This window comes from Bubalus bubalis, chromosome 5 (genome assembly GCF_019923935.1).
Source record: "Bubalus bubalis isolate 160015118507 breed Murrah chromosome 5, NDDB_SH_1, whole genome shotgun sequence".
Taxonomy (NCBI): Eukaryota; Metazoa; Chordata; class Mammalia; order Artiodactyla; family Bovidae; genus Bubalus; species Bubalus bubalis.
Genome location: NC_059161.1, coordinates 118,105,902 through 118,176,256, shown reverse-complemented (window position 1 = coordinate 118,176,256; position 70,355 = coordinate 118,105,902). Strand labels below are relative to the sequence as shown.

The 70,355-nt window shown below is 48.2% G+C and overlaps 2 protein-coding genes across 4 annotated transcripts; one reads left to right on the top strand and one right to left on the bottom strand.

Annotated features, from left to right (window-relative positions):
- Positions 1 to 1,537: 1,537 nt before the first annotated feature.
- On the bottom strand, positions 1,538 to 10,899 carry LOC102412388 (pregnancy-associated glycoprotein 2-like). Of its 2 annotated transcripts, XM_006061718.4 has the most exons (9): positions 10,583 to 10,898; positions 9,344 to 9,494; positions 8,393 to 8,510; positions 8,176 to 8,294; positions 6,382 to 6,581; positions 5,487 to 5,603; positions 3,831 to 3,975; positions 3,648 to 3,746; positions 1,538 to 2,199 (listed from the first exon to the last, which is right to left on the bottom strand). In XM_006061718.4, the coding sequence occupies exons 1-9, from the start codon at positions 10,681 to 10,683 to the stop codon at positions 2,047 to 2,049; spliced, it is 1,203 nt and encodes a 400-aa protein (XP_006061780.4). In that variant the 5' UTR covers positions 10,684 to 10,898; the 3' UTR covers positions 1,538 to 2,046. The 2 variants fall into 2 exon arrangements, with proteins under 2 accessions (XP_006061780.4, XP_025142231.3); XM_025286446.3 differs by lacking the exon at positions 5,487 to 5,603 and having other exon boundaries at positions 10,583 to 10,899.
- A 22,694-nt stretch (positions 10,900 to 33,593) lies between these two features.
- Positions 33,594 to 64,026, top strand: VPS37C (VPS37C subunit of ESCRT-I). Of its 2 annotated transcripts, none has more exons than XM_006061716.4 (5): positions 33,594 to 33,729; positions 56,312 to 56,409; positions 59,787 to 59,958; positions 60,658 to 60,740; positions 61,702 to 64,026. In XM_006061716.4, exons 2-5 carry the CDS (start codon positions 56,317 to 56,319, stop codon positions 62,404 to 62,406), a joined length of 1,053 nt encoding a protein of 350 aa, XP_006061778.2. In that variant the 5' UTR covers positions 33,594 to 33,729; positions 56,312 to 56,316; the 3' UTR covers positions 62,407 to 64,026. The 2 variants fall into 2 exon arrangements, with proteins under 2 accessions (XP_006061778.2, XP_006061779.2); XM_006061717.4 differs by lacking the exon at positions 33,594 to 33,729 and adding an exon at positions 33,756 to 33,935.
- The last annotated feature ends 6,329 nt before the right edge of the window (positions 64,027 to 70,355 follow it).

Here is a 70,355-nt window from a genome sequence, read left to right as displayed (position 1 = left end):
CGCCAATCCCAAAAAAAGGCAATGCCAAAGAATGTTCAGACTACCACACAATCACACTCATCTCACACGCTAGCAAAGTAATGTTCAAAATTCTCCAAGCTAGGCTTCAATAGTACATGAAACAAGAACTTCCAGATATTCAAGTTGGATTTAGAAAAGGCAGAGGAACCAAAGATCAAACTGCCAACATCCACTAGATCATTGAAAAAGCAACAGAATTCCAGAAAATCTTATGCTTCATTAACTACACTAAAGCCTTTGACTATGTGGACCACAACAATCTGGGAAATTCTTAAAGAGATAGGAATACCAGACCACCTTACCTGCCTCCTAAAAAAACCTGTATGCAGGTCCAGAAGCAAGAGTTAGAACTGAACATGGAATAATGGACTGGTTCAATATTGAGAAAGGAGTACATCAAGGCTGTATATTGTCACCCTGCTTATTTAACTTATATGCAGAGTACATCACGAGAAACACTGGGCTGGAAGAAGCACAAGCTGAAATTAAGATTACTGGAAGAAATATGAATAACCTCAGATATGCAGATGACACCACCTTATGACAGAAAGTGAAGAGGAGCAAAAGAGCCTCTTAATGAAAATGAAAGAGGAAAGTGAAAAATCTGGCTTAAAATTCAACATTCAGAAAGCAAAGATCATGGCATCTGGTCCCATCACTTCATGGCAAATAGATGGGGAAACAATGCAGGCAGTGACAGACTTTATTTTCTTGGGCTCCAAAATCACTGCAGATGGTGACTGCAGCCATGAAATTAAAAGACACTTGCTCTTAGGAAGCTATGACAAACCTAGACAGTGTATTAAAAAGCAGAGACATCACTTTACTGAGAAAGGTCTGTATAGTCAAAGGTATGGTTTTTCCAGTAGTCATGTATGCATGTGAGAGCTGGCCCATAAAGAAGGCTGAGTGCCTAACAACTAACACTTTTAAACTGTGGTGTTGGAGAAGACTCTTGAGAGTCCCTTGGACTGTAAGGAGTTCCAACCAGTCCATTCTAAGGGAAATCAGTCCTGAATATTCATTGCAAGGACTGATGCTGAAGCTGAAGCTCCAATACTTTGACCACCTGATGTGCAGAGCTAACTCAATAGAAAAGACCCTGATGCTGGGAAAGACTAAAGGCAGGAGGAGAAAGGGATGACAGAAAATGAGATGGTTGGATGGCATCACTGACTTGATGGACATAAGTTTGAGCAAACTCCGGGAGTAGGTGGTGGACAGGGAAGCCTGGCGTGCTGCAGTTCATAGGATCACACAGAGTGAGACATGACTTCGTGACTGAACAACAGTAGTCACAGATCTTTGGATCTGCTCTGGTTCCTGCATCCTGGATCCCCAGTGTCCTTCCAATAAATCTCCCCTTTCTTGAAGTCCAGCTGGAGTCAGGCTGCCCTCACTTGTGGTTCAGACTTGATTTTAGGCCCTGTCTGGGTATGATGCACTGCCACCCCCTAATCCAAAGAGAGGCCCCCATTCATATCAGCACCATTGAGATGAAATCTTTATTCTTTCTTTTTTTTAATAATTTTCTTTATTTACTTAGTTTATTTTTGACTGTGCTGGGTACTTGCTGTTCAGGCTTCTGTTTTCTCTAATTGTGGCTAGAAAGAGCTACCCTCTAGCTGCAGTGTGTGGACTTCTCACTGTGGTGGCTTCTCTTGTTGCAGGGCAGGCATTAGAGCAACTTCGGACCTCAGTAGCTGTGGCGTGTGGGTGCAGTGATTGTGGCTCCCAGACTCAGGCTCCCAGAACAGACTCCATGGTTGTGGCACAGGGGCGTAGTTGCTCCACAGCATGTGGGAAATTCTCACATCAGGGATTGAACCCCTGTCTTCCACATTGGCAAGTGGATTCCTTACCACTGAGTCATCAAGGAAATCCCAAACTCCTTCATTCTTTCCTGAGACGAGGGCTTTGCAGAGCACCAAGCACAATTCACCAGCATCCCTGGGCCAGAGTGCCCTACGTGTGAGTGAGTGTGTGTTTGGTGTGAGCCTGACTGATTCCTGTAGCAGCCTGGATTTACACTGCAGGAGCCAGGCCAATCCTGTACTTTTCCAGATCATAAACTGAGAAGTACAGCCTCAGGAAGACGTTACCCAGGACCCAGGTCTCTGCCTCATTCTTATGCTGTTTGCCATTCTGAAAGGTGCTGTAGCAGAGGCCCTGAGAACTCTGGGGGAGAGGGAAATACACACCAGTCAGTCTGAGCCCCTACCTGCCTCCCCCAGTCAAGATCGAGAGCTGGAAGCTTCTCGGATTCGTATCCCTCCTTTGATAAGAATCAAGTGGGTTTCTTAGCAGCTGCAGGAGTCGGGGTTCACCCAAGAACAAGAAAGGCCAAGACCTATGGGGTGAGGGAGGGGAGAATTGGGCATCTTGGATTATCAAATGCAAACTAATATAGGGAGGGTGGATAATCGGGTCCTGCTGTATAGCACAGGGAACTATATTCAATATCCCATGATAAACTATAATGGAAAAAATATGAAAAATACATATATGTATATGTGTAACCGCCACTTTGCTGTACAGCAGAATTTAACACATTGTAAATGAACAATACTTCAATGAATTTTTAAAAAAGAACAATAATGGCCCAAAGTTCCCTCACATTCTGCTGTTCCTTTCCTTCTGACCTCTGCTCACTCTTTTCTCTGCAGAGAATGCCTTTTCTTCTCCCTGATCCTCCCAACCCTTGTCTTTAAGACTTCACTCAGGCCCTCTAAGAAGTCTTCTTGGACACACCCTCACCCTCCCTGGCCACTCCAGGCTGGGTTGGGTGACTTACCATGATGCTCCCCGAGTCTGTAGCCCTCATCACCCCTAATCTGTCCCCGGTGCCCCTTTGCACAGGCCCCAGGGGTGCCATTTGCATGGAATCCGGTATAGATTTGCCTTAACCCAAGCAGGCTTCCTCGTTCCTCCATGAGGCTGAGGGAGTTCCTCCATGAGCTTCTAAAGAAGCTTTCTTCCTCAAAGCCTTCTTTGAGCCCATCAGCCTGCTCTGAACTCCCACAGGGAGATGACATGAAGCCTCCACTCTGTGCTGGGGCTGAGCAGTCACTATGTAGCCTTTACTCACCTTAATAATCCACCTCCCCACAGAGGGGTCAGTACCCCAACTCACCAAGGGGGTGCTGGGGCTTAGCAAGGGGAAGTTGCACCTGAGGACTAGGATTACCATGTAATATGTCATCCCAACCTGGACACTTTCAAGATGGGAAGGGAACTCTTAACCCCTATGGTGGCACAGCACACTGGGACTGTCCCCAGCCATCCTTCTTGTCACTTGGTATATTTTAGGGATTGCTAGAGCTGACTCTCCATGTTCATGCATCTGAGGTCTCTGGTTGAACTGAACCTGAGGACCTTAGTGTTTCCTTCTCCTTATGACTCCCACCAGGCCAGCACGGAGTGGTGTCTCCACATTTATTTCAGGAGGATGGATGTCCCAGACTGCCCTTCACTCTCAAGTGGTTGGTTTCGTGGGAGGCACAGGGGCACAGCAGCATCTGCAAAGGTTTGACTTGGCCTGCAGAGGGCATCCTCTTCCCACCAGCAGCCCAAGGGTTCCTGCAAGTCCCAAATTTGAGAACTAGCCCTCAGGATTGGCCCCTCACCTTATGAATGTAGGCTTGAGCGGGCACTGGGTAGTCGATGCCCTTGATGGTGAAGATGAGAGGAGGCAGGGTGCTGGTGATGTTACATGGAACTGTGTACTGTTAGAGAAAGAGGGAGAGAGGTCAGCTCAGCTGATCCTTGTTTGGGGAGCCTGGGAGCGACCCTGTGGCATGACCCTTCACCTGCAGACTTCCAAAGGGCCTGTTGCGGATAAGCCTCCGGATTTCGGCGATGTGTCTACTTGGGCCAAGCAGGAATGTAGTCCCAGTATCCATAATAGCCTGGCAGCCACGTTTACAAGCAATTACCTTCCCGTTCATGGAGATGCTGAAAGAAAGTGGGACAAAGCGGACACCATGGTCACTCTGAAGTCTCCCCCACAACTGCCCCTCCCTGACCATCTCCTGAACAGCCCTTCAGCTCTTGCCCTTCACTGTTTTCCTTTGCTCTGGTCATGTCCCCTACTTTGACTTCCTTTCAGTTCTTGAATGCACCAGTCTCTTTCAGGCCTCAGGGCCTTGGCACCTGTTGGTTGCCCTTCCTAGAAGACTCTCAACTCTTTTGTCTAGCTAATTTCTCTGCATCTTCCAGGTTCCTGATTAATTGTCACTTTGTCAGGAAAGTCTTCACCCTAGACTAGATCAGGCTCCTGTCTTGCTCAGTCTCTGTAGACTCTTCCTCGTGTCTATCATGTACCAAAGTGGTAATTCAATATGTGTGTGACTCATTTCATGTGCATCTGCCTCATAGATGTGAGGGCAAGTTGTATCCTCAGTGCCTCCCCCAAGTGCCCAGCACACAAGGGATGCAAGTGTACATTTGTTGAGTGAATGAATGAAGAACACTCAGAGACTTATGTCTGGTGTCTGACCAGTCAACAATGGGTCAAGCCACACGGTGAAGATGGGGGTTCCCTGGGGCCCCAGATTCTTAGAGTGGTGGTGGGGGAGACACAAGCTGCTTTGGGAGAGGTTGTCTCCCAGCACCAGCCCCTCATCCAGCTCAGACACTGAGGGTCCCAGCCAGGGGATGCTCAAGCTAACCCAGAGGGCTCCAAAGGACAGGAAAGCTTTTGTCTGAGGGTATCACACAGAATTCCACCAATTACTGCCCCTTGTTCTCAGGCCACTCCTGGATCCCAGCTCCCTGATTCTCTCTGAAACAAGCCCTGCCCCACTGTGTGCCCCAGAAAGTAGGTAGGTAGCTACAGATAGAGGGAGTGTCTCTTTGTAAGAGATGCTCTTAGGTCTCAAGACTGCAGCCAACCTCTCTCCACTGCTAGGTAGCTTCTCTCTATGGAGACGAGTTTTCCTTGTTTGTCCAGGACTTTCCCTATTTTTAAACTAGCAGTTCTGTGCTCTAAGAACCTTCTCAATCCCGGGCAGCCCCGGACAGTTGGTCATCTGAACACAACCCTGTTCAGGCTGGTGAAATTCTCCCTGATCCTATTTTCACCACACAGTCAGGTCCTCTAGCCATGCTGCCCGCCTCACAGCGCGGTGGGTACAGCCTTTCCCAAGCTGCACAGGCCTCTCTGGACCCTTTCAGAACCCTGGCCAGAGGGCCAGTCAGGAGGCCTAGGGTGATTATGGTCCCTTGGGTGGTGTAAGTCTTTTTGTGTGTGTGCCTGTGTGTCTCTGTGCTTGTGTCTGGCCACGTGTGTGTATATCTGCGTGCCTGTGCATGTTTATATGTGTGCCTGTGAGGGTGTTTCTATGTGTGTCTTTGTGGGTGGACATGTCTGTGTGTGAGACTGTGTTAAATCTGTGTGTGTCTACACATGTCAGTGCACACGTGTGGGAGCACTGCTGGACTGGCCCTCGGAGGGTGAGGCTTACCGGCCCATGGTTATCTGCCAGTAGTGGGTTCGGGACACTGGTACCCAGTTGAGCTTTCCTGTATGGTAGGAGTGGTCCACCCCACCAAACATCAGCACACTGCCATTCTCCCTCCGGCTGTTGAGATAAGTGAGAGAGGGGCTCTTTGGAGGAGAGTAACGCCAGCACTGTCTGAGGGCTGTGCTTCTCCACCATCAGAGACACTACCGTGGTCCCCATTTTACAGATGTGGAGATTGAGGAATGGAGGGGTTGAGTACCTGACCCAGGTCTGTCACCATCTAATCAGTGCCACAGAAGTTTGAAGCCTGGCCTGGCTTTGACCACCCAACCTTCTGAAGAGGGCCTGGTCCCCTCCCACAACCTGAATGCTCAGAGATCCCCTCAGAGGACTCCATGCTAGAGGAGTCTGGCATCCCCCTTGCCTTGCCTTTCATTTTTCAAAACTTCCAGGCCCAAAGGCACTAAGGGCATGGGTTCAGGGTCACCCAGGGTTGGCATCACTGGCCTATGACCTGCTCCGACCATGAGGCCCCACACTCAGCAAGCCCCAAGCTCTATTACCCTCTCTTGAAATTCCTAACACTTGTTGAACAAGGGGTCATGTATTTCCATTTTCAATTGGCTCCAGCAAACTGTGTAGCTGGTCCCGGGCTCCTGGTGCAATGTTAGTGAGAAAGGAAATATTCCCACCATTCCTCTCCTTCTTTCCATATCAAATCCACAGCAAATCCATATGTCCGTCCTCCAACCTGTACCCTGACACCTTCCATTGCTCTCCCCCTTCCCCCTACCCCCTAAACCAAGCCACTGCCCTCAAGTGGTCTATAATTTTTCATGCAAGTAAAAGCATGTTTCAGCTGATTTGGAGAGGGTGTTTGTCATCTCAGACTTACCTGCTCAAGTAGAAGGCAAAGAGAGGGTAAGGAATAAGTCCAAGGTTCTTCAGGTTGTCAAAGAGTGGGGTGGTTCCTTGGATGGCGAGGCTGGGGAAGCCCAGGCCCAGGATGCCATCAAAAGGTGCATTTTGAAAAAAATTTTTGGATAGCTTCTGGCTCATGGCAAAGGTCTGGTTGAAGTGGAGAAGGTTCCCAATCTGTGGGAGCAGAGAGTAACTTTGATGCTTAGTCGTGTCTGACTCTTTGTGACCCTAAAGACTATATGGTCCATGGAATTCTCCAGGCCAGAATCCTGGAGTGGGTAGCCTTTCCCTTCTCTAGGGGATCTCCCAACCCAGGGATCAAACCCAGGTCTCCCACATTGTAGGCAGATTCTTTACCAGCTGAGTCACAAGGGAAGCCCGGGAGAGGAGAGTGTTCCACATAAAGGACCTGAGGCCTGGCTGTGCCCTGCATTGGCCTCAAACAGTTAGACCAAGCTGGGAGAGGGATTCGGGTTCCATTTGTGTGGGCTGTGGATTTTAACAACACCTGCTTCTCCCACAAACACCATCTGAGCGAATCAGATTGGCCTTATGCATTCTGTACAGGTGGGGCAACCGAGACTCAGGCCAGGACTGAATGGTTCCCCCTTGTGGACAAAATGAGTAGAAAGCAGGGTAGTCTTTTCTTCAATATTACTATGATCTGAGGACAGAAACAGACTGAATTCATTGCAGTGCATTGTGGATTCTGCATCTGCCCAGAAGACAGAAGTCCATTATACAATGTCACTGGCAGGGTTCTTCTGAAAATTCTGCCTGGAAAACTAACTTTTGGGGATATACATGCACACGTGTGTGGCGGGATCAGGGAGTGTGGAATACTCAGACATTTTGGGGAAGGCACACCATAGTTTTTATTAGACTCTCAAAGACCCTCGAGAGTGAGAACCCATTTATCAGGCCCCTCCCACATCTGTGACCTCCTGCTTTCTCTGTCTGGATACCTGAAGCCCTGGGCTGCCCCCAGGGTCCCAAGCAGTTTTATCCTCTCCCCAAATACCCCACACCTGCCTGAGTTCTGACTAGCCAGCCCAGCTCACCTGCTTAGCACATGTGTGACCTTGGCAAGGCCTTTGTTCTCTGCACCTGAGTTCCTTCATCTATATCATGAGTTAATCATAGTACCTGCTGTGTAGGGTTGTTTTAGGATTAAACAAGTTTCTTATTGTTCAGTGGCTAAGTCGTGTCTGACTCTTTGTGACCCCAGGAACCACAGGACACAAGGCTTCCATGTCCTTCACTACTGCCCAGAGTTTGCTCAAACTCATGTCCATTGACTCAAAGATGCCATCCAACCTTTTATTCTCTGTCACCCCCTTCTCTTGCCCTCAATCTTTCCCAGCATCAGGGTCTTTTCCAATAAGTTGGCTCTTTGCAGCAGGTGACCAGAGTATGGGACCTTCATTAACACTTTCACTTTAAACAAGTTATTACCATGAAAATGCCTAGCACAGTCTGAGAATATAAAAGTGGGTGTTTTTCCCCCATCTCTCAGCGCACACCATAATGAACCTTCGGCTCTTCACAGGCAAAGAAGCTGCAAATCCACACCCCAAGGCCCTCTCTGCGTTAGCCACAAAGAGTCTGTGTGTCAGCAGGGGCGTTGTCTCCCCAAGGACAGAGTCCTTCCAGGCAGATCTACAGCCATTAGGGGACTTTCGGAAGGATAGAACCTCCAGCTTGTCCTGCATCTGTTTTGTAAGCAGCAGTTGTTCCCAGGTCGAGCAGCTTCTGGTTTCCACATTACCTGAATGATGTCTTGGCCAAGGACTCCTTTTATCCTCCCAGAGGCATAGATGATGTCAACGGACTTGTCCAGGAGCCTGAAGGTGGTGGACTTGTGAGGGTTGAAGAGATTGTGTGTCACTGCAGACACAAGAGATGATTGTGCTTCAGGTGCCAAAGACAGAGACCAGGGTGGGAGGGCAAGCACAGGATGTGGGGGATGGGGAAGGGGTACTCACAGCAGCTCGGACTGTGGCAGTGGATGGAGGGCACCCACAGGTCAGAGGAGCCGGTGTCAAATATGACCCTGAACTCCTGAGGGGGCGTTCCAATGGCGATGGTGCCAATGTAGACTAACTACAGGGGCCGGGAAGGGATGGTTAGTGCTGACCTGGATGCCTGTCCACGCCCTTCCCACCCCTAATTCCTCAAGTACTGCCTCCTGCTAGATTTCCCAGGTCTCCTGAAATCACTTTCCAAGCACCCAGCCTCACAGCCTCTACTCGGACTGGTATCTTCATTTGAGAAGCTCTCCAGTCTCCCCTCTATGTCCAGCGTGAGCCCCTCCTTCTCCTAGGCACCCCAGTCCACTGACTCTAATCTCAGACCATGTCTGATCAACAGCACTCAGGTGGCCCTTTATTTAGACATGTATTTACCCTCTCTCCATCTCTCAGGATGGCCTGTGCATTCTTGAAGAAGAGACTAGACCTTTGGCAATAACCACACTATTAGATTTGGGGGAGGGGTGGCCTCACATGCCATAGGGACTCAGTAACTTTTTACCAGTATCACTCTTGGATCTGCTGAGACTGAACTTGCTCTGCCTAGGGATTCATACTTGATTTCGAGCTGTCTTTATCTTTTGATTGCCATGGTTCACCCTTCATCTGTAACTGAGTGGCTCACTTAGTTCAGGAAGAACAATCTCCCTCAATCTAATGATACAGCTTTGGCACAGAAATGAATGTTTATCTGCCCTCTGGTCATTGCTGAGCCCAGTCACCACAGACCAAGAGTCTGTGGATGAGACTACCTTCTCCTCTGGGAATGTGTCCTTGTCCCCCTGTGTTTCTGCCTCCTGCAGGAGCCCCAGCCCCAACAACCCTACTGACATCTCCACATGAACCCCAGTGCAAAGCCAGAGCACCAGGGGGCGCTGTGGAGCACCATCCTCCCAACACACTCACATCCTTGTAGTTCCTCAGGGGATGATAAATTATGTTTTGGTCATTAGTGGCATTCTGGGACAGGCTGTAAGGGTGTTCCTCAGAGAAATTTGTCAGCAAATTTCTTTCCCTTAGCGTTTCTCGTATGGCTTTCATTTGCGTAACAGGGATTCTTTCACCGGCCATGAGGAAAAGAAAACAAAGAAGGGGGCAGCAATCAGCTGTCTGTGTTATAAAGACTGTCATACCTGACATTGGAACGGCACAGTGTATCTTCCAAGCATTTTTATGAGTGTCACCTTATTATCAGGATGCCATGCAATGACCATGGCAAAGACCTAGGTCTGAACATAGGTTCTTTGTGTAATCTTGGGTAAGGCATATGACCACTGAAGTCTCAATTTCCCCGTTGGTAAAAAGGTGGAAGAAAAAAAATCCCCACCAACACCATCCCCTACATAGAATGGCTTGGATATTAAGAGAGATGATGGATATAATGCACCTGATATACAGGAAGCCTCAGAAATGGCAGCCATTATCATTGCTGTGGTCATCCCACTGTATCCTTCTCAAGGAAGCTCAGGGAGGGAGGTGGAAGGGATTCATCATCCTCTTTAAACAGGGGAGGAATTTGAAATGCAGGGAGTTGGAGACTTGGCTGAGGTCACACTGCTTGTTAGAGCTAAAAGAGCACAGAAATAGTACTACTGATCTTTCTTCTGGGCTCAAGCAGAAGAGAGGAGGCCAGGAGATGGGGAATAAATTAAGGAGGTTAAGAGAAGCCAAGAAGAATGTTTTTAAAAAGGAAAAAACCTAAGAGAGTTCTGTATGCACAGAGACATCCAAAGAGACAGATAAAATAGAGAGATACAGAGCTGAAGACACAGACACATTCACACAGAAATGAAGAGAGACCGGAGAGGAGACTAGAACCACATACAGGAGAAACGTTGTTTCTGCAGACCACACCTACCGTTGCACAGGTTGTGCACTGAACAACTTCAAGGAATGCAATTTTACATAGGACATGATGTGGCTGCACCCCAGGAGTTGTGTGATCCTACAGGTTTGCCTGGAGAGTCTAGGGCCTCACAGAGTCTGTGGCAAAGTACTTATCAACAAGTGAGAGTTGACTTTAGACTGTCAGGGAGTGATTACATTCCCTTCTAACCATGACAGGTGGAAGAATAAGAGGACGAGAATAAAAAAAAAAAAAAAAAAAAAAAAAGGGACGATGTCACTTATAGTCCCCTCACTTACATGACCATGCACTCTGAGAGAGCTACCAGCCCGAGGAGTCCAAGCCACTTCATACTTCTGTCCTCGATTGAAGTGCTCAGGACAGATTGAGTTCTGAGCATGCGCTGGCGGTGAAGATTACCTAGCTATATATGCTCTAACCTGCTCTAATGTTCTCCTTTAAGCCACCATGAGTCTGATGAGAAATATGAACCTCTAGATAAAATCTTTGCCTCCATTGGTGACTGTGAGGAGTGGACTTGGAAAACTCTCATAATACAGAAAATTCCACTGTAATCTCTTCCTTCGTTCTTGGGTGAAAAACCAAACTGAACTGCACAATCTAAGAGTGGGGAGACTCGTCCCAACTTGCAGGTAAAACACTGCTAATAAAGTGATAAAGGTAAACGTTAAGGGCCATGTTAGACATTTGTGATCTCGTGGGGTCTCCTAGCCACCTCATGAGATGTGCATTGCTGTCCTCAGTTGGAGAGGAGACTGCTCGGAGGAAAAGAGGTCAAATGGCAGAGTCGGACACAACTGAAACGACTTGCACAACACCACCCAGTGCAGTGACATATGAGTGGCTTTAGGTAGTGGGACAGATGGCACAGACCAGAGACACCATTGACACCAAACTGCATCGAAGTTCTAGGCAGTTTCAATATTGGAAGAAATGTGATGCTCTTTGAGTCTGACTCTTTGCGATCCCATGGACTGTAGCCTGCCAGACTCCTCCATCCATGGGATTCTCCAGGCAAGAACACTGGAGTGGGTTGCCATTATCTACTCCAGAGGACCTTCCCAACCCAGGGATCAAACCCGTGGCTCCTGCATTGGCAGGAGTTCTTTACCACTAGCGCCACTTGGGAAGCTGTGATGCTGTTAGGGAAATGAAAATTGAGACAGTCTTCTTCAGGCTTCAGAAGTAGGAGAGTGGGCCTCTGATCAAGTCCTGACTTTTCCTGGACTCGGCCTGGACTACATGCCTGCTGCAAGCACACCAACTGTTATCAGTGATGTCAACTAGCACCTTAGATAAGAAGAGGGAGTGAGTCTTGGAATTTCCTGAGCCCCTTGAGGCCTGGCTAGCCCCCAGGGTCTGGAAAATCTTGTAATTCACAAGGTGAAAGAAAAAGCACTGTAAAAATTAAAGCCAAACTAGAGCTGCACTTTTACAGGGAAATTGATGGTGATATCAGTTTGCAGCCTGCGATTATAAGCAGAGGGCCCCAAAACTGCAACCTGTAGTCCCACCCATGATGTCCAAGGACACCTAGGACCCTTTCCCAATTGAGATTCCAGATTGCCTTCTTCTGGAACTTTCCAGGGCTCTTCAATTCTGGACAGGTTGTCAGCCCAAGTTGGTGATGTACAAGCTGTTCCTTCTCTCTGTTGTTTCTATTTCTTTTCTTTAAGGACTGTTTATTGAAATTAAGTCAAATAATTATTTTTAGAAATTGAAATTCTTTGTAAGGAGTTGTTTATTGTGTTATCAGATTCTTTGAACCTAAAATGAAATAAAACTTTCAGCAAAACATCATTTGCCCCTGTGAGCCAATCCATGAAAAATGCCACTCTTTAATCAACCTTTTATTTCTGAATGGGAAGATTTGCCTTACTTCTTATTAGCTACTGAATGGGACATATCCACTGGATTGTATGAGAATTGGGACTCTAAATTAAAGCTGGCCAAAACTTTAGAAGTTACTGAGCTTTTGTAGGTCATTCCAATTGAGAAAGGACGAGAATAAGCAGTGCTGATCCCATAAGGTTCATGAAGCCAAATTAAGATTCATTGAAGAGAAATCAAAACTGGAGAAAGAATTAAGCAATTTGCAAGAACTGTTGTCTGTGTTACAATGTCAAAATTATATTTTAGCTGGCCAAGTCTCCACTTTTGAATTTGTAGCTGAAATAGCTACAAATCTGCATCTGTTTTGTAAGCAGCAGTTGCTCCCAGGGCCAGCAGCTTCTGGTTTCCACATTACCTGAATGAGGTCTTGGCCAAGGACTCCTTTTATCCTCCTGGAGGCATAGATGAAGTCAACGGGCTTGTCCAGGAGCCTGAAGGTGGTGGACTTGTGAGGGTTGAAGAGATTGTGTGTCACTGCAGACACAAGAGATGATTGTGCTTCAGGTGCCAAAGACAGAGACCAGGGTGGGAGGGCAAGCACAGGATGTGGGGGATGGGGAAGGGGTACTCACAGCAGCTCGGACTGTGGCAGTGGATGGAGGGCACCCACAGGTCAGAGGAGCCAGTGTCGAATATGACCCTGAACTCCTGAGGGGGCGTTCCAATGGCGATGATGCCGATGTAAATGAACTACAGGGGCCGGGAAGAGATGCTTAGGGCAGACCTGGATGCCTGTCCACCCCCTTTCCACCCCTAATTCCTCGAGTACTGCCTCCTGCTGGATTTCCCAGGTCTCCTGAAATCACTTTCCAAGCACCCAGCCTCACAGCCTCTACTCGGACTGGTGTCTTCATTTGAGAAGCTCTCCAGTCTCCCCTCTATGTCCAGCATGAGCCCCTCCTTCTCCTAGGCACCCCAGGCCACTGACTGTAATCTCAGACTATGTATGATCAACAGCACTCAGGTGGCCCTTTATTTAGACATGTATTTACCCTCTCTCCATCTCTCAGGATGGCCTGTGCATTCTTGAAGAAGAGACTAGACCTTTGGCAATAACCACACTATTAGATTCGTGAGGGGGGCGCCTCACATGCCATAGGGACTCAGTAACTTTTTACCAGTATCACTCTTGGATCTGCTGAGACTGAACTTGCTCTGCCTGGGGATTCATACTTTATCTTTTGATGAGAGATGGCTCTCCCTTCATCTGTAACTGAGTGGCTCACTTAGTTCAGAAAGAACAATCTCCCTCAAACTAATGACATCTTTGGCATAGAAAACGATGTTTATCTGTGACCTGGTCATTGCGTGGCCCAGTCACCACAGACCAAGAGTTGAGGATGAGAGTCCCTTCTCCTCTGGGAATGGGGTCCCTTTTCCCCAGCTGCAACATCCCACCTGGCACCTCCAAATGAACCCCAGTGCTAAGGCCAGAGCACCAGGAACAGCACTGTGGAACACCATCCTCCCAACACACACATCTTTGCAGATTCTCAGGGGATGAAAAGTTTCACTTGGGTCATGAGCAGAATTCTTGGACAGGCTGTAAGCTTCTTCCTCCGGGAAATTTTTCACCAAGTTTTCCCCCCCCCTCCCCCCCGAGGGTTTCTTGCATGGTCTTCATCTTCGTTAGAGGGATTCTTTCCACAAGCATGGGGAAAAGGAAGCAATGACAGGGCATTAATCAGCCATATGTGTTATAGTAGGACTGCCATAGCTGGCATTGTTATGGCACTGGGTATTTTTTTAAGCATTTTAATGAGGGTCATCTTATTATTAGAATGCTGTGCAAAGACCTAGGTCTGAATACTGGTTCTGTTGTGTAATCTTGGATAAGCCATAGGACCGTTTGGAGTCTCCGTCTTCCTGTCAGTAAAAAGGTGGAATGTAATAATCAGTATCCCTCATATAGAATGTCTTGGGTATTGAGGGAGATGACGGATATAATGCACTTGATATATAGGAAGTCTCAGCAATGACAGCCATTACCATTGCTGTGGTCATCCCACTGTATCTTTCTCAATGAAGCTCTGGGAGGGAGGTAGAAGGGGATTATCATCCTCTTTAAACAGGGAAGGAATTTGAAATGCAGAGAGTTGGAGACTTGGCTGAGGGCACACAGCTTGTTAGAGCTAAAAGAGCAGAGAAATAGTACTACTGATCTTTCTTCTGGGCTCAAGCAGAAGAGAGGGTGAGAGAGGATGCCAGGAGACAGGGACTAAACTGGTGAAATTAAGAGGCTAGAGAAGCAAGAGAGAGTCCAAATTGAAAAAGAAAAAAAAAGAAACTGGGACACTTTTGCATGAACCGAGATAGCCAAAGAGATGGAGAGGTAAAAGAGAGAGATACAGTGATGAAGTCACAGACCCATACACACAGAAGCAGAAAGAGAGCTGAGAGAAGATCTAGAAGCAAACGCAGGAGAAATGCAACAGGACCACACCAACAGTTGCACAAGTTGTGCACTGAACAAGTCCAAGGAGTGCCATTTTCACTTAGGTCATGACGTGATTGGCACCCCTAGAGATGTGCAACCCTGCAAGCCTGTTCCAAAACTTTGGGCCCCAAGGTGCCCATGGCAAGGTACTTATCAATAAGTGAAAGTTGAAGTTTAAGGCTGCCAGGGAACGATTACCTTCTCTTCTAACCCTCACAGATGGAAGAAGAGAGGACAACAAGAAAAATCCCAGAAAGACAGATGATGCCACTTACAGTCCCTGTACTTACATGACTACGCACTCTGAGAGGGCCACCAGGCCGAAGAGCCCAAGCCACGTCATGCTTTTTTCCTGGGTTCAAGTACTCACGGAACAGAGGGTTCTGAGCTTGCCGTGGTGACAAGAGCTCCCAGATATATATGCTCTTATCTGCCCCAATTGTCCCCTTGAGGCCACTGATCTGGTAAGATCTGATAACAAATACATACCTCTTGATTAAATGTTTACCTCCATCAGTGTCTTTGGGGAGTGGATTTAGAAAATTGTCAGAATACAGAATTTTACACAGATTGTAGTCTCTTCCTTGCTGCTGCTAAGTCGCTCCAGTTGTGTCTGACTCTGTGCGACCCCATAGACAGCAGCCCACCAGGCTCCTCTGTCCCTGGGATTCTTCAGGCAACAACACTGGAGTGGGTTGCCATTTCCTTCTCCAATGCATGAAAGTGAAAAGTTAAAGTGAAGTCACTCAGTCATGTCCGACTCTTCACGACCCCATGGACTGCAGCCTACCAGGCTCCTCCATCCATGGGATTTTCAAGGCAAGAGTACTGGAGTGGGTTGCCATTGCCTTCTCCGATCTCTTCCTTGGGGCTTGGCCAAAAAAACAAACTGAAGTGTACAGACTATCTAAGGGTGGGGAGACTCTTTCCAACTTGGAGAAAAAAACACTGCTATTAACATGATAAAAGTAAATGCTGGGGGCCATGCTAGACATTCATGACCTCATGAGGTCACGAGATGTGCCTGGCCTTCCAAGCAACCTCACGAGATGTGCATGGCTCTCCTAGTTGGGGAGGAGATTGCTAGAAGAAAAAGAGTTCAAATGGCAAAGTGAAGACTTTAGGGGCAGCCCAGTGACATATGTGTGACTTCAGGTATTGGGACAGATAGCATAGATCAGGGGCACCTTTCATGCCAGTCTGTGTCAAAGGTCTAGACTAGAGCAGTATTACAGTTACAGTTTCAGTATTGGAAGAAATGTGATGCAGGCATACACAAGACACTTTATATCAGCCAGTTCAGTTCAGTTCAGTCGCTCAGTCGTGTCCAACTCTTTGCAACCCCATGAATTGCAGCACGCCAGGCTTTCCTGTCCATCACCAACTCCCGGAGTTCACTCAGACTCACATCCATCGAGTCAGTGATGCCATCCAGCCATCTCATCCTCTGTCGTCCCCTTCTCCTCCTGCCCCCAATCCCTCCCAGCATCAGAGTCTTTTCCAATGAGTCAACTCTTCACATGAGGTGGCCAAAGTACTGGAGTTTCAGCTTTAGCATTATTCCTTCCAAAGTAATCCCAGGGCTGATCTCCTTCAGAATGGACTGGTTGGATCTCCTTACAGTCCAAGGGACTCTCAAGAGTCTTCTCCAACACCACAGTTCAAAAGCATCAAGTCTTCAGCGCTCAGCCTTCTTCACAGTCCAACTCTCACATCCATACATGACCACTGGAAAAACCATAGCCTTGACAGACGGACATTTGTTGGCAAAGTAATGTCTCTGCTTTTGAATATGCTATCTAGGTTGGTCATAACTTTCCTTCCAAGGAGTAAGCGTCTTTTAATTTCATGGCTGCAGTCACCATATTCTGTGATTTTGGAGCCCAGAAAAATAAAGTCTGACACTGTTTCCACTGTTTCCCCATCTATTTCCCATGAAGTGATGGGACCAGATGCCATGATCTTCGTTTTCTGAACGTTGATCTTTAAGCCAACTTTTTCACTCTCCTCTTTCACTTTCATCAAGAGGCTTTTTAGTTCCTCCTCACTTTCTGCCATAAGGGTGGTGTCATCTGCATATCTGAGGTTATTGATATTTCTCCCAGCAATCTTGATTCCAGCTTGTGTTTCTTCCACTCCAGCGTTTCTCATGATGTACTCTGCATATAAGTTAAATAAGCAGGGTGACAATATACAGCCTTGACATACTCTTTTTCCTATTTGGAACCAGTCTGTTGTTCCATGTCCAGTTCTAACTGTTGCTTCCTAACCTGCATATAGGTTCCTTAAGAGGCAGGTCAGGTGGTCTGGTATTCCCATCTCTTTCAGAATTTTCCACAGTTTATTGTGATCCACACAGTCAAAGGCTTTGGCATAGTCAATAAAGCAGAAATAGATGTTTTTCTGGAACTCTCTTGCTTTTTCGATGATCCAGCGAATGTTGGCAATTTGATCTCTGGTTCCTCTGCCTTTTCTAAAACCAGCTTGAACATCAGGAAGTTCACGGTTCACGTATTGCTGAAGCCTGGCTTGGAGTATTTTAAGCATTACTTTACTAGCGTGTGAGATGAGTGCAATTGTGCGGTAGTTTGAGCATTCTTTGGCATTGCCTTTCTTTGGGATTGGAATGAAAACTGACCTTTTCCAGTCCTGTGGCCACTGCTGAGTTTTCCAGATTTGCTGGCATATTGAGTGCAGCACTTTCACAGCATTGTCTTTCAGGATTTGAAATAGCTCAACTGGAATTCCATCACCTCCACTAGCTTTGTTCGTAGTGATGCTTTCTAAGGCCCACTTGACTTCACATTCCAGGATGTCTGGCTCTAGGTGAGTGATCACACCATCGTGATTATCTGGGTCATGAAGATCTTTTTTGTACAGCTCTTCTGTGTATTCTTGCCACCTCTTCTTAATATCTTCTGCTTCTGTTAGGTCCATACCATCTCTGTCCTTTATCGAGCCCATCTTTGCATGAAATGTTCCCTTGGTGTCTCTGATTTTCTTGAAGAGATCTCTAGTCTTTCCCATTCTGTTGTTTTCCTCTATTTCTTTGCATTGATCACTGAGGAAGGCGTTCTTATCTCTTCTTGCTATTCTTTGGAACTCTGCATTCAGATGCTTATATCTTTCCTTTTCTCCTTTGCTTTTCACTTCTCTTCTTTTCCCAGCTATTTGTACAGCCTCCCCAGACAGCCATTTTGCTTTTTTGCATTTCTTTTCCATGGGGATGGTCTTGATCCCTGTTTCCTGTACAATGTCACGAACCTCATTCCATAGTTCATCAGGCACTCTATCTACCAGATCTAGGCCCTTAAATCTATTTCTCACTTCCACTGTATAATCATAAGGGATTTGATTTAGGTCATACCTGAATGGTCTAGTGGTTTTCCCTACTTTCTTCAATTTAAGTCTGAATTTGGTAATAAGGAGTTCATGATCTGAGCCACAGTCAGCTCCTGGTCTTGTTTTTGCTACCTGTAGAGAGCTTCTCCATCTTTGGCTGCAAAGAATATAATCAATCTTATTTTGGTGTTGACCATCTGGTGATGTCCATGCGCAGAGTCTTCTCTTGTGTTGTTGGAAGAGAGTGTTTGCTATGACCAGTGCATTTTCTTGGCAAAACTCTATTAGTCTTTGCCCTGCTTCATTCCGTATTCCAAGGCCAAATTTGCCTGTTACTCCAGGTGTTTCTTGACTTCCTACTTTTGCATTCTAGTCCCCTATAATGAAAAGGACATCTTTTTTGGGTGTTAGTTCTAAAAGGTCTTGTAGGTCTTCATAGAACCATTCAACTTCAGCTTCTTCAGCATTACTGGTTGGGGCATAGACTTGGATTACTGTGATGGTTTGCCTTGGAAACGAACAGAGATCATTCTGTCATTTTTGAGATTGCATCCAAGTACTGCATTTCAGACTCTCTTGTTGACCATGATGGCTACTCCATTTCTTCTGAGGGATTCTTGCCTGCAGTAGTAGATATAATGGTCATCTGAGTTAAATTCACCCATTCCAGTCCATCTTAGTTCACCGATTCCTAGAATGTCTACGTTCACTCTTGCCATCTCCTGTTTGACCACTTCGAATTTGCCTTGATTCATGGAACTGACATTCCGGGTTCCTATGCAATATTGCTCTTTACAGCCTCAGACCTTGCTTCTATCACCAGTCACATCCACAGCTGGGTATTGTTTTTGCTTTGGCTCCGTCTCTTCATTCTTTCTGGATCCCTTCATTCTTTCTGGAGTTATTTCTCCACTGATCTCCAGTAGCATATTGGGCACCTATCAACCTGGGGAGTTCCTCTTTCTGTGTCCTATCTTTTTGCCTTTTCATACTGTACATGGGGTTCTCAAGGCAAGAATACTGAAGTGGTTTGCCATTCCCTTCCCAGTGGACCACATTCTGTAAGACCTCTCCAATGACCCATCTGTCTTGAGTGGCCCCACATGGCATGGCTTAGTTTCATTGAGTTAGACAAGGCTGCGATCCATGTGATCAGATTGGCTAGTTGTCTGTGATTGTAGTTTCAGTCTGTCTGCCCTCTGATCCCCTTTCTCAGTGCCTACCATCTTACTTGGGTTTCACTTACCTTGGACGTGGGGTCTTTCTTCACAACTGCTCCAGCAGAGCACAGCCGCCACCCCTTACCTTGGACTTGGGGTAGCTCCACTTGGCCACCGCCCCTGAAGTCAAGTAAGATACAGGTGGTCCTTATCTTCAGGGAGTTAGCAGTGGAGGGCAGTTCTCACAAACTCCTGGTCCCGGAGGCAAGAGAAATGAATGGAAGGGCTGGGCACATATCCTGGGCCCTGGGCAGCACATGCCCTACCACTGGGGGCAGCCTCTCAGCTCCAAGCAAAGGCTGCCATGCTGGAAAGTGGGCTGATTGCCCCAGTTTTCAGGAGAAATCAGAATCTCAATGTTTACATAAAATCTGTGATTTTAAATGTTAGCTACTAATTTTCTTTTTTCAAAAAACATAGTGAAAGCTAAACCTTCATCAACTGTGTGCTTGATCCAGCCTGCAGAATGTGTGGGGTTTTATGTCTAGCCTAGAGTGGGAGTCATTTCCCTGGTGGTTCAGTGGTGAAGAATCCACCTGCCAATGCAGGAGACATGGGTTCAATCCCTGGGTCAGGAAGAGCCCCTGGAGGAAGAAACAGCAACCCACTCCAGTAATCTTGCCTGGGAATTCCCATGGAGAGAGGAGCCTGGCAGCTACAGTCCATGGGGTCTCAAAGAGTCAGACATGACTTAGAACTAAACAACAATAACAACAAAGAGGTGGGTGTAGAGACGAGACAGAGAGGGGATTCAATTCATCCTGATCGACTGAATAAGAGGCTCAATGCATATTAACCATGTTAATTTTTCTTCCATTTGTAAAAAAAAAAAATGTACAAGGGTCATATAAACCAACAAGTTTATTAATGTCCATTTGCTGAGCAGCTGATGTAATTCCCCAATAGTGGGTTCATGCCTTGAAACACTTTGTCTGCCAAACCAAATATACAATGAACTAATTTTGAAGCATCTTATCTATCAAAGAAGACAAATAAGACCAATCAGAACTCCAGCTCAGGCTGAGATGAACAGGGCTACCTGTTAAACTGTTATTCCAGCCAAAATAAAGACCTGGAGTTTTATGGCTCCTTCCAGGACTCCCTGGTCCTGGGAGTCCCTGCCCGGTATCTATCGAGGCTTGTCCCTTTCATAAAACAACAGAAGTGTGTTAGTCACCAGGTCAGTGATAGTTGGGATGATTTGTCTTAACCCTCATTTTTTACAAATTGTTAAAATTCAGTTTTCATGATTCAATCGCTACAGAAGGAGTTTGACAGCACCTAGCAAATGACACACACAAATACCATTTACCTCAGCAATTCTGCTACTAGGAAATTATCCCAAAGATTCACTGACAAGAATACAAAAATCCAGATGCACAAGCCACTCACTGCAAAACTGTTTGTAAAAGCAAAAGATCAGAAACATACCTGAAATGACCATCCACTGGGGAGTGTGGATTAAGGCACACGGCATCCCAACACCTGGTTATAATGTGGATGGAGAGAGGTGTGGAATGGGTGAGATCTTCAGGGTACACTGCTTAGTTTTTAAAACAGAGGGACCAGAAAACTACCTATAGTTTGTTGCTTTTACATACACATGCATGTCTATTTTCAGTAAGAAAGAGTGGAAAACTAAACCAAAACCAACAAAAATCGTAATTTACGGAGGCAGGACAGAGACAGAAGTGAGATTTTTTTCTTGTTTTATAGTTTGACTTTGCAACCATATAGTATCAAAAATAGATAAATATATCTATCAAAATTGAGAATAAACTAAAACAAATGAACCTAATTGTATCATGCTGGTGACACAGTTGCACAGAACAAAACATTATTTAAGTGGATTTTAAATGCAGGATTTTGACTCTGTGTTCAGAGTAGAGTATGTTCTAAGGGCCAAGAGAGAAACAAAGAAAAGCGCCCTCCCTCCAAAACAAATCCAAAAATCCAAAGAAATGTGAGACTGTATCCAATACCTTATGGCTGGTGATAGTTCTACTGTTATTTTGAAAGTATCATGTTTAAAGCAAATAAGTATTTTGGTTAATTTACAGGTTAAAGCAAATAAGTAATTAATGTTAATGTTGTTCTGAAGCAAGACTTTCCATGGATAGAGAAAAGATGTTTAAGTATAAAACAAAAAAGTGTAAGTGAAAAGCCTACAGTCTTTAAACTTGGAAAAATAAGTTTGTACCCATTAATTCTTTTCCTTTTTCTTTACAGAATATCTGTACTTCTTCAGGCTGACCACTAAAAAGCCTCAAAGCAATGGCAATGTGCTAACAGTGACTATCCTGAGGCATAGCTTGTGGCCTCTAATTACCGTTTCTCACTAGAACATGTAGAAATTTTTGAAGAAATGGTTGACTTCAGGGCTGGACCAAGAAATGCACAAGATAAGCCTGGGAATCCTGAAGGACCAGAAAGTTGAGGACCTTCAAAGACCAGAAGAGGCCAGACAAAGTTTACGAATCCATATGAAAAGATCAAAGGTGGGACAATTTTAGCATCACATCAAATATATAAAAATCCAGTAGTTCCAAATGGTAATAGACAACATCTAATTTGTCACTGTGACAGATCACAGTGGTACCAACTCATTATTTTGACCATTGAGAAAGGGAAATAACCATCAATATTTATGCTATTTTTGTTGCTGTGAAGCATATTTCATGTAATTACACATAGTCGAAGGAATACTCTTTTTAATTGAAGAATTCTAGGAATTAAATTCAGAAGGAGTGGTAGAAACAGCAAATCATTGTTTTGCAATATCCTCATGAAACAACAGATCTAGGCAAAGGTCATCAATGGACAATAAACCATAGGATGAAAAGTCAAGGGGAAGTTTATAAATGGATGTATGAGTTTGACAACATCAGGACCCACAGCATCTCAGTTCAGTTCAGTTGCTCAGTCGTGTCCAACTCTCTGCGACCCCATGAACTGCAGCACGCCAAGCCTCCCTGTCCATCACCAACTCCCAGAGTTCAGCCAAACTCCTGTCCATTGAGTCGGTGATGCCATCCAGCCATCTCATCCTCTGTCGTCCCCTTCTCCTCCTGCCCCCAATCCCTCCCAGCATCAGTCCTTTCCAATGAGTCAACTCTTCACATGAGGTGGCCAAAGTACTGGAGTTTCAGCTTTAGCATCATTCCTTCCAAAGAACACCCAGGGTTGATCTCCTTTAGAATGGACTGGTTGGATCTCCTTGCAGTCCAAGGGACTCTCAAGAGTCTTCTCCAACACCACAGTTCAAAAGCATCAATTTTCCGGCGCTCAGCCTTCTTCACAGTCCAACTCTCACATCCATACATGACTACTGGAAAAACCATAGCCTTAACTAGATGGACCTTTGTTGGCAAAGTAATGTCTCTGCTTTTGAATATGCTATCTAGGTTGGTCATAACTTTCCTTCCAAGGAGTAAGTGTCTTTTAATTTCATGGCTGCAATCACCATCTGCAGTGATTTTGGAGCCCCAAAAAATAAAGTCTGACACTGTTTCCACTATTTCCCCATCTATTTCCCATAAGCATCTATCGAAGTGGATCAACTAGAAATTATGAGCCTCTTGAAGCGGTGCCACAAGAAATATACGGAGCTATGTATGAAATATTCCAATAAAAAATTTTCAACTCATGACTAGATCTAAATACCAGTTTGGGAGGAAATACACAGATACAGGAACAGAGAGGCAATCCTCTAAACCAGCAGTCCCTAACCTTTTTGGCAACAGGGTCTGGTTTCCTGGAAGACAATTTTTCCAAGGACTGGTTGGGGCTGGGGCAGGGGGGCACAGGGTGGCAGCAGGAGGAGGAGGAGATGTGGGGATGGTTTCAGGATGATTCAAGGGCATTACATTTATTGTGCATTTTATTTCTATTATTATTACATTGTGATATATAATGAAATAATTATACAACTCACCATAATGCAAAGTCAGTGGGAGCCCTGAGCTTGTTTTCCTGGAACAAGACTGTCCTATCTAGGGGTGATGAGAGAGGGACAGGAAGCAGCTGTAAATACAGATGAAGCCTCACTCACTGGCCTATTGCTCACCTCCTGCTGTGCAGCCTGGTTCCTAACAGATCAAGGGCTGAAGGACCAGTACTGGTCTACAGCCAGGGGGTTGTGGGCCCCTGCTCTAAACCCAATACTTGGGACATTCTATAAGGCAAATAACCTCACCTCCTCAAATATTTTAAACAAATAAATGACATAAAAGGAGGGGAGACTCTTACTTAAAGTCTCTAAAGACAACAACCAAATGCAACACATGTACATTCTCTAGATTCTGATTTGAATCAACAAACCGTGAAAAGGCATTTTTTTTTTTTAGAGTATTGGACATGCACAGGATACTAGATGTTACTGTTGTTTGGAACAAAAAGCATTGTGGTTATTTATACTTTGTGAAATGGTAATCTCTTCCTCAAAATACTTCAGCAAAAATGTGTGCATGTGTACTGAGTAGCTCAGGTATGTCTGACTCTTTGCCAACCCATGGACTGTAGCCTGCCAGGCTCCTCTGTCCATGGGATTTTTCAGGCAAGAATACAGAAGTGGGTTGACATTTCCTCCTCCCGGGGATCTTCAGACTCAGGGATCAAAGGCACATCTCCTGTGTCTCCTGCATTTCGGGCAGATTCTCTATGTGCCAAGCCATCAGGAAAGGTCGCTGGAGACCAAGGGAATTTAGTGACAAACTAGGGACCGGAACTCGGGTGGTTGGAGCCATGAGTCAGCCTCTGGAGAACTGTGTGAGTGCTGTGCAGAGCTGTCCACCTGTGGAATGAATGGGCTACACTGTGGGCCTCCAGGCCTGAGCAAGGCGAGTAGAGGCTGTCTGACCTCCAGCTGCTCTAGGGGCTGCCTTGGGATTGCTGTCTGGAAGAGAGCTGTTTTTTCCTGCTTACATCCATCTGGCCTGAGTGGCTGGGGAATTTTGTTTGTCCTTCTGGAGCCTTATCACAGCCAATGCCAAGGGAAATATGAAAGGCTGCAGTGTGACACCAAAGGGTACCCAAGCTAGACACCAAGCCTCGAATGTCTTGGCTGAGCACTTTATTAATAATTACACCAGTTCATGCATCATGCTGTTAAAAAAACGTTTAAGTGTATGTGTGTGTGTGTGTGTGTGTATGTGAGCTTCAGGGGGGACTTAAATGCTAGGGTGAAATGCTTTCCACTGGGGTGAAGTGCACCTTCACTCCAGCTGGTAGTTCATCCTGGTTCATCAGGAATGATTTCTTCAAAACAGAAGTAGTCTTCAAAAACAAATTTATGGCAACCAAAGAGGAAAGGTGGAAGGGGTGAGAGTTTGGTACTAATATATATAAAGTAATACATATAATATTTATATAATATATTTTAATATGTTTATATATTATTATATGTATTATATATTTATATATAATATTTATGTATAAAGTAATATATATATAAAGCACTAATATATATAAAGTATGAAATCTAAAAAGAGCTACTCTATAGCACAGGAAAGTCTAGTCTACTCAATATTCTGTAGTAACTTATATGGGAAAAGAATCTTAAAAAGAATGGATATATATAAATAACTGAATCACTTTGCTGTGTACCTGAAACTAACATAGTATTGTAACTCACATATACCCCAATATAAAATAAAAATTAAATTTTAAAAAGATAAGGTTTCTTCTAAGGAGTAGAAGGGGCTCTTTTCCCTCATGGGATTCCTGATGTGATGCTGGAGCCAGCAGAGCAAATGTAGAACAACTCAACATTATCTGAAGTTGCCTTTTCCCTGGCTTTGGTGTTCTTTGGCTTCTAGTGGGCACCTTTAACTTTGGAGAATCTCATACAAGAGCCCATAGACACTGGGTGGTCATTAGTTGAAGGCTGAGAGATAGGACCTGGTGGGAGTGTGAAAGCCCAGCTCCCAAGCCTTGGACTGGGGTATGTTAGAGACACAACTTATGTTCCAGAGCTGCCTGTGACAGCAGGCTACAGCTCCCCTCTCCAAGGCTTCCATGATATCAAACAAGACTCGGTTTCACCCATTTGCCTGTCCTTCTTCCCCTGTGCCCTCACTGATTTCTCAGGAAGAATTCTGAAATAAATCACTTGGACAGGTAACCTGGCATCATGGGCTACTCTGGGGCAAATGACCTAAGATGATCCCCTTCTTTAGGCAACCCCCCTGAAAGCCCAAGTGATATAGGTTCCCCTTCCAAGTCTTCCTACAGCATCTTGAAGCTGTCTGGGCTATGTGGCTTTGTCCTTGCTTGAGTTTCGGAAGCCCATGCTAGATCACAGATTCCAGAATGCAGGGATCTTATCTTACTCACTTGGAAGTCCATGTGAGAAGATCTTGTCTCTATCCATCAGACTCTAATTGTCAAAGCAAAGTTAACACGGAGATTTGTTAATAGATTATGAGTGTTAGGTTACAGGCTCAACTGCTGTAATCAAAGCCTAAATAACATTGCCTTTAATAGAATACACTTTCATTTCTCTTTCATGCAATAATAGTTCAAGTCACTCCACAGTGATGGGGACCCAATTTTTTCTTACTGCTTTGCTATCTTCCACATGTGATACTCACCTCTGGTCTAACATGGCTTCTCCAGGTCCTGTTATTACATCTGCATTCCAGCTCAAGCTGGAATCAAGATTGCTGGGAGAAATATCAATAACCTCAGATATGCAGATGACACCACCCTTATGGCAGAAAGTGAAGAGGAACTAAAAAGCCTCTTGAGGAGAGTGAAAAAGTTGGCTTAAAGCTCAACATTCAGAAAACGAAGATCATGGCATCTGGTCCCATCACTTCATGGCAAATAGATGGGGAAACAGTGTTAGACTTTATTTTGGGGGGCGCCAAAATCACTGCAGATGGTGACTGCAGCATGAAATTAAAAGACGTTACTCCTTGGAAGGAAAGTTATGACCAACCTAGACAGCATATTGAAAAGCAGAAACATTACTTTGCCAACAAAGGTCCATCTAGTCAAGGCTATGGTTTTTCCAGTGGTCATGTATGGATGCGAGAGTTGGACTGTGAAGAAAGCTGAGCGCCGAAAAATTGATGCTTTTGAACTGTGGTGTTGTAGAAGACTCTTGAGAGTCCCTTGGACTGCAAGGAGATCCAACCAGTCCATCATTCCTTCCAAGGATCCTGGGAAGTTCCTGGGTGTTCCTTGGAAGGAATAATGCTAAAGCTGAAACTCCAGTACTTCGGCCACCTCATGCAAAGAGTTGACTCATTGGAAAAGACTCTGATGCTGGGAGAGATTGGGGGCAGGAGGAGAAGGGGACGACAGAAGATGAGATGGCTGGATGGCATCACCGACTCGATGGACATGAGTTTGAGTGAACTTCAGGAGATGGTGATGGACAAGGAGGCCCGGCGTGCTGCAATTCATGGGGTCACAAAGAGTCGGACACGACTGAGTGACTGAATTGAACTGAACTGATTCCAGCTAGAAGGACAGAAGGGGAAGCAGGATATCCACCTTTCATTAAAGGCCACAACCAAAAGTTATAAACTCACTTCCACTTATTTGTCGTTGGCTATGATGAAGTCACAGAGGCTAGGAAATGAACTTTTTAGCTGGGTGGCCCTAGACTAGGGGTTTAGTTACCAAATGAAGAAGGAGACAATTAGGAGTGCCTGTTATACGCTCTTGTTTAAGTGAAGAGAAACTAAGTTACACTATGAAGACATAAAACCCCCAAATCTCAAAGTCTCGATATAACTGAGGTTTATTCCTCACTCACATCTGACTTTGTGAACAGGGAGCCCTGCTCATCACACTCTCTCAGGGAGGAAAGTGGGTGGAGGCTCCCTCTGGATGCAGGGGAAGGGAGTGTGTGGCAAATTGGGCTCTGTTTCTTAAAGGGCTCCACTTGGAAGTGACATATCACTTCTATTTAAATTCCACTGGCTGAAGTAACTTCCATGGTCATGGCAAACCTGGGGGTGGTGAGTACGCAGAAGGGCAGGGGAATGTGATCCTACCACAGAACATTCATGATGAGCAACAAGGGCCACCACCCTTCATTCATGGCCCTGTGCTTTGTTTTTCTTTGGTTCTCCCCACCCTGCTCTCAGCCTGTTTGGACCTGTAGATTCGGATTTAGATGAGAGGGATTTATATGGGAGGACATACACCAGGTTGTTAATAAGTGGGGACACCAAGCCAAAAAAAGAAAGAAAGAAGTCCAAAATCTATTAGAAAGCATATTTGTAATTGCAACTCTGCATTTATATAAGATTAGGTATATATGCAGTTTATAAATAAATTTAACAAAAAGCATAAAGGAAAAAAATTAAATATAAATTCATTGACCAAATTAGGAAAGGAATACATCAAGGCTATACATTGTCAGCCTGCTTATTTAACTTATATGCAGAGTACATCATGAGAAATGCCAGACTGGATGAAGCACAAACTGGAATCAAGATTGTCAGGAGTTATATCAAGAACCTCAGATATACAGATAACACTACCCTTATGGCAGAAAGCGAAGAACTAAAGAGCCTCTTGATAAAAGTGCAAGAAGAAAGTGAAAAAGTTGGCTTAAAACTCAACATTCAAAAAACTAAGATCATGGCATCCAGTCCCACCACTTCATGGCAAAAATGGGAAAACAATGGAAACAGTGAGGGACTTTATTTTTGGGGCCTCCAAAATCACCACAGATGGTGACTGCAGCCATGAAATTAAAAGATGCTTGCTTCTTAGAAGAAAAGCTATGACAAACTTATACAGCATATTAAAAAGCAGAGACATAACTTTGCTGACAAAGGTCTAGTCAAAGCTATGGTTTTTCTAGTTGTCATGTATGGATATGAGAGTTGGACTATAAAGAAAGCTGAGCACCAAAGAATTGATGCTTTTGAACTGTGGTGTTGGAGAAGACTCTTGAGAGTCCCTTGGACTGCAAGGAGATCAAATTAGTCAATCCTAAAGGAAACCAGTCCTGAATATTCATTGGAAGGGCTGATGCTGTAGCTGAAGCTCCAATACTTTGGCCACCTGATGAGAAGAACTGATTCATTGGAAAAGCCCCTGATTCTGGGAAAGATTGAAGGCAGGAGGATAAGGGTACGACAGAGAATGAGATAGTTGGATGGCATCACCAACTCAGTGGACATGAGTTTGAGCAAGCTCCAGGAGTTGGTGATGGACAGGGAAGCCTGGTGTGCTGCAGTCCATGGGGTTGCAGAGTCAGACACGACTGAGCAACTGAACTGAACTTATTGATCAAATCCAACTAATAAATAATAATAAAGCCTTACAATATTAAGCACATAGTTGTGTCAGGTTTAAGTTTGGATGCACATTACAAAAAACCTAAAACATCAAGATCTTTAAGAAGATAAAATTTGATTTTTTTTCTCCCATAAAAAGAAATCTGGATGTGGGACATCCAGAGCTTGCCTAGTTTTCATCTCCAAGGTCACATGATGGGTCAATACAACTGCAGGAGTTCCAGCCATCATATCTGAAGTCCAGACAACAGTTAAGAAGAAGGTGGGGAAGGAAAGAGACTCATCTCCCAGCTGAATCAGCTCTTTGAAGGCAGTCTTCCAAGAAATCCTTCTCACAGGTCTGCTTATATCACAAAGTCACCAGTCATGACTAAGAGCAAAGGAGGGTGGGAAATGCAATCTTGTAGCTACTGCGCACATGGCTATATAACAGAATGCATTCTGTTTTTAAAGATAACCTGAGAATGGCAATTGCATAGTTAGTTACCACCCCCTGCCTCAAGAGACACAAAAGATCCACCCAAAAAGATGGATCAGGCCAAAATGCAAGGCACAGAGTGGGAGTCATTGGGGAGGAGCAAGAATGAGAAACAGCTACATGGATCTGACCTGAGATCTCACAGGACAAAAAGAAAAGACAAAGTCTTCACTGGGGATCTCCTGAGCACTGAACTGGGGATTAAACCTACCACACGGTCAAACTTCTTTTGGAAAACTGCTTTTCCGACTCAGGTTCCAAGTCTTTCTCAATATCTCAGCTTCTTAAGTATCTTGTCTTTGCTACCTCACATTCTGACCTGCCTGTCTCACCTCCCTTACTTCTGTTCACATCATATCTTCATCCAGTCCACCAGCATTTGTTGTTGTTCACTCAGTCATGCCCAACTCTTTGCAACCCCATGGACTGCAGCATGCCAGGCTTCCCTGTCCTTCACCATCTCCTAGAGCTTGTCCATTGAGATGCCATCCAACCATCTTGTCCTCTGTCATCCCCTTCTCCTCCTGCCTTCAGTCTTTCCCAGTATTAGGGTCCACCAGCATAACAAGATTCAGTATTAAGGAGATTCAGTATTGAGAAGCAGATAGAAACAGGATGACTACTTTAATATGTATTCTGTTCCTGATCAAGGTCATCTGAAGGAGTGAGATGGCTAGAATATGGATATCTCTTGTTTACTCTAAAATCTCAACCAAGAAGGTGACTTCCTTGAAACTGGGGATAATGTGTTCACTTTGCATCCACTGGTCTAACAGTACAGGTATTCAGTGTATGTATGTGGAGTGAATGAACAAGAGAAGATAGTAAGGAACTGTCTTTGCTTTCTCTTTCTCACTTTTTGCCTGTTCAGGGTCAGTCTGAATAGGAAAATTAGAAATATTCGAGGACTGGTATATGGGGACATGGGTACAAGTGACAGAGGACCAGGGTCATGGGGGTAGGGAGGTTAAAAAGAGCCAGAAATGGGAAATAAGAGGAAACAAGCTAGGAAGAGCAGGCTTTTCTAATGCCATCTGCTTCAGATGACCTGAATTTTGTGCCGTTTGCCCCTCCCTCCTTTGCCCTAATTCTCTATCTTTACTTATTCAGCACAGCCAGCATTACTCTCCCCACCCCATCCTAAGATGACTTTGCAGTGACCCAGTTGATTCAGAGAGCAGCCCTTGTCATTTCCTCTCAACACCCTCAGTGGAATCTCTGTGTCTGTCACAGTCACAGGATAGTGCTGTCAGTCTTTCAGGAGTTTCTAGGATCCGTGTGAAAAGATGTATAGAATAGTGTCTTCCTACCTTAGAGAAGTTTCCATCTAGAGAGAGTGAATGTTCAATTACAGAAAAATGTAGCAAATACTAAAAAAAGGGGGGGGGGGGGAATGTGAGGAGATTGAAGAACATACAAGGGCGGCACTTACCGAGTCTTGGGGGTACCAAAGGGGCTTTCCAAAAGTGGAGTATATGAATGACATTCTAAAGAATGTCAGTGATAGGAAACCCAAAACAACAGTGGCTTACAAAGGTGGTTTACTTCCTTTTGTACAAAAATCCAGGATGGGGAACACTTGTATACCTGTGGCGGATTCATTTTGATATTTGGCAAAACTAATACAGTTATGTAAAGTTTAAAAATAAAATAAAATTAAAAAAAAAATCCAGATGTGGGCATCCAGCAGTGTCATGGGGCATGGAGCTCCATGGTGTCAGGGCTCAGGCTCCCTCTCTTTTGTTGTGTGGTCAGGCATGACCTCTAGTCTCACGGTTACCTCATGGTTCAAGATGACTACTCTAGCTCAGGCTACTGTGTCCATATTCATGTTCTACCATTGTACCAGTAAGTTAAAGGATTGCAGAATATAAACTCAAGCCATCAGCAGTATTTTCTAAAACAAATACCAAATGAAAAATTACACCACAAAAAATGTTTATAACAAAAGGTTAAGATTCACTGTCTTGACCCTCCCTGCCCCCAGAAACAGTTTCAACCCAGCTCTCTGACAGCTGCTGTCAATGGGAGCGATGCTGACATTATGTTCAAAGTGAAACGTTTTCAAAACCAGCCACAGCATCCCTCAAAAGTGCTACCTGTGTCCCAGAAGGGGCAATAGCTGAGATGGCCCTCCTCACTGATTCCATCCCTGGCAGCCTATGAGGAACTCTTCATGAAAGTGAAACTGTAGTCGCTCAGTCATGTCTGACTCTTTGTGATCCTATCGATTGTATGTAGCTGCCAGGCTCCTCTGTCCATGGGATTTCCCAGGCAAGCGTACTTGAGCGGGTTGCCATTTACTTCTCGAAGGGATCTTCCAGACCCAGGGATGGAACTCACGCCTCCCACGTTGCAGGCAGGCTCTTTACCATCTGAGCCATGAGGGAATCTATGAGGGACTCTTCAAAGAAAGAGTAAACTCAGCTCAATAGTCAACAGTGATTATCTTAGCCAATCAGATCCACTCTCTCGAGAATTTGAAAAAGAAATCTGAGAGTATCCATTGAAAGGAAAGGTGTAACAAGAAAAAAGAATCAAATGAGGAGAATGAGGCCAAAAGTATTGCTGTTCCTGGCACTGTAGTGCCAGGTCTTAATTCAACATCGAATAAGATTTTCAATTTGGTCGGAAGATTTCCTTGGTCTAAGAAGCTCTCATCCTAGGGCACCACTTTTACAAAGCTGCAATTTTGGACACTGCTAAGAAGCAGACAGGGAACCGCTTCACCTCCAGGTCAGCTTGTCGAGTACAAGCTGCCTAGACAAGACAGCACTAGCAGCAGGGCCTTGCTTCATGGGGCACCAGCCCAGTGATTCTGGGCGAGTTAGGATGTATTGTCTAAGGTTGCCTGTTATTTTTTAAGCACTACCCACACAGAATGGACTAAATGTAACAAAGACCTTGGCAAGGAACCAGAGAGCAAATTGCCAACCTCTGTTGGATCATCGAAAAAGCAAGAGACTTCCAGAAAAACAACTACTTCTGCTTCATTGACTACGCTAAAGCCTTTGACAGTGTAGATCACAGCAAACTGTGGATAATTCTTAAAGAGATGGGAATACCAGACCACCTTACCTGCCTCCTGAGAAACCTGTACACATGTCAAGAAGCAACAGTTAGAACCAGACTAGGAACAACAGACTGGTTCCAAATTCAGAAAGGAGTACATCAAGGCTGTATATTGTCACCCTGCTTATTTAACTTATATCCAGAGCACATCATGTGACATGCTGGACTGAATGAAGCACAAGCTGGAATCAAGATTGCCAGGAGAAGCATCAATAACCTCAGATATGCAGATGACACCACCCTTATGGCAGAAAGTGAAGAGGAACTAAAGAGCCTCTTGATGAAAGCGAAAGAGGAGAGTGAAAAAGCTGGCTTAAAACTCAACATTCAAAAAACCAAGATCGTGGCATCCTGTCTATTTTCCATCACTTCATGGCAAATAGATAGGGAAACAATAAAAACAGTTAAAAACTTTATTTTCTTGGGCTCCAGAATCACTGCATATGGTGACTGCAGCCATGAAATTAAAAGATGCTTTCTCCTTAGAAGAAATTTGACAAACCTACACAGCATATTAAAAAGAAGAGACATTACTTTGCTGACAAAGGTCCGTCTAGTCAAAGCTATGATTTTTTTCCAGGAGTCATGTAAGGATGTGAGAATTGGACTATAAATAAAAGCTGAGCACCAAAGAATTGATGCTTTTGGACTGGGATGTTGGAGAAGCCTCTTGAGGGTCCCCTGGACAGCAAGGAGATCAAATCAGTCAATCCTAAAGGAAATCAACCCTGACTATTCATTGGAAGGACTGATGCTGAAGCTGAAGCTCCAATACTTTGACCACCTGATGAAAAGAACTGACTCCTTAGAAAAGCTCCGATGCTGGGCAAGACTGAACGCAGGAGGAGAAGGGGACGACAGAAGATGAGATAGTTGAATGGCATCACCGACTCGATGGACATGAATTTGAGTGAGCTCCGGGATTTGATGATGGACAGGGAGGCCTGGCGTGCTTCAGTCCACGGGGTCGCAAAGAGTGGGACACGACCAAGAGACTGAAATAAACAAATGAGGGCCTTGGGAAACAGGTTACTTTTCAGGAAGCTACTCAGTTGTTTTGAGGAGCCAGCCAGTCAGTTCCAGTTTGACAGCCACTGCTGTTTGCTTGGGGACACTTAGGACACTGATCAATTCAGTCCTGGCGTGGGGGTTCCCAAGTCTGAGCTCAGACAGTCGAGGGAGTCCCCTTGGTGCTGGAATTCCATTCGTTTCCCTTCGGGTCTCCTTTGGGCCACTTTGAGCCTCACCCTGAAGGTCAGGTACTGTTTGGAAGAAAAAAAAAAGAGACCATCTCTCTCCGGTCACAGCATCCGCGGAAACCTGCGCAGGCGCACTCGCCCAGGGCCCTCCAATGGATGGTGTCCCTTCTGGGGGCGGGTCAATGGCCTGTGGGCGCGGGGCCAGCCTCCCCTCTCACGGGAGGGATCTCGTGGGCCCTCCCGTGGGTGTGGTCCCCCGGGTGGCGGCGAGTGTTCCCGGGGGTGCTGGGGGCCGGGGGGCGGGGGGGGGGGGGGTGGTGGTACGCTATCGTGGTGACTCAGAGGCCTGCGGCGCGCCCAACGTGCTGCGGGAAGAGTGACGTGGGACTCGCCTCCCAGCGCCCGGACGTTGAAGGGGTCACTTCCGGCGGGAGGGGGCGGGCCTCGTCAATTCCGGAAATGTGGGCTTAGGCTGCGATTTAACCCCCCGACGGCTGTGGCGCCTGCGGAGGCGGCTTGGGGTACGTGAGTCGGACCTGGGGAGGGGCGAGGATGGGAATGGGGGCGGCGCTGGCCGTCGCTCCCGGCGCGTCCCCGGGCGTGCCCACTTCACCTGGCAAAGGCTGGTGATTGGGCGCGAGGGACGCGTGACTCCCGCCGGGACCGGCGTTCCTGCCCGGTGCAGTGGAACCGCGGGAAGGAGGCAGTACTCGAGCTCCCCGCCCAGGTCCGGTGTCCAGCCTCGCTTCACCCATCACTGTCCGCTTTTCTCCCTCCACCCCGTCCTTGAGCTCTTGCCGGTCACACTTCTGGTGACATTAGAATCAGGTTGCCCATCTCACAGGTGGGGAAAGAGGTATGAGTGCGGTGACTTGCCAGCGGCTGTCTGGCTCCAGAGTGGAGTCCAAATGACGCTCTGGTCTGTAACCCTTTGGGTTGTGCCCTTTCTCCAGGGCAGTGAGCATCGACCTTTGCAGCTTGGATCTGTTCTTATCCTGTATTCTTGTCCCAGCATCACTGACCAATCCCTAGTTCTGGGCCGGCAGGGTACAAAGGTCATTGGTGCTTGTGTATCTCCAAGGTGTCCCTGGTTCCTCCTGGGTTCCAAGAGGGTGGGTGAGTGGGTGTGTGTTTGACTCTGCACCTCAGGGTTTCAGCAAGTCAGTGCTTTCTCTGCTGCCCAGTATCTGGGTCACTCACCCTGAGAATGACCCATCTTAACTCTGGAAACTTCACAGACTTCGGCAGTGTCCTAGTGATACTACTGTTTGTGACTGAGGCCTTTCCCACCCTCTTCATTGGCTGCCTGCCTCTTACTCAGGAGTCCCATCTCCTACTGGTGCACCCAAGATGCTTTCACTTGACTGTCAGGTCTCTGACTGTTGTTGATCCTAGAGCTGCAGGTGGTGGTGACAGAGGGACTTGGGAAGGAAAGACTTTCGATGGTTGTTGTTCAAAGCCGTGACCCTGCGCAGCCTGAACTCTGGTTCTGGATGGGAGAGAGGACTTGCAGTGAAGTTCTGGACCCTGGAGTGAGAAAGTTAGCATTCTTGGCAGTCATAGTGCCTAGAAAAGCTTTTCCCCCTAGATCATGCCACACATCTGGCCTGATGCCTTTGTAGTTTCCATTAGATTGAAATTTTTCTTAGTAGATTTCATTTGGACAGCTTCTATGGCTCTTTTGTTTTATTTCAAGGTAGCAATAGCTCTGATTTTTTACCTTGCTGCCCTGTGCTTTTGGCAGTGTTCTAGGGGCTTTGTGAACATATAAGGATTCTGGAGAAGGCAATGGCACCCCACTCCGTACTCTTGCCTGGAAAATCCCATGGAAGGAGGAGCCTGGTAGGCTGCAGTCCATGGGGTCGCTAAGAGTCGGACCCGACTGAGCGACTTCACTTTAACTTTTCACTTTCATGCATTGGAGAAGGAAATGGCAACCCACTCCAGTGTTCTTGCCTTGAGAATCCCAGGGACGGGGGAGCCTGGTGGGCTGCCGTCTATGGGTCGCACAGGGTCGGACACAACCGAAGTGACTTAGCAGTAGCAGTTAGCAAGGATTCTGGAAACAGTTCAAGGTAGGTGGTGAACCCATTTTGCGGATGAAGTGAGGGAGACCTAGAGATGTTAGATGGAGTGCTGCAGCCATTAAGTGGCCACATTGGGAGTTTTAACCCGTGAGCCTTATTTCCAAGCTAATGTATTTGCTGGCTGTTAAGCATCTGTAATGCTTGTCAAAGATATGGATATTCTTTGAACATCTGGACACCTCCAGATATTCTTGCTTAGGTTCTCTAGGGCATGTTCTGTTCTGTGCTTAGTCACTCAGTCATGAGCAGCTTTTTGCAATCCCATGGACTGTAGCCCACTAGGCTCCTCTGTCTATGGAGATTCTCCAGGCAAGAATAATGGAGTGGATTGCCATGCCCTCCTCCAGGGGATTTTTCCGACCCAGGGATCAAACCCAGGTCTCCCGTATTGCAGGTGGATTCTTTACCGACTGAGCCACCAGGGAAGCCCAGAAGGACATAGGAATTTGTATTTTTAACGCTTGAACTCGGTGATTCTTACTGTAAGGCAAGTTTGGAAGCACTGCTTTACAAAAAAGGAGTTTGTAGATTTGTTGAGCTTGGAAGTGAAATTTTTCCTAAGGGGTCTTATTGTCTTTTTGCTTATTGCTATGTAATTTGCTAATCTGCTGTGAAAAGGGCATCAGAGTAACCACCTGTATGAATCATCTCTTGGACACTGTTGTCCAGTCCTGGTAGGGTTTTTCCAGACTGACCTAATCAGGTCAGCAAAGACCTTGTTTTAATCTGATTGGATCTCTGTCCGGAAATTGTTTAGTTTCTCCTTAGAGTTTGGGGTTTTCAGAAGGCTCCAGTTTATTTCTGCATAGTTGTGCCATGACAGAGAGATCTCTGTAAAGGCAACAGTGTCTCTGAGGTTTGGGGACTATAAAGGAGGTTTATTTAGTACGTGTTTGCTCCATTACATTTCTCTTCCTTTTCATTGGTTTATGTGAAAGGCTTGAGCAAACGCCAAACAGCTTGATTGTTGTGATTTAGCTGTGGCTTACAAGTGCAGTCCTTGGAGTTTAGGGTGGGGAGAAGAGGGCAGACTGAACCAAGAAAATGAAACAAATGACTCAGGTCAGGTATGCCTAGCATTGAAGACATGTAAGTCTTGCTAATTCGTCTGCTCCTTCCTGTGTGGAATTACAAGTAGTAAAAGAGGAAAGTCAGCATTATGCTATTATTTTGTTCTTCTTCTGTCTAGTGAACATTGATTTCTAAGTTAATTTTGTTGTAAACGGAGGATGTAGTTTGTGTGATTTGAATTGTTATAATTCACTTAAAACATTTAGGAGTGTTAGGTTCTTTTGATGAGCTGACCTCCTTTATCATGAAATGACCCTTTTAATCCCTGGTAATATTCTTTGTTCTGAAATCTACTTTGTGTTGTATTAATATAGCCAATCCAAATTAAAAACAATTAGTGCTAATGGATTGATATCAGAATATTTGAAGAACTTCTACAGCTCAACAATGAAAAAACAACCAGGTTAAATTTGACAAAGATCTTGAATAGACATTTCTCCAAGGATGATATACCGATGGCCAATAAGCACATGAAGATACTCAATATCACTAGTCATTAGGGAAATTCGAATCAAATGACAAGGAGCTACCACTTCTCACTCATTAGAATAACAGTTGTTAAAGAAAAAAGAAAACCATCTGAAGTATTGGCAACTGTTAGTGGCTCAGTCATGTCTGACTCTTTGCAACTCCATGGACTGTAGCCTGCCAGGCTCCTCCGTCCATGTAATTTTCCAGGCAAGAATATTGGAGTGGGTTGCCATTTCCTTCTCCGGGGGATCTTCCAACCCAGGGATTGAACCTGGGTCTCCTGCATTGCAGGCAGACTCTTTACCATCTGAGCCACCAAGGAAGCCCAGTGGCTCAGATGGATCCCTTTCTTGTATTGCTGGTGGAAATGTGTAAAGTGTACAGCTGCTGTGGAAAACAGTATGGCAATTCCTCAAAAAATTAAAGATAGAATTACCATGTGATCTAGCAATTCCAATTCTGAGTATATACCCTAAAGAAATGTAAACAGACTCAGGTATCTCTACACCAGTGTTTCCAGCAGCATCATTCACGATAACCAAAAGGTAGAAGCAACTCAAGGGTCCACTGACAGATGGATGGGTAAATGAATGTGATACCTGCACACAACAGAACGTCATTCAGCTTTAAGAATGAAGGAAAGTTTTGACAACATGGATGAAAGTTGAAGCAATAATGCTAAGTGAAACAAGTCAGTCACTAAAGGGTAAATGAACCTCCTAACAATGCAGAAGATTCCGGTTCAACCCTGGGTCAGGAAGAGCCCCTGGAAAAGGAAATGTCAACCTACTGTAGTATTCTTGCCTGGGAGATCCCATAGACAGGAGTCTGGCGGACTACAGTCCGTGGGGTTGCAAAGAGATGGTAGTGACTGAACAACAACCTCATATATAAGGTACCTGGAGTAGTAAATTCATAGAATCAGAAAGAAGAGTGATGGTTGTCAAGGGCACAGGAGAGGGAGGAATGGGAGTTAATGTTTAAGAAGTACAAGTTTCAGTCTGAGATAATAGAAAAGTTCTGGAGGTAGATGGTGGTGAAATACAACAGTGTGATGTATTTAATGTTACAAAACTGTACACATTAAATGTTTTAAATGGAAAATGTTATGTATATTTTACCACAATTAAATAAATGGATAGGTATTTTAAAAATTAGTGTTTGTGTGGTGTATCTCTTTACATCCTTTTGCTTTTGAATTGTTTGTGTCTTTACATTTAAAGTGAATTTCTTGTAGGCAGCATATAGATGAGCTTTGCAGTTTGTAAATTCAGCCTTATAATTTCTGCCTTTTAATTGGGATATTTAGGCCATTTACTTTTAATGTGATTATTACTGTAGTTAAGTTTAACTCTGAAAGTCTTTGTACTGCACCATCTTGCTTCAGATCATGCATTTTAATTTAACCTGAGCGTGTCAACTGGGATGTTTTCCATACAATTCCCTCTGACAGGTGTGCTCTGAGTCCAGGATGAAGTGTGAGTCTACCCATCTGGAGAACATCGTGTCAGAGTCTCCTCAGTGGGGTGCAGTCAATCACCTGAGGGACAGGCCTTAGGTGTGAGGCACATGGGATGCTGGGTGCTGGGGCCTGGCGGATTCTCTTTTCACTGTGTAGTGCTGTGCATGGGGATCTGCTGGCATCTGGGGCCCAGGGTACAACTCTGTGCCAGGTTTACCTCTGATGGGTTAACTCTGGTTGGATTTAACTCTATCATCTTGCTGTTTGTTTTCAATCTGTCCTATGTTTTTTCTTCTTATATCCCCCCTTTTTTTTTCTGAGTAATTTGGGATCGAGTAGTTTTTTTTTTTAATTCCATTTTTTATTGCCTTTGTCAGTTTATTAGGTTTTTTTTTTTTTTTACGTAGTTGCTTTAAGATTCATGATATGTGTCATAACTTGTCATAGTCTACAAGCAAGTGATCTTATATTATTTTACATGTAGTATAAAAACCTTACCATAGTATATTCTCATTTCCTCCCTCGTGGCCTTTATACTCTTGTTGTCATACATGTCACTAAGTCAATTATATTTTTCTCAGCATTTTAAGATGTGGTTCTGGTGTCTTTTGGCTTGCATTGTTTCATATGAGTAATCTGTTGTCATTTTTATTTTATGAAGTTCACCTGTTCATTCGCTTTTACTTCTGGCTACTTTTATGACTAATTTTAAATGATTGAATTATTATGTGCCTTGGTTAGTTTTGGGCTTTCCTTGTGGCTCAGCTGGTAAAGAATCCACCTGCAATGTGGGAGACCTGGGTTTGATCCCTGGGTTCAGAAGATCCCCTGGAGAAGGGAAAGGCTACCCACTCCAGTATTCTGGCCTGGAGAATTTCATGGACTGTTTAGTCCATGAGGTCACAAAGAATCGGACATGACTGAGTGACTTTCACTTTCACTTTTTGGGTCGTTTTCATATTTCTTGTGCTTGAGTTAATTGAGTTTTTGTATCTGTGAATTTAAAGCTTTCATCACATTTGGAAATTTTTCAACTAGTCATTCTTTAGGGATTTTCTCTATTCTCTCTCCCCTTTTTGGAAAATGCCGTCACATGTATTTTAGTATTCTTAAAGTTGTTCCACAGCTGTCTGATGCTGAATTTACTTTTTCCCCAGTTTGTGTATGTATGTGTGTGGTTGGTTTTGCATAGTTTCTGTTTCTTCAAGTTCATTGATCTTTTCTTCTGTAGTGTCTAATCTGCTGTTATTTCCTTATGGCATGTTTTTTATATCAGACATTTGTAGTTTCCATTTCTAGAAGTTTGATTTGGGTCTTTTATTTTTTTGTCGCTGCTTAACATGCTTAATCTTCTTTTGCATTTTGAGTATATGGAAGATAATTACAGGAACCATTTAATGTCCTTGTGTGCTAGTTATATTATCTATATTTTTGAATCTGTTTCTACTGATTGGTTTTCCCCTCATTATAGGTTATATTTTCTTCTTGGTATATTTGAAAATTTTTGTTTCTATGTTGAATGTTGGGAATTTTGCCCTGTTGGGTTCTGGTTACTTTTGTATTTTTATAAATAGTCTTGGAATTGTTTGAGGACAGTTAAGTTACTTGAAAATGGTGTGATCTTTTGAAGGCTTACTGTTCACCAGTGATAGCTGAGACCAGCCTTTATACCAGCATTAATTATCACACTACCAAGCAACGCCATGTTCAGTGCCCTACTGATGTTCTGTGAGTTACGAGGTAATTCCACTCTGGTGGGTTGGGGCACAAATTAGTCTTGGCTCAATGTGAAGCTCAAAGATTGTTCGCTCTAATCCTGACCAGTACTGTCAACACTCAGCAGAAACCTGGAGGGGGATCTCCTGCAGATTTCCACAGATCTCTCTGTGTGTATCTCTCTCCTGTGAACTCTGACTACCTAGAGTCCCAGCTGTCTCTTCCCAACTTGGGGAGACTGTTGGACATTTCCTGGATATCCCCTCCCTGTGCCATGGCCTGGAAACTGTCTATAGAGTTGGGACAAGAAGAACTAACCTCGTTTGCTCTGACCCTCTGAGGAATCCATCCTCTGTTGCCTCAGATCCAGTGTCTGGAAACTGTTGTTACATTTACTTTGTCTGGTTTGGAGTTGTTTGAAGCAGCAGAGTAAGTCTGGACCCTGCTCCTCTAAGTCTGCCAAAAACAGAAGGTCCCCCTGTTGTCAGCACTCACTGGAGACCTCGTGCATGCATAGGCCTTGACCTTGGTGCGTGCAGGCAGACGTGAATGAGACATATGCTGGGCTCTTGGGAATCTCCCAGTCTTGCTGGAGAATCATGCTGATTCCTACATAGACATTTCTGCATGGTGTGTTGGGCTTCTCTGGTAGCTCAGTAAAAAATCCACCTGCAGTGTAGGAGATCTGGGTTCAATCCCTGGGTTGAGAAGATCCCCTGGCAAAGGGAATGGCTACCCAGTCCAGTATTCTTGCCTGGAGAATTCCATGGATAGAGGAGCCTGGAAGGTCCATGGGCTTGCAAAGAGTTGGACACCTGAGTGACTAATACTTTCACTTCACTTCATGTAAAGAGCACCATGGGAGGGCAGGATGATGTCTTTGGGGAAAGAGCAAGGAATACTTCGTAGATAGCTGACAATAAGGGATCACCAGGCATTTTCAAGCTGGAGAAGGCATAAGGAAGAAATTCCAGGCTAGGTGGACAGAACAGTAAGAGCAAAGACAGAGCAGCAAAACTTGGGGTTCCTAGAGGACAGGGTCCCCATCTTATTGATCTTTTTAGATGCGGAATATTTGCCAGGTGATCAGAAGCTTTTAGTTTGTTCTGGGAATAGGTAGAACAGAGAGTCAAGTGGAGTCCACAGCCCATGGAGGCGTGGAGGGAGATATAGCTGGAAGAGGAGGCTCAGGCTCTGCTGGTGCAGGGCCTTGAATGCCAAGCTGAAGAGCACAAGATTTTGAGCGTGATACCAAACACTGGGTGTTTTAAAAACCAGTTTTCAGCAGCCCTGATTGACTGTGTTCTCTGTATTTTCCTGGGGGATGTGGAAGAGTGCTGGAGAAGGCTGAGTCTGCTAAAACCAGTCAGGAAGCTGCCAGAGACCTTGGTTCCTGTGGCTCCTGTGCACTAGGAGGGAGGGGAGTCTAGAGCTCACTGTGGTGCTGATACAGCTCAGCCCTGTCTCACCTGTGTGGTGATGGCCTCTGTAGATTGCTGCCTGAGTCATGAGTAGAGTTGAGGAGGCTCAGGCCTGGTTTCTCTTTTTCCGTGACTACACTATTGCCCCGCCCCAGCCCCGACAACGCACCTACCTGCCTCTGCTGGACCCAGAAATTTGTAGGGTCAGACATGGCTGGCAGAGGGAGGGTCTGGATCTGGCCTCACTCTATACCAGCCTAGGATGGCCCCAGGTCAGCTTGGAGAATGAGGCCCCTCATCTTGGAGGTAAAACAGACCCACTAGCATGACCCTGTACAGATTCCTATTATTTGCCCTGAGTGTGTCTTTGGCTTAACCTTCATCTTGATCCTTGGGTTGGTTGAACCTGTTTGCTCAGCCTGGTCTGCAGATGAGAAAGTGTGGGGTGGGGTGGAAGACTGCCAGCCGCAGAGCGAGATCCTTTCTGAGTCATCTCAGCAGTTGGGATGGAATAAAAAGAAATGAAAGTTCGATGTGAAGTAGCTTAGGATGTTTTTATTTTCACATCAGAGCCACAGGGCAGACAAGCAGGAGGCTTCTCTTAAGTGGTTGGGCTGTGTTTTACTGTCGGGAAGTTTCCAGAATGGACTACTTGTTAGATGGCCTATTTTTTTGGCCATCGTATTTACTGAAGCTGAATGCTATTGATCTGAGTTCCATCCAGCCATCTGAGTTCTGTCATTCTGTTGACTGATGTGATCTCTGGAGAAATCTGAGGTTTTTTCTCCTTAGCGTCCATGTGAGAAGGGCTTGAGTTAAAACATCAGAATGGGCTGAGTGTGGGAACTCAGCCATGGTAATAAGAATCATGACCCTTTATTGAACCTGGCCTGAGAACAGAGCGTTAGTTTTCCCTGGGACCAACTCATTTGTCCTTGTAAAACTCCTGTGTTACAGGTGAGACTGAGGTCTAGGGGGATGAAGTAAGCCGCCTCTGCCCCTCCTTACTGCTTCTCCCAAAGACCGCTCCAGCTTTCCCATGTGCTCTGTGAGAACCACGTACCGTTTACTGTGCAGAGCCCGCCCTCGCTCACTCCCTCTGTGCCCTGCTGGAGGACGGGGGATAAGGCAGGTGGTGGAGGGGATGGTGGGGATCAACAGGAGTGAGGGGTCGGGCTGGGGTTTTCCAACTGCCTTCCTGGAAGGTGTCTTGGGGACCCCCATGATGTCAATGGGAAGACTGACCTGGGAGAGTGCGGCTCTTCCCTTACCCCTTCGCCCAGAGCATGGCCTCTGTGACGTGTCCTGAGCGCTGGGGGGTTAATAAAGTTTCGGAAGACATCAGGAATGGGCTCAGGAGGCACATGGGGAAAGAGGATGGAGGTGCAGGTCCTGACAGCATGTCAGGCTATGCTTAGACTCTTCCCAGCCAAGGTGTTGGAGAGATAAACAGAAGAGGGAAGGGGAAAGCAAATATATGGTGAGCTTCAGGGAAGGTTGGATGGAGTTAGAAGCAGTGTTTAAAAAACATTAATCCTTAGGTGCCTGACAATTTGGAGGTAGGAAGTCCCATTTTGGAGTTGTGAAATGGTAGCGATGGATGCACCTAAAAGACATTTGAACAACGACTAGATCAAACCTGGTGGTGGACCTCAGAGGTGAAGGAACTAGCCTGGAGGGGAGAAGTGAGGATGGAAGGCTGCTGGAAGTGGAGGTCGGGAGGGGAATCTAGTTTGGGGAGAAAAAAGGTGATAAGGGTAGCTTCCTGCACATGGCACAGTAAATGGCTCATCATCCCTGGGTCTTCTCACTTGGAACCTGTCTCTGGGGAAAGAGGCATCAGATGGAGTTATTCAGGGACCTGAGGAGCATCCAGTCATGTAAATATTAATGTACTGATGATAATGCGCTCCAAAAGCCTTGTCCTGAAAGACCATACATCCCCCATAGATGTATGGGTCCCCTAATGTGTGTGGACCTTTGTTCAGATTGGTCTGGAGTCTGTTTCAGAAAGCCATATCCTTTGCTGCCTTCTGGAACCTGTTCTTTCAGAGTTCTCCCACATGGGCCTAGCTGGGAGCCTGGCAGGGTTGTCGGGCAGCACTTTACAATTGAGTTCAGTTCAGTCGTTCAGTCATGTCCAACTCTGCGACCCTATGAATTGCAGCACGCCAGGCCTCCCTATCCATCACCAACTCCCGGAGTTCACTCAAACTCACATCCATCGAGTCGGTGATGCCATCCAGCCATCTCATCCTCTGTCGTCCCCTTCTCCTCCTGCCCCCAATCCCTCCCAGCATCAGAGTCTTTTCCAATGAGTCAACTCTTCGCATGAGGTGGCCAAAGTACTGGAGTTTCAGCTTTAGCATCAGTCCTTCCAAAGAACACCCAGGACTGAGCTCCTTTGGAATGGACTGGTTGGATCTCCTTGCAGTCCAAGGGACTCTCAAGAGTCTTCTCCAACACCACAGTTCAAAAGCATCAATTCTTCAGCGCTCAGCTTTCTTCACAGCCCAACTCTCACATCCATACATGACCACAGGAAAAACCATAGCCTTGACTAGACGGACCTTTGTTGGCAAAGTAATGTCTCTGCTTTTGAATATGCTATCTAGGTTGGTCATAACTTTCCTTCCAAGGAGTAAGTGTCTTTTAATTTCATGGCTGCAGTCACCATCTGCAGTGATTTTGGAGCCCCCAAAAATAAAGTCTGACACTGTTTCCCCATCTTTTGAAAAAGTGTGAGAGTGCATGAATTAATGCTACCTAGCGCTGGCTTGGTGGTTTTCCTAGCACCTCCAGAAGTTTTCATGTTTATTTCTTGCTAAACTCTTATAACCATCCCATGAAGTTGGTAGAGTTACTCCTGTGTTACCAGTAAGAAACAGAATTAGGAGGCTGAATAATTTGCCCAAGGTTACATAACTAGTAAAAGGTCAAGTTGTTGAGTTAGTTGCTCAGTCATGTCTGACTCTTTGCAGCTCCATGCACTGTGTCCTGCCAGGCTCCTCTCCCAGTCCATGGAATTCTCCAGACAAGAATACTGAAGTAGGTAGCCATTCCAGTCTTCTCCAGAGTATCTTCCCAACCCAGGGATCAAACCTGGGTCTCCTGCATTGCAGGCAGATTCTTTACTGTCTAAAGCCCAGTAAAAGGTCAACCTGGGATTTAAATCCAGAATATTGGACTCTCAAGCCTTGAATTCTTTCCACTGCCTTTCACACTGTTTTAACTATTTAGCACTGGGAAGTATGGAGGGATCTCCGACCCCAATCCCAACTCCAGAAATTCCTTAGAAATAAAGGAAACAAAAGAAGTCTTCCTTCTGGAAGACTTCCGGTACATACCACCTTTTCAGATTGTCAAGGCAGGTCAGTTCGACGGTGTTTGGGGGCAAGTGAGAAGTGCATGATGGGTGGTTTGCATGATGGGTGGTTTGTCAAGTCCTGTGGGAAGTTAGGTGACCGAATGTCTGCTTACTTGATTTAACAGTTGAAATCGTCCTGGGAAAAGAAAATTTAATCAGGTCAGAACATATTTCCTCATTAGCAGTAGGCTTAGGAAGGTTTCTAAGGCAGCCACAGGTGTTTTTGTCACAAGGGGAGAAATGGGGCCATTTTCAAATAACATGCGGAGATTGAACTATGCAGGTTGCCTTGGTAACAGCTTCTTGTGCTGCCCTAGGGAGATGTGAAAAAGGGACAAGAAAAGCCAAGGCTTTTACAACTCGCCTTGCAGTGTGATTTCAGGCTTGAAGTAGTTGGCAAGGAAAGGTTGGCTGGTAAGGGTGAGGAGGGGAGTAATCAGAGCCAGTGCTTAAGCTCCTGGTGGAGCCAGGAAAACAGACGCACTGGCTCAGTCAGAGTTATGTATTATGGTTCAGAAATAGCAGTTATTTCCTTAACTCAGTATTGAGCCCTGGAGACTCAGGAGTCACCTCAAATCATCGGATTGTCCCCCAGGAGGCAGAATAATTAATATTTATTCTGGACTCAGGAGATGACAAAGCCCTCTCAGGGCTGCTTGCTCATGCCAGGCACACATGCAGCCCCCAAGGTGGGATTATCATCATGCTGCCCATTTTACAGATGAGGAAACTGAGGTTAAGGGACGTGTTTGAGGTCACACAGCTAAGGAGCTGAGGAGCCAAAGCACAAACCTAGGACCTCAGTCCCCAGGTTCTGTTTCTGTTCTGCACCCAGCAGGAAGAGAGGTAGCACTAATTGTTTATGCAGAAGCAAGGGGTGAGGGACACCGCCAGCCATCTCTAGGGCTGCACACCTTACTCTGATCTGAGCGCCCTCCTGTTTAGAAAATGCTGAGTTATGCTTTCAGATTTAACTCCCCGTCCCCCGCCCTCTCCTCCGCCCGGCGAGTTTATCCTTGCACAGGATCTAATATCAGTTGAAAGTATTTGTTGTTGAGCTGAACAGTCCCAGGATAGGTCCTCACTGAACGGGAGCCATCAATACCTTGCTGTTTTCCCGCTTGAGGTCAGATCTGGAGGGCTGCCGAGCTGAGGCCTGGCAGGAGTCCCATCAGGACATTCTGCAGCCACCGTCTCAGGGAGTAGTGACCAAGGGCAGCGCTTTGGCCTCCATCCACCGGGGATTGTGTAGTCACTTCGGGGCCTCATTATCTTCCACTCGATCGTGTTTCCCGTGTTCAAGGTACATGAGCTCCATTTCATTAAGATAGAGAGTAGTGGAAAGAAGATGAGGGCAAGACTGCAAGCAGCAGAACCAGTGGCCGGAGAGTTCGTGACCCCTCCCCACGCTGTGAGGTTTGGCAAGGCCAGGGTCGCACCTGGACACTGCCTCCTTGTCTCTGGCGGGCACTGCTCCAGCTTGGTCAGCCCCTACACCAAGGCAGAAGCTGGGCTCCAGGACACCCGAGAAATGTCTGTCTCCTCACCCCTCTCACACGTGCCTTCCTTCTGCAGACTCTGTCCTCCCCGCATGTGTCTCTCATGGAGGGTGTGATGTCGATGTCAGGTGGCAAACCACAGCACACCCCGCGGTCGTTACAACTTTGAACTGGTTACTGAAATTTAAAAATGGGGAGATGTCACAGCTTGTGGGTTTCTAGCCTCCCTTGGAGACCAGGCAGGTCTGGTCACGCTGGGCCTGCCCTCCAGGAGGTGCCCAAGCTGGGATGGAGCTTTCAGGGGAGACAGTCTCTGACACACCTGCCTGGCTTGTGTAGGCATCTGGGTTTGTGAGCTATGTGAGGGTGAAAGCCCAGAGGAGAAAAAAGAAAGACAGGAAGGAAGGAAAGGAAAAGAAAAGAGAAAGTTTCTCTCTCAGTGAGCAATCGGTGATACATTGTCTCTTCTCAGTGAAGGGAACACAGATCAGCTCCTGTTCCTTTCCCGGCTTGGTCCCAGTCTGATCTCTGCCTCAGTCCCAATCTGATCTCCTTAGGGTGGGAGGTAGCACCCCCCACAGAGCTGTTGTCTCTGTGCCTGTGGACGCTCTGTGAGTGGCTCTTATGGCGGCCTTGCTGTCGCCTGCCCCTGACCCTCTGACTCCTGTTCTAACACCAGTCTCCTCTATAGGGAGGCCTCCTGGGCTCCCAGCACCCCAATCCCTCAGAGCTGACCCCCTACCAACTCCTCACTCCACTCTCACCTGTGTTCACTATGCTTCCTGTTGAGATGTTTCTTTTTAAAAAACCGAACTGAGTTCCTAGAGAGCATCAGTTTTAACATAAGTCTGTGTCTGGTTCGTAATCAGAAGTCAGTAAACATTTATTCCCCTCCCTCTGCTCCCACTTACCCTTCCTGCTTTCATCTGGAGCCCTGCTCTGTCCTTGCCTTATATTAACTATTCCTTAAATGTTCATTCAGTGAAGCAGGAATAAATGAATGAAGGCTGAAGATAGAAGAAGCCCCACCTCATCACCCCGTGTCCCATGTGACTTGCCCACCAGCCAACTCCCTGCCGCCGGCTGTTTTGCTTAGCATTCCCTGCGCCGTATGTCAGCCTCTGCTGGGCCCTGGAGATACAGCGACCGACAAGAACTCTCCTTGCCATCAAAGGGCTTGCCTCTCCTCGCCTCACCTCTTCTCTCTTGGCCCCTCCCATGGGCAGTCTGCAGGCACTGCCCAAGAAGTGCCCAGCCTCCTTCTGGGCACTGTGGTAAGTGGGAGGGGGTCCAGTCCAGGGCCACAGTGCCGAGGACTGAGGTCACTGGAGTTGTTAGGCCTCCAGAGGCAAAAGCATATGGCCTATGTATCCCCAAGAGCTTCTCTGTAACCCTTCCCCGACCCCGTCCTCCACTTGATGGCTTCCCTGGGTTGTGGCCACTTTGAGAACCACTGGTCTGGATTCCTCTGCCACTTGGGATGAACTGGAGGCAGAACACTGATGGCAGCAGATGGGTACCCCCAGACTTTGGGGGTACCTGCTTTGTGGGCCTGGGCAGAATACTGTCTGTTCTCCACCCCCATCCCCAACCCCTTCTACAAATTATGAGAAACGCTTGTTGCTCTCAGCCTCCACGGGTGTCTTGGGATCAGTCAGTGTCTGTGGACTTCTGAAGCAAAGGCATCAGAAATTAACTTGCAGGGGTGGGCGATGCCTCAGTAAATCTTGTGAGGTGGAACTTGCCCACTCCTCAGGTCAGCGGGCATCTTTGTGAGCCACCTCTACCCAGGAGACAGGGACTGGGAAGAGACAGGGACTGGGAAGAGCCAAGGTGATCAGCAGCTTGCCTGGGCTTGTAATCTCTGCAGCTCAGATAATGTTATAACTAAACACTACCCTCATCTCTCCTCTGTGTCATTTGTGAAGTCAGAATACCAGGATAGGATGGGACTCTGGCCTCTGGTAACAGTTTGTAGGAACTTGGGCAATACAGCCGTTTACAGGACCTTGCGCAGTACCCTGTTTGTCTCTGGCTTTCATCTCTGAAATAGGGGTAATCATGCCCTGAGTTCACTTTACTTACTAGACAGTTTATATAAATTAATGGGAGAGTTTGCAAAGGGCTTTGATTTCAGAAGAAGGGAGCCATGGAACCATTAGGCTCCCTTTGACAAGGAAGGAAAATTGAGTGGAACACATTTGGTCGTGGGATCCTGAGCAGACCTCTTCCAGAGGAGATGGGGACCTGTGGCTCTTACACGGGCCAACAGTGCCTTGTGGGGCAGTGTGAGCAGAGGTGACTGGTGGGCAGAGCCTGGTGCAAGGAGCAGCCAGCCAGGTCAGGGCTTCTAGGTCTGGCGTCCCCTCTCTTGTCTCCAAAGGGCTTCCCAGGTGGCTCAGACTGTAAAGAATCCACCTGCAGTACAGGAGACCTGGGTTCGATCCCTGGATCGGGAAGATCCCCTGGAGGAGGAAATGGTTACCCACTCCAGTATTCTTGCTTGGAGAATTCCATGGACAGAGAAGCCTGATGGGCTATAGTGCATCAGGTCGCAAGGTTACATGCCATTCTACCTCAGTTTCACCACCTGTGAAATGGGCATGATAGAATTGAGAGGGATGTTGAGGGATTCCCTGATGGCTCAGGGATTCCCTGGTGGCTCAGAGGTTAAAGCTTCTGCCTGCAATGCAGGAGACTTGGGTTCGATCCCTGGGTCGGGAAGATCCCCTGGAGAAGGAAATGGCAACCCACTCCAGTATTCTTGCCTGGAGAATCCCATGGACGGAGGAGCTTGGTGGGCTACAGTCCAACAGGGTCACAAAGAGTCGGACACGACTGAGTGACTTCACTTTCACTTTCACTTTGAGTTAGAAACCAGAGAAGGTGGATTAAGAAGAAAAGCACTGTAGCCCACATCCCACTGTGGCCAAGTACATTTCACCTGAAAACTTGCTACATGAAAGAGATCTACTTCTGGTAGTGTGGAGAACATCAGAATTGCAGGCTGACCTCAAGGGTTTATTCTCATGACCTGCATGAAATGGAGCTGTTTCATACCTGAAGTTCTTGAGGCATTTCAAAAATGCATGCTTTGAAGTCTACAATGAAAGGGAATTGACACAAGAGAGGCTTTGTATGACCGTGGGACTGAGATGGTCTTTCTCCTGTCTTTGAGAGTAGCCATTTCCCTATCCTGAATATTCTTTGGAAGGACTGTTGCTGAAACTCCACCTGATGTGAAGAACTGACTCATAGGAAAAGACCCTGATATGCTGGAAAGGATTGAAGGCAAAAGAGAAGGGGATGGCAGAGGCTGAGATGGTTGAATAGCATCACCGACTCAGTGGACTTGAATTTGAGCAAACGCCAGGAGGTAGTGGAAGACAGAGGAGCCTGGCATGCTGCGGTCCATGGGGTTGAAAAGAGTTGGACACGACTTAGCAACTGAACAATAGCAACAACGACAAATCTTTCCCAATCAGGGAATGGCAGAGAGTCATCACAAGAGGGTGGATGAATGCCAGGTTGAGCACATACCAGCATGTTCCCCACACAGAATGGAATCCTTTTCCCCAGCCAGCGGGCCTGATCCAGGGAGAGACGGTTTAATTAGGAGAGCTGTGTGTTTCAATTCCTTGCCCACTTTGGGGGTGAGTTCTCACTGCCTAAAAGACATGTGATTGTCCAGGTCACCAGGTAGATAGATGTGTCAGGGGTTTTTGCCACAGGAATTTAAAGCCATCAAACAGAGCCAGATGTGGGACTTCACATGGCAGAGGAAGGTCCTCGTTTGGACGGCGGTTGGAGGGGGAGGCGACTCTGGGGGGCCGTGTGTAGTGGCAAAGGCAGACACACCCTGGAATCCCCTGGGGTGCTCACTTGATTTTTTTTCTAAATCGACCACCATTTTTTTTTTTTTTTTTTTAGTTTTATATGCTTTTTATTTTTTAAAAAAAATTTAATTGGAGGATTATTGCTTTACAATATTGTGTTGGTTTCTGCCATACATCAACATGAATCAGCCATAGATATTCATATATCAAGATGAATAACCCCTCCCTCTTGAACCTCCCTCCCATTTTCCACCTGACCCCATCCCATCCCTCTAGGTCATCACAGGCCACCTGATTTGAGCTCCCTGCATCATCCAGCAAATTTCCCCTGGCTATCTGTTTTACATACAGTAATTTATATGTTTTCATGCTACTCTTTCAGTTCATCCCACCCTCTCCTTCCCTCCACTGTATCCACAAATCTGTTCTCTATGTCTGCATCTCCATTGCTACCCTGCTAGTAGGTTCCATCTTTCTAGATTCCACATATTTCCATTAATATATGATACTGGTTTTTCTGACTTACTTCACTCCGTGTAACATGCTCTAGGTTCATCCACAGGACTGACTCAAATGTGTTCTTTTATATGACTGAGTAATATTCAGTAATATATATGTACCATAATGTCTTTATCCATGCATCTGTCAGTGGATATCTAGGTTGCTTGCATGTCCTAGCTATTGTAAATAGTGCTGCAACAAACGTTGGGGTACATACGGCTCTTTCACTTATGGTTTTCTCAGGGTATATGCCCAGTAGTGGAGTTGTTGGATCATATGGGCTTCCAGGTAGCGCTAGTGGTAAAGAACCTGCCTGCCAGTGCAGGAGACAGAAGAGACGCGAGTTTGATTCTTGGGTTGGGAAGATCCCCTGGAGGAGGAAATGGCAACCCACCGCCATATTCTTGCCTAGAGAATCCCATGGACAGAGGAGCCTGGCGGACTACAGTCCATAGGGTCACAAAGAGTCCAGTATCACTGAAGTGGCTTAGCATAGCACAGCACAGCATGGTAATTCTATTCCTAGGATTTTTTTTTTCTTTATTTAACACAAGAAACTCTCCTTTCTTGCTCAATATCTGCAGTGACTTATTACCAAACTTTGATGACAAGTTACATCCTTGCTGCTGTCCCTCTTCCTAGTGGAAGCAGCAGTCTCATACAGGTTTTAGCAACATCAGGCCCCCTTTGTGTGACCTTGGACTTTCAAGCCCTGGGGGAAGACTTGGCCGCTTTGCTGTCACAGACTCACCCACGATCACCCACATACACTACAAATTCACAAAGGATGGACATGCACACCTGATGCACAGAGGCGTACGTACTACCCTTTGGGCAGCCCCAGTAGAAAAAGAGATGAGAATGTTGTAAAATAACTTGAAAGTTTTAGAAAGATTTGGTTTTAGTGACTTTCTTCTAATCAAAACATTTCCATTTTGGGGAGAAGGGTAGCAGAGGGAAAGTGGCTGGTGAAACCCATCAGGGAAGCCAGGCCTCTCGGGGGGCTACAGGGGGTCCAGCATCAGTGCCTCTTGCTCGTGATGAGCCCCCAGGACCCCCTCAGCCCCCCACCCCCCAACACCCGGCCTGCATACAGGGTGAGTCTCCTGGCCTGCTTGAAGCCTGGCGGCGTGGCAGGTGTACCCGTTGAATGGATCTGCCTGCGGAGGCCGCAGCACTGGGGCTGTCCTCTCCAGACTGTACACCCACGTTCTGCTGGTTGGTCTGGATGCTGCAGTGGCCTCACTCGGTGATGCTCAATGCACACCCAGAGTTAAATCCCGGAGGGAAAGAACCCTGTTCTCACATGCCAGACCCCCTTCCATGCCTGCATGAGCCAGGCCATCAACACCCAGAGGGCAGTGTATGTGGAGGCTTGGTAGACACTCGGCAGAAAAAGCACAGGGAGATTGAGCCCCCTGAAAACGTCATTAAAATTAAATTAGTCGTTTATGCTAAGTGAGGGAAGTCAAGGCAGGGGAAAGCCAGATGCTCTATGATTTCACTAAAAAACAAATGAACAAGCACAGCCTAACAAAAACAGAGTCATAGATACAGAGAACAAACAGAGGCAGGGGTGCGGTGGGGTGAGGGAGAACCAAGAGGTACAAACTTGCAGCTGCAAAATAAAGGAGTCGTGCGGGGGTCAGGTGTACAGTGCGGGGAGTACAGTCAATAACTAATCTCTTTGTAGGGTGACTGAGCGTAACCAGACTTGTCCTGGTGGTCATTTTGGAATGTATGGAAGCAAATCACTGTGTTATATACCAGGAACTAGCAAGATTGTAGGTCAATCACACTTCAAAGAACAAATATACAAATAAACTTAGAAAAAGAGATCAGGTTCATGGTTACTCGAGACGGGCGTGGGGAGTGGGGGAGAGGAATTGGAGGAGGACCATCAAAAGGTACAAACTTCCATTATAGGGTAGATAATCAATAGGGATGATAAAGATATCAAGATAAATATAATTGATAACAGTTTATAAATTTTACTTATAAAAATGCAATTTATAGAGACAACGTAAGTGTAATTAACACCATGTTACATTTGAAAGTCATTAAGAAGGAAAGTCCTGAGAGTTCTCATCACACACACACACACACACATGTTTTTTCCTATTTCTTTAATTTTGTTACCTGTAGGAAATGATGGATGTTCCCTAAAATTATGGTCATCATCTCATGATATGAGTCAAATCATTATGTTCTATACCTTAAACTTATACAGTGCTATATGTGAGTTCTATCTCAGTAAAACTGGAAAGAAGGGAAGGAAGGAAGGGAGAGAAAGGAAGGAAGGGGGGAAGAAAGAAAGAATGAATAAATCGTGGAGATGCTGAAGCTCTGGGTCTAGGGAACTTGGGACTCTGGCTTTCAGCAGGGACCCCCGGCGATGCTGCTGCAGATGGTGAGAAGAGTCTTGGACTGATTCAGGCACTGCCCCCTCTAGGCCTGGTGACCCTGGACACCTCTCTGAGCCTCATCTCTGAGGTTGGATAATAGCGAGACTCACTGTGTAATGAGGTTATGGGCGTCCTGGTGACAACAAAAACGTATGTAGTGCTACAGTGTGCCAGGCACTGCTGTTTTACAGCTGGAGAAATGGGCACAGCGAGATTAAATAACACACCTAGTAAGTGGCAGAAATGAGCTTCAAACCTAGGCAGTCTGGCTCCTGAGTCTATGCACCTAACATCTAAGGCCAGTGGTTCTCAAAGTGTGTTCCAGGGGATCTCTGAGAACCCTGTCAGGCTGTCCATGAGGTCAGAGTGGTTTTTGTAACCTAGGGCATTATTTTCCTTTTTCCTTTCTTTCTTGAATGAGTACACAGGGAAGTTTTCAGAGGGTTCATGACACAACATCCTTCTGACGGCAAGTGTGTGTATGCTTTCGTGTTCTTGTGTTTTAAGAATCCTTCACTTTTAATTTTGATATTTATCAATAGCTAAGATCCACATAAACGAGAACTCTTTGAGGTCTCCATAGTGTTAGGAGTGACAGGTGTCCTGAGACCGAAAAGTGTGCCATCGGCTCTTGAAGCTGTGCTGCCTTGAATGTGGTCTCACCGTGTGTGGCTGGGGCACCTCCCATGGTAAGTGGTCGGGGGAGAGTGGGGGCCCATCCCAGGGAATGGGTGCGTGGTGAGCGTGTCTGGACCTGCTGGGGCCCTCTCAGGTGGCACAGCAGAAACTGCACTGTTTGTCTGCAGCCAGGCAGCTGCCCACACTGGAGCATCCATCCCCAGTCTGAGGGTGTCTCTGTGCCCAGCCCTAACTTTGGAAAGGAGCAGACATCCTCGTGTGGCAGGTCCCTCCCCTCGTGGTGGAGCCAGGCCAGCTGCCACTGAGGCCCGCAAGTCTGGGCTGTGTTGGAGGCTTTAGTAACCAATAAGTAACTTCCACAGCATTGGAGCCTTCTGTCAGCATTTGTTTTAGGCCAGGTCTCACGCCGAGCCAGCGCTTTGCCTGTGTTGACCATTGCACTGACCCATTTTACAGACGAAGAACCTGAGGCCAAGGGTGAGTTCACTGAGCCACTTCCCACAATGGCAAGTGGCAGACCTGGGACTCAGACGAGATCAGTCTGACGGAGCCCAGGCCCCTGACATTCCAGGTCTGCAGAATGTTGCTCCGTGGCCCTTGCTCGTCTCGCTCATGGCGTACTCAGTAGGTTTGTAGAATAATAAATGCAGGGGGGAAGCCTCCCCAGTGGTCTTCCCTGGTGGCTCAGTGGTAAGGAATCTGCCTGCCAATGCAGGAGACATGGGAGATATGGGTTTGATCCCTGGGTCAGGAAGATCCCCTAGAGAAAGAAATGGCAACCCACTCCAGTATTCTTCCCTGGGAAATCCCATGGACAGAAGAACCTGGCAGACTGCAGCGCATGGGGTCACGAAAGAATCAGACTTAGTGACTAAACAGCAACAAGGGGGGGCCTCCCCAGTTCTGCTCCTTCCCCAGACCCTCACTGTCAACCTTTAGACCAAGCTTGTTGGGAGTCTCAGAGTGAGGTGTAGACAGAGTGCAGAATTCTGACTCTGCCCCTTGTAACCTTTCTGATTGCCACCCACCAGTGGGACAGTTGCCCCCACCTCACAGGAGCAGGAAAGGCGGTGCGTTGTAAAACTCGCACCACGGTGCGCAGTCCCTAGTGGCCTCCATTGCACATGACCAGCAGCGAGCCGTCGTCTTTCTCAGAATCTGGCCTTTGACCAGCTGCGTCCACATCTCCAGGAGATTTCTGGGCCCCACTCTGGCCTACAACGCAGGGCTCTGAGGGTGCAGCTGTGGCTCCTGCGTTCTCAGCAAGCATCCCCCCACCCCGGGGGGTTCAGGTGCTCAGCAAAGCTTGACATCCTTATCGTGGAGGTTGGGGGCAATATTCAGTCCTCAGTAGGTAACAGAAAGTGGGGGTGGCCCTATAGAGGTCTGTCGGTCAGGTGACCATTTAATCGGTTGTCTAAACCAGGACACTTCGGAAAATGAAAGGGGGCACCTTTAATAGCTACACTGGCGCAGGAAGGCTGAACCTGGCCTTCCTGGCAGAGGTGTCACGTGGTCTCCGTTGATGGGTTTCTCCTTCGTCTTTCTGCTGCCCTGGATGCTCCTAGTCCAGATGAGGAAGCAAGCCTGGAGGTCACCTCTGGCCACACAGCCATAACCCTGGGCCTGGACTCCACGGTGCCCCCTCAGCCCAGTCGTCATTCCCGCCGAGCCATAGCACAGGGGGGCGATGGGGACTCTGGGTTTCTGTAGCATCGGGATCCTAGGAAAACTGGCAGAGCCTTTGTAGTGAAAAATCTGGGCTATAAAACACGTGTCTGAAAATGATGAGAATAGAGGATGCTGTCAGCGGAAGGGAAGTGAGCCCTGAGTGTGTTAGTGCTTCCTCTTCTCCCTGGAGCTCCGTCCTCCTGGGGCCTGGCTGTGACCTCGTGTCACACAGTCATCAATCCATATCCCCCTGGGCAGAGTGATGGGGAGAGGGCCGCGGAAACCAGCTCTTCCATCGAAGCAGGCGTCCTGTTCGGGTCGGTCGATTTCCTTTCCTTCTGATACCCGCAGGGGCCAGTTTGGTGGCAATTTCTGGTTCTTCTCTGATGAGGACATGCATGTGACAGTTCATTTTTGTGGCACATGAGGGTTCATTTTGTGGCACGTGGAGCTGCAGAGAATGTTTGTGGCAAACCCAAGGTGATTCTTGTGCTAAACATGACAGGCAGGGAGGCACCCGAAGCCGGCAAGACATTTCTGTTCAAACAGAAATAGACACCTCCTAGAGTGTGTGCTGGCATCAGGGCTCGCAGGCAGCCTTGGGCCAAGTTTAGCCTCTGTTCCTGCCTGTCTGCCTCCCTCCTCCTGCCTTTCCTGTCTGCTTCTTGGAGAGCTTCATCTAGCACCTCCAGGAATCGTGGTTTTGCCTCTGGCCGCCCGGTTCCTCTGCGTATCCTGCGGTTCATGGTTTGAGTGAAGGAGCAGCTTCTTGGTTTCCCTGGAAACGGGGGATGAGCAGGGTAGCTGGACTGTGCCCTCCCTGGGCCTCCCTGTGTACTGGCAGCATCGCTGGGAAACTCCAGTTGGTCTTTTGTTAAACATGGGTGAACATGGTCTCGGGGGTCCCTTCCACCTGAGCCGCCCCTCTCTCACTTCAGTGTCCTTCTGTGATCCCAGGAAAGATGGAAACGCTGAAAGACAAGACCCTGGAGGAGCTGGAGGAAATGCAGAACGACCCAGAGGCCATCGACCGACTGGCCCAGGACTCCCCGGAGGTAGGGGAGGCTATCATGGGGCCAGAGATGGCGGATGGGACTGGGGCCCTCCTCAGGGATGCTGGCTTGTTGGGAGTTTGGGCCAGGTCTCTTTCCCTTTTCTGTGGCCTTCTCCCTGATTTGGGCCCAGCCAGAGGAGCCCCTGGGGTCTCAGTCTGGTTCCTGGGCCCTCTGGGAGTTCTGGGGAGGGGGGAAGGGCAGGGCCAGGGATCCCAGGGCCCCCAGCCAACTCTGGCTCCCAGTGTCTTCAGGGACTCGCTTGCCCCTGGAGCCCCTACCCTGTTGCTCCAGCCTGGGTTTGGAGGCATTTCTAAAAGCACTGGGTCTGTCGTGTAGCCACCTTTCGCCTACAACCTTGTTTGGCCCTGCATCTCTAGGAGAGCCGTTCTGGGACTGGGATTAGCTCATCTCCTGTTTAATCCCTTTCAATCATAACACACACCTAATCACCTACAGCTCCTAGTCACCACCCTCATGGGAATAAGCCACCTTCTGAAAGTACAGAGCTTTACATTTTATAAAGGGCGCTCCCTGCCCTTCCCATCACCTTGACCCTGCAAAGTCAAAGAGGTCAGTTGACCAGATGTGGCTGCAGAGCTGGCCGTGTGCCTGGCCATGCCTTGAGTGGCCGCAGTCCGCACGCCGCCGCCTCCTGCCTCTGATGGTTGGGAGACACAGACATTTCAGCGAGATCATTGATCGGCCTTTGGCGTGTGCTTCTGTCTTTGCTGATGAACCGTGCAATTTGTCTCTTCTGTATATTCACAGTGTCTGACCCCAGAAAAGGGAAGCCTAGCCATCCAACTTCTCCTGCCTCTGCCTCTGCAGACCTCTTCCCTCTGCATGAGGGGCTGTGCAGCCAGACCTGCTCCTGGCTCCTTCCTTGCCGGTGCTCTGGCTGCCCCACCACCCCTCTGCCTGCAAGAGCAGCCTTCGCCAGGGCTGGAGGGCACGGGGTGCAGGGCAGGGTGTGAGGGGAAGCCCGGGGCCCAGATGTGGTGCGTCCAGCCACCCAGAGCGAGACTGGTCTTGGTTAAACTCCAAGGCTGCCTCCTAGAGAGAGTGAGGCTGTGAGCTCAGCCAGGGCCCAGGTCTAAGCTAACTCAATGCCGGCCTTCATCCCCTGTCTTCACATGTTAAACACCAAGTGCTTTTCCAGTCTGCTGCGAGCACAGTGTGACAGGAACGCCAAGGCCTGTTCTCAAGGACACAGAACTTCGTAGAAACAGGCCAAATTACATAATTAGAATTCATTGACCTCCAAGCTGGGCAGGCCCATGGGAGGTGTGGCGAAGCACAGAATCACAGAAAATGTCAGCAGAAACAACCTCGTGGGCAAAAGGCAAGTTGAGTTTGTGACATGCAGCTGTGCCTGACTAATTGATTTGAATTCTCGGAAGGGAAGAACACTCACGGGATCGCGGGGAAGTGAAGAATGAGATCTGTAGACTCATGAGACCCCGTGGACAGGGTTCCTCCCGTGGGCTGTGAGACATGAACATCGCTCTGGGATTCAAGGAGGGATAGGAGCTCACTGAGTTTGGGTTGTGGACATTGCTTGGAGAAAAGAGCAGGGGACCGACTCCCTGTGGAACAGTGTGTGTTCTGGGGTCTTCTGGGTGGGGTGCTTGAACTGTCTTATTGACCTCTTATAATGGGGTCAAGGGCTTCATTGTGAACTCCTGATGGAAAAAGATTTGGGGGAGGCTCTGGTGAGAGGGGCCAGAAACAGGTAGGACCAGGTTTAGGGGAAAGTGTCCAGCATAGATTTACTGGCTAAAACCCAGGGAAAAGGCAGTGGTGATATAAAGAGGACACGTCCACTGGGGATCTGGGGCCCCTTAAGCGGCAGCTGAACAGGGCACTTCAGGCACCCCTCTGGGTCTGCCACATAAGAGAAGGAAAGCTTTCACGGCTGATGAAAATGAGATTGGAACCCCACAGTGCTGGTGTCCTGAGTCAGAGCCCTTGCTGAGCGCTCCAGAGGGTATTTGTCAGCCAGGTATTGACAGCCAGGTGAGGGAGCAGACCCGGGAGGCCGTGGCCAGGCCCCACAATTTCTGGTAGCCATGGCAGTCCTCTTTCCAGTCTGGAGCTCAAAGAGCAGGCTCCCAGCCCACCCCAGAGCACAGGGCTCCAGGCGCCCCGAAACCCCTTCCTCTAGGACGCCCACGGCTTCCTGCGTCTGCTCGGGGTCAAGCCAGTCAGGCGGGGCTCGCCATGTGCGCACCATGGTGGAGAAGCTGCTCAGTGGTTCCTGATGGAAGCCAGTCTTGCCAAGCTGCGCCCTGAACCCAGCTGGGGCTCAGAGTGGCGTGTAGTCACCCTGGTGACATGCTGGTGTGTAGTCCCCGCTCCTACAGGGGTGTGGGTCTGTTTCTCCACCCTCCTCTCCCTGATAAATGGATGGGGCTTCAGGTCAGAGTGGGTCTGGAAAGGGTTTCTGAGGCTGCCACCTCATGGGCTGGCGACCACAAAGGACCTCGCTGAGGGGAAGAGCGCCACTCAGCCTGGGGACGTGGTCTCAGCCAGGCTTGTGCAGGGGCTCACCTGAGGACTCCCCTCCAGTTCTCCAGGGGGCCCCCTGTTAGCTCATCTGCGTAGCTTCTCTGCAGGACACACACGTGGAGGAGTCAGGACAGGTCTGTCTGGAATCGGTGTCTCAGGCTGGCCCTGGCTTTCCCACTCCTCAGACTAACTTTATTTGGGGGCCTCCTTGTGTGTCCAGCCTGTGTTCTGGTCTTTTGTTAGTGCATCTCAGAGGAAGTCTCTTGCCTCTGAATCCTGGGGATGAGTGGTTGGTTCTTTTGGTCCCTTCCTTCCTAGGAAGCCTCTGACTCCCCCTGCCCCCTCCCTGGAGCTCCACACAGCCCACGGCAGGCTCCTCCAGCTCGTCACATGTCCCTCTGTGCCAGCTCCCCATGTGCCTCTGCCACAGAGGCTGTTTGGTTAAGGTTTTGTGAGGTATCTGGGTCAGAGTGCTTTGCTCAGAGTTCAAACCCAGGTCCATCTGACTCTGGGCTTCCCAGGGGGCACTAGTGGTAAAGAATCCGCCTGCCAGTACAGGAGACTTAAGAGACATAGGTTCGATCCTTGGGTTGGGAAGATCCCCTAGAGAAGGGCCTGGCAACCCACTCCCTTGGAGTAGCCTGGAGAATCCCATGAACAGAGGAGCCTGGCCAGCTACAGTCCACAGTGTCACACAGAGTGGGACGCCACTGAAGTGACTTAGTATGCACTTAACATGCCATCTGACTCTAACTAGGGGCTGAGTGTTGCCTGGCTTCCCCTCGGTAAGCAACAGGTCCCAGGAGCCCCTGGCCCAGCCCACCGGGAGCTGAGTGGCAGGTCTCATGGTCAGGTGTCTTGTCCTATAGGTCCAGGATCTGCAGCTGGAGCGGGAGATGGCGCTGGCCACCAACCGCAGCCTGGCTGAACGGAACCTGGAGTTTCAGGGTCCACTGGAGATCAGCCGCTCAAACCTCTCAGACAAGTACCAGGAGCTCCGGAAGCTGGTGGAACGGTGCCAGGAGCAGAAGGCGAAGCTGGGTAGGTGGCCAGCCCCAGGAATGTGCACCAGGGGTGCCTCTCTTCACTCAGGGTCCCTGTTCCCCATGGGGCTAGGGGAGCTGCTGGAATCTCCTAGAAAAACAGATTCCCTCCCCCTCCCCAGAACAGGAAGAGGCCAGCAGTTACTGCAGGTTACCACATCCCCAGCCTGGCTAAGTGCTTTAGCAGCCATCTAAGGGTAGGTCCTGTCATTGTTCTCATATCGTAGATGAGAGGAGTGAGACTCAGAGAGACGCCGGAGCTTGGCCAGGGCTCCGTGGCTACATAGAGGTGGAGCTGGGATTTGAATCTGGAGAGCCTGGTCTGGGCTTTCGTGTCCCAGCCTGCCGTCTGAGGAGGTGAGGGGCATCTGGTCCTCAAGGTGGAGGACTTGACGCTCAGACAGAGGAAGTAACCCCCTGGGCAGATTAGGCTGGGTGGGCAGAGCCTGAGGCCTCTTGCTTTCCTGGCCAGCATGGGGAGCCTGGGAGCCAGGGAGCCAGGGTCTGTTCACTGAGCTCCTGTCAGCTCAGGAAGCTGACTAGAGGGAACCGGCAGAAGGGAGTTCTGCTGAGACCCCAGGGCAGAGGCAGGGCCCCTGGCACATAGGACTCTCCAGAACCCTTGCCAAAACCTCAGCCTCTATCACAGCATCAAGAAGCACTTTTGAAATATCAACCTTTCTGCCCTCCCTTCCAGAGAAGTTCTCCTCAGCACTGCAGCTAGGGACCTTGTTGGACCTTCTGCAGATCGAAAGCATGAAGATTGAAGAAGAGTCCGAGGTGAGGCAGCTGTTGACACCCAGTCTTCCTTGCAGAGTTGGCCCCTGCAGCAGATGAACACTGACCAGGTGGACACTGGCTCCATGGCCACTAGCACAGCCCAGCCAGGGGCTGTGGGTCCTGGCAGCGCCTTCCACCCAGAGCCGGTCTGCACACAGAGAGTGAAGAGAGGCCAGAGGGCAGCAGAAGAGACCAGGCAGCCCCAGGAGAGGGGAGAAGCCGGGAGTCCCGCTCCTCGGGAGCAGGAGCTCTTGTCCTGAGTACCCGCATCTGCAGGGCACAGGACCGGGCTCTAGTAGATGGCAGAGGTGAATGGTCCCTCCACCTGTAGTCCCCGTGGAGGCCCTTTTGGATGCAGGGAACGGGAACCCAGTCTCACTAGTTGAAGTGGAAATGGACGATGGATGGCACAGCCCTGGGGCAGCTGCAGGCCTGGAGGGGGAAGGCAGTGAGCAGGTACCTTCGAGGGCTGAAGCCAGGCCCCCAACCCCTCCCCTCTCCTGGCGGCTCTCTCTTGCTTCCCTCTGGGCCCGTCTTCACTCTCTATGGGCAGACTGGCTCTCTCCACATCTCTTTGCCCTCTGCCAAGCCCCTCAGCCCCTGCCTGGGCTGGGTTGTGCTAGTGACCAGGGAGCCAGTGTTCACCTGGTCAGTCGACACCCAGTTTAGCATCTGGCATGAGCCTGGCATGATGGCGGGGTGGGGAACAGCAGTGGCGTGACAGGTGGTCCCCACCCTCCGGGAGCTGACATCTTGGTGGGGGAGACAGGATAAATTAAACCCGTGCTTGTGTAATAATATATCACCAGTGAGAAGAGCCATAGAGAGAAATTCCCAAAGCAAGGGACAAAGAAGGCCTGGCTGGGGTGGGGATGGGGGCTGCAGCTGACCTCTGACCCAGCGGTATTCAGGTGGCCTCCATCCCGGCAGACCCGATGCCACTGGAGCTTGTGTCTTCCAGGCCATGGCTGAGAAGTTCCTGGAGGGCGAGGTGCCCCTGGACACGTTCCTGGAGAATTTCTCCTCCATGAGAACACTGTCCCATCTGCGCCGGGTTCGCGTGGAGAAGCTCCAGGATGTGATGAGAAAGCCCAGGGCCTCCCTGGAGCCGGCCGGGGACGCCCCTCCTCCGCGCCCTCCCCCGCCACTGCGCCCCAGCCCCCAGACAACGCCCCCGCCAGCCGAAGACGCTCAGCCCCAGCCGCCGCAGCCCTCAGTGGTCCCTCCCTACCCTTTGCCCTACAGCCCCTCTCCAGGCATGCCCGTGGGCCCCACCGCCCATGGAGCGCTCCCGCCAGCTCCGTTCCCCGTGGTGTCCCAGCCCTCCTTTTCCTACAGTGGGCCTTTGGGGCCCCCGTACCCCGCAGCCCAGCCAGGAGCCAGGGCCCCTTCAAGCTACTCCTGGTCCCCGCAGAGGAGCATGCCACCCCGGCCGGGCTATCCTGTGGCCCCCACTGGTGCCTCTGGGCCCGGGTACCCCATGGTGGGGGCCCGGGCCCCCAGTCCTGGTTATCCTCAGCAGCCCCCCTACCTCTCAACAGGAGGAAAACCTCCATACCCCACACAGCCCCAGCCCTCAGGCCCCCTCCAGCCCCCCTACCCCCCCGGGCCTGCTCCTCCCTATGGGTTCCCCCCGCCTCAGGGTCCCACCTGGCCTGGCTATTAGGCACAGTCCTGGCCCTCGGCCCTTCCCTACTCCCACCTGTACCACAGCCTTCAGCCCACCCCTTGCTGAGATTCGAGGCTAAATTGGAAGTGGAGTTGGCTCCACGTGGACTCGTGTCGTGCCCGGGAGCCTGAGGGGACCCAACTGGGAGCGTACCAGCTGACCAGGCACTGTGACTGGCTTGGCCGCACCAGGCGGTCCCAGGGCCTGCGGGCCTCCCAGGGGAAAGGAGGACCTGGCTTCTGTGGCTGGCTGTAGCTCTCCTGGTGCTCGCCAGGCAGGAAGTTCAGTCCTCCCCGTGTGCCCGCACCTGTGGACATCTCCTCGTGACTGCACAGACTCACGGATGCCTGAACCCAGTGCGGAGTTATCTCAGCAAGGGGCTGGCCGGCCCCTGCTCACCCCCTCCTCTTCTCTGGGATTTAGCAAGTGCAACCACGGTGCCCACTCTAAGAGAGGCAGCTCTCTGTGTCTCTTGGTGCGTTCAAGGATGGCCCACCGCACGTTCCATGGCAGAGTTGGATCAGGGGGAGAGAACAGAGTTGGGCAAAACAATGAGTGATTTTCACATCACATAAAGCCATAACAGGACTCTGACAGACGGATGTCAGGTCAGCTTGTACTGTGTGCTGCCGTTTGAACAGCAGCAGCAGTGCCCGTGCAGGGAGCAGGCCGAGGATTGTGGAGGCGGATCCCAGACCTTGCTGGCCCTGGTTGGAGAATCTAGGGGCTGCCTTGGACCCTCTGGCTGCAGGAGAGGGGGCAGTTCTGGTCCAAGAGACTGTGATCACATCAGGGGCTCATTTAGGAGCAGAAGGCCAGGTTGCCTCCCTGGCCACCTCTCTTGTCTGGGATCTCCCTGCTTCTGGTTGACTTCTGTGGCTCAGCCCCCTCCTGTCCACTCCCTTAGTGCCTTGAATCTCATCCACGGCAGCCCCCTCCCTTCCTTTGACTCTCTCCTGTAACTCTTCACGACCCCCTAAAGCCCTCCTAAGACAGACATCAAAAGATGCCCTAACAGTTACTTCCCCTGTGGTGCTTTGTAAAACACCATCACTATGTCAGAGTCATTTCTTTGCATCTCTCTTATCTTCAGAATGTAAAGGGCAGGGACTATGACTCTGAGCCACACAGAGGCCCCACCACGCTGGGGCTTTCAGTACCCAGTTCGGTAATAAAAAATGACAATAGACCAAAGGGAGTTGTGATGAATGAAACATTACCTTGGTTGTTACCAGATGTGAACCAGGTCTCCCGGGCAGACTCTGGAGCTGCTATCTGTTAGGAAGTCATATGTGCCTTGAATTGTCCATTACCCGAGTACCCAGCACCTGGTGGGCCTGGGGTGCTGGGGGCCAAAGAGGAAACTTGACCTTCTGGTGCCTGCCCCTCCCGCCCCACCCCGCCCCGCCCGGCCTGCGTGCCATCAGAGGGTACGTGCGATGAGATGCTCAGTCAGCCCTGTCGGTCCCTGACCAGTTGTGCTTGCTTCTCATAAGTTATTTATACAGAGAAATCACTAATGGACTCTACTGGTTCTAGTACTTCTGTACTGGATGAGCGATCGCTGGTATGTTTGTATAATTAATTGCCATAATAAACTTTGATGAGTTACGAGTAGTGCTGTGTTAGTGTTAGTCGCTCAGTCGTGTCCGACTGTTTGCAACCCTATGGACTGTAGCCCGCCAGACTCTTCTCTCCATGAAGCTGCAGTGAATTTGAGAAGTGGCTGCCTGTGGGGGACATCAGTTTTGTCAACTGAAAGGAAAATGTAAGACTTTTGGATTTCAGTTTTGCTTGGAGATCTTACGGCAGATTATAGCCTGAGGAACGAACCCTCAGTACCTCTGGAAAGCTGCTCCAAAGAGGTAGGGGGAGAAGCCAGTATATATATTTTGACTACGGAATAGGTGCTAGCAAGCACCTCTAGGTGTCACCCTACAGTTGTTCTAGCTGTTCTGCATGTCTCCGTTTCTCCCTTTAGCAGTCTAAAACCACTGTGGGCATGCAGACCCCTGGATGGCCAGTCTTCATGTGAGGGTCCCTGGACTAGCTAGTTTTTAAAAGTAACAAGTGGATTTCCCTGTGGGGCTGCTGGATATCATGAGGATTCACCTTCACCAGTTCTTTTCATTTCTCAGTTGCCTGAGAAGGTCATGAATAGCTGGTGAGAGCTCTGTCCCTTATCTTTGGAGCTTAAAGGCCTTGTATGGTATCTTCACTTTTGTCCGGACAAACCCCATTAAACTGCCAATTTGGTGAAAGATGTCAGGCCAACTGCCTACCTAATCACCCCGTCCAAACCTCAGTGTCTCTCAATTGGACAATTTCCTCAGTGTCTTTCAGCTGAGCCCTTTCTTTGTATCTTTCAACTGAGAAATCAGGTACCTTTTTATCTGCTACCAAATTGAACTCAGGATTGTCAGCCAAGATGAGAGCTCTGAGGCTCAGGAGAGAGTCACCCAGTATTCTGGACTAGTGAGAAGGCAGACAGGTTCAAGGGGCCCTTGTTGGTACCAGGGCTCCAGATCCTTGGAGAATATCAGGTGAAGGAGACAAGTCTGCTGTGGGTCCCTTTGTGGTCACCCAAACTGTCAACTGACAGAAAAATGCACAGTGTAAGAGCTGTGGGTTTGTTTTATTGAGGGACCTTACTATAGAGTGACTATTACTCAGGAAACAGCCTCTCAGTAGCTCAGAGAAGCCAGTATAGGTATGGTTTTGGCTTGGGAATGTATGCAGTCAGGCACATATCTTGGTTAAAAAGAAAAAATGTGACTGTTAGTTGTGAAAGAAAAAATGTGACTGTTAGTTGTGATGATCAGATAGCTCAGTTAATGATTTTAGTGTTTTTCTATGCACAAAAAGTGAAAGTGAAAGTCACTCAGTCATGTCCAACTCTTTGCAACCGCATGGACTGTACCATCCATGGAATTCTTCAGGCCAGAATACTGGGGTGGGTGTAGCCTTTCCCTTTTCCAAGGGATCTTGCCAACTCAGGGATCAAACCCAGGTCTCCTGCATTGCAGGGGGACTCTTTTTTTTTTTTTTTTTTTAATTGGAGGCTAGTTACTTTACAATATTGTAGTGGTTTTGTCATACATTGACATGAATCAGCCATGGGTGTGCATGTTCCCCATCCTGAACCCCCCTCCCTCCTCCCTCCCCATCCCATCCCTCTGGGTCAGCCCAGTGCACCAGCCCTGAGCACCCTGTCTCATGCATCGAACCTGGACTGGCGATCTGTTTCACATATGATAATGTACATGTTTCAGTGCTATTCTCTCAAATCATCCCACCCTCACCTTCTCCCACAGAGTCCAAAAGACTTGTATACATCTGTGTCTCTTTTGCTGTCTCGCATATAGGGTTATCGTTACCATCTTTCTAAATTCCATATATATGTGTTAGTATACTGTATTGGTGTTTTTCTTTCTGGCTTCACTCTGTATAATAGGCTCCAGTTTCATCCACCTCATTAGAACTGATTCAAATGTATTCTTTTTAATGGCTGAGTAATATTTCATTGTGTATATGTACCACAGCTTTCTTATCCATTCGTCTGCTGATGGACATCTTGCAGGGGGATTCTTTACCAGCTGAGCCACCAGGGAAGCCCAAGAATACTGGAGTGGGTAGCCTTTCCCTTCTCCAGCAGATCTTCCTGACCCAGGAATCAAACTGGGGTCTCCTGTATTGCAGGCAGATTCTTTACCAACTGAGCTAAGGTGCAAGCATCTGGGTTCATTAAAAATTTTTTCTGGGATTTCCCTGGTGGTCCAGTGGTTAACAGTCTGCCTGCCAATGCTGGGGACACAGGTTAGATCCCAGGTCCAGGAATTAAGATCCCACATGCCTCAGGGCAACTAAGCCCGCTTACCACAATTACCAAGCCCTCACACCCTAGAGTCCAAGCTGCACAAGAGAGGCCACTGCAATGAGAAGCATGGATACTGCAACTAAAGAGGAGCCCCCACTCGCCAAAAATAGAGAAAGCCTGCACCAGCGATGAAGAGCCCATGTGCCACAACAAAGACCCAGTGCAGCCAAAAATGAATGGACAAACAAAACTATGATTTGAAAAGAAAAGAACCTTAGCCTGTTTTCCAAAGTATGGAGTACCTTATCCTGTTTTTCATCCTGAATGCCTTTCAGGGCGCACTGGCTAATGACTTAATCCGTGTAGAACTGGGCAGTGTTCTTTGTTTTGCGATTTCTTCCACAGCCTTCAGGGTCATGCTCTGCTGAAAGGCCTGTTTGATTCACGTTCACAGAGCCCCATCTTTCTGCATATCGTCACCTCTATTCCTTCACCCCCGGGGGGCTTGGCTCTTAGAGTATTTCCCTCTCCGGCTTTTGCTCCCTGGCTTTCTTTCCATCTGAGGCATTTTCAGATGGAGCCTGCACGCTTGCGGTGTCCTGGGTGCAGAGCTTGGGCGGTGCAAGGCCACAGATGCCCACTAGATGGCGAGCGAGCTTTATCGGCGCACAGGAGGGGCCCGTTACTGCCCCCTGCTGAGCTGACCAGGACAGTCAGCCTGTCCGCCTGTCCAGGATCTCCAGCCGGGGTCTGAGTCTTCGCATCCCATTTCTAAACGGGGATGGAGGGGCAGCAGGCTGCTAAACTGGCTGTGGAGCCAAGCTATCTTCTGCCACCACCCAGCCTGCCTCCCTCTCCAGCTCCCCCTGAGCTCAGCTTGGTCATCGTGAGCCCTGGAAACACATCTTCTGCCTTTCAGCTAGAAGAGCAGCTTTGGTAGAGTCAGGAGACCAGGCTTCTGATGGACCCTTGAATCATCCCTTCTGCTTTTCCTTCCTTGAAAGGTGTCCTCATCCAGACAGGCTGCCTTTGGGTGATGCCCAGAGATGCTGAGAATCACCAGTCTTGGGTACTCAATTGGGCCTCACCTTGTATTAACCTTGGCTGTGCATTATCTCATGGGCACCTCTCAGCAGCCCTTTGGCCCCCAAGTTTAAACAAAGGGAGGAGACTGCAGGGTGGGTGGACCAGGTCATTCACCTAGGGGCATCAGGATGAGATTTGCACCCAGCTCTGATCTGGCTGCTGAGATACCTTTGTGATTCCAGAAGTCATCAGGCCTCCTCGAGACACCACAGTCCTTAGAAAAGCTTGGGGGATCTAAGCTGCAAATCCACCTACGCTCTGGTCAGAGGGTTACGGTCCCTTCGCCCCTCCCGAACTCTGACCTTGCTTTGCAAGTGTTTTGGGGGCTGGGGATGTCGGAGCACCAGGGAGAGCTAGGAGACCCCTGGGCTGTGTAGGAAGCTAAGAATCTCACAGGGTGGTGGGGGGCACAATCAAGTCAGAGCTTTGGGTTGTTCCCAAAGTGGCGGCCAGGGGCACCCAAGGACTGGAGAGAGGAAGCACCACTTTCTAAGTGGCTTGATGGAGAGTGAGGCTGGTCACTTGGGGCGGGCTGTCCCCGCTGCTCTTCACTCTGGCTCTCAGGCCCTCCCCCCACGCCCACCCCCGCCCTGCATCCGCCACATGAAATCACTGGGCGTCCTCTGCCAGACCGCAGTGGGCCTTTCACTGTGTGTGGTCTGCTCGGGGCCAGAACCTAAGTGTCAAGTTCAGAGCCTCACAGAGATTCCTCGCTCAATGAGAAGGACGCTTAGCTCTGTAAGCTGCCATGAGGCCATCTGAAATGTCCTTTTAAGGTAGTCCCATTCAGCACTCCCAGACCCTAGAGGCATGATAGGTTTGGAGCTAGACCCGGTTCTTGGTTGTCAGAGTGAGCTTTTTTGGGGGGTCCCCAGTGTCCTAGACATAACATGAGGAGAATGTGCTAGGAGAATGAGGAGAATCTGGTTGCCCATGAGAGTCAGGTGGATGACATGCTTCAAGGGGGTGGGCTGGGGTAGGGGGGTTACATAGGCGGATGTCACCCTCTCTGGCTGATGTAGACGGGTGAAGGATAGGGGGTGGGGCTGCGGTGTGGACCCAGGGTGGGCCCAGGTCGCAGCAGGGCATCCTCCAAGTCTGAGGGAGACCCCGTGAGCTTCTCATCACAGGAGCAGCACTGACCAGCAGCCTGTGGGCTGTGTCTGCCCACCACGGCTGGAAGCGGACAGAGGCACCTCCGAGGCCCAGATAGCTCCCACTCAGTTTGCTTAACCAAATGTTTCTTCTGGAGATGTATCACCCGACCCCCTTTCTGCTTAAAGGCAGTTTTTTGGGGGGAAGTGTGTTTTTAAAGTAGGCCGAGGTAGCTATGAGGCCACCGAATGGTGGCCAAGCTAGAGATGCAAGAGCTTTTGCCCAGAAAAGGGGCTGGTAAGAGACATTTGGTGCCCTAGGCCCTTTGCACCGCAGTTCCCTTTGGAGAATTCTCCCTTCTGAGGAGGGTCTCCAGGACAGGAGTCTCTGCCAGGTGACTCCTAGCCCCCAGGTGACTGGGTGTCCCTGTTTCTGGATTCCCGGCATGGTCAGGGGTAGGGCCATGCCCTGGGCTCTCCCATGATGGAGTCCTCAGTAGGGAGCGGGTGGGAGGTCTGGTTGGAGGGTGTTGGTAAGGACAGGGGGCTGGCCTGGCTCTCGGGCATGCTTGTACCCCTCCAGCTCCCTCATTATGTGAGCACACCCCTCACCCCTGCCATGTCCTTCTAAAAACTTCCTTTTGCTCTTCCAGAGTTGGCTTTTGTGAATTGAACCATTGATATCTGTTGCTCCCAGAGGACACAGGGCCAAATAATGTGGAGAAAGGGCCCAGCCCCTAAATGTCTTCTCAGGTCACTGTCTGATTCCCAGGGGGTAGTGAGACCTGAGCCAGCCTCTCCCTGCACTAGACCCTTAAGTTCCTGGTCAGATATTCTCCTCTGGCGCATCGTTAAGAAAACCTGGGCACTGCAGGGTTAAATATGTCTAGGCTTTCTGGGCCCATATAGTCAAAGCTATGGTTTTTCCAATAGTTATGTTCAGATGTGCGAATTGGATCATTAAGAAGGCTGAGCACTGAAGAATTGATGCTTTCAAATTATGGTGCTGGAGAAGACTTTTGAGAGTCCCTTGGACTTCAAGGAGATCAAACCAATCATATCCTAAAGGAAATCAACCCTGAATATTCATTGGAAGGACTGATGCTGAAGCTGAAGCTCCAGTAATTTGGCCACCTGACACAAAGAGCCAACTCATTGGAAAAACCCTGATGCTGGGAAAGATTGGAGGCCGGAGGAGAAGGGACTACAGGGGATGAGATGGTTGGAAGGCATCATCGACTCAATGGACATGAGTTTCAGCAAGCTCGGGGAGATAGTGAAGGAAGGGAAGCCTGGTGTGCTGCAGTCCGTGGGGTCACAAAGAGTTGGATACGACTGAGCAACTGAACAACAAAGGCTCTCTGCAGGATGCTGCTGCTGCTGCTAAGTCGCTTCAGTCGTGTCCAACTCTGTGCGGCCACATAGACGGCAGCCCACCAGGCTTCCCCATCCCTGGGATTTTCCAGGCAGGAACACTGGAGTGGGTTGCCATTGCCTTCTCCAATGCATGAAAGTGAAAAGTGAAAGTGAAGTTGCTCAGTCGTCTCCGACTCTTAGCGACCCCATGGACTGTAGCCCACCAGGCTCCTCCGTCCATGGGATTTTCCAGGCAAGAGTACTAGGGGACCATTTCAGTTAAGGCAATTATTTAGCCCAAGGAAATGTTCAGTTGTGGTCTCTGACTCTCAGGTTAGGAGGTTACCTAACTGGCAGAAACTATTTTGCACTTTTAATAGCTGTGTGAACCCAAACCCCACATTGGCTAGAATTTACTAGGTGCCTGCTCTATGCAGGGCCCTGAGGTGGCACTGGTGCCCTTCAGGCTTGACAGCCAGTGTCCCTGCTCTCTGTCAAGCGAGGGCCCAGATGGAGGGTTGGTGATGAGGCTATGGGTGCTGGCTGGCAGCTGCTGTGCCATGCTAGGTGGTCCTGTGTCAGGAATGAAGCCC

Bases quoted from the DNA above. Each gene is read 5' to 3' on its own strand.
- VPS37C (XM_006061716.4), top strand. From the start codon at position 56,317: ATGGAAACGCTGAAAGACAAGACCCTGGAGGAGCTGGAGGAAATGCAG. The intron at 59,959-60,657 runs GTAGGTGGCCAG...CCTCCCTTCCAG, and splicing joins GGAGCAGAAGGCGAAGCTGG to AGAAGTTCTCCTCAGCACTG. The intron at 60,741-61,701 runs GTGAGGCAGCTG...TGTGTCTTCCAG, and splicing joins AGATTGAAGAAGAGTCCGAG to GCCATGGCTGAGAAGTTCCT.
- LOC102412388 (XM_006061718.4), bottom strand. From the start codon at position 10,683: ATGCTCAGAACTCAATCTGTCCTGAGCACTTCAATCGAGGACAGAAGT. The intron at 9,495-10,582 runs GTAAGTGAGGGG...GGCCGGTGAAAG, and splicing joins CTCTCAGAGTGCATGGTCAT to AATCCCTGTTACGCAAATGA. The intron at 2,200-3,647 runs GTGAGGGGCCAA...CCTCTCCCCCAG, and splicing joins CTCAAGCCTACATTCATAAG to AGTTCTCAGGGCCTCTGCTA.